Source organism: Xiphophorus hellerii, chromosome 13 (genome assembly GCF_003331165.1).
Source record: "Xiphophorus hellerii strain 12219 chromosome 13, Xiphophorus_hellerii-4.1, whole genome shotgun sequence".
NCBI lineage: Eukaryota > Metazoa > Chordata > Actinopteri > Cyprinodontiformes > Poeciliidae > Xiphophorus > Xiphophorus hellerii.
Genome location: NC_045684.1, coordinates 24,691,124 through 24,752,204, shown reverse-complemented (window position 1 = coordinate 24,752,204; position 61,081 = coordinate 24,691,124). Strand labels below are relative to the sequence as shown.

Genomic DNA, 61,081 nt, shown 5'->3' with positions numbered 1-61,081 from the left:
CCACAATTTGCCTCTAAGCGACCCAAAGTTTCTCATTTTTCCTAAAGTTAGAGTGCTTCTCTCGCTGATTAGAGTGAGAGATCAAGACAACTTTTTCAACCCAAATCATTTTTGAAATCGCCATCACGCCCACAAATATCGCACGATTAGTATCAAAATCGGTCCTGACATTGATACGCCTGTCTGCTCCAGTAAAATCTTTTCGAAATTTATCTAGATCGTACGGTTTTCTGTCACGGTGCTTCAGAGCAAAGTCATGCGACAGGATTTTCTGAGGCTGTCTGAGGCTCTCTCCCATGTATTTGAATAGAATTTCAGATCTGGGCACAACATTTCTTTCTCTCATCGCTGTAAATGCTCTGAGTGAGGTACAGATATGAATCTCGGGACTATCGCAGAAGACACATTGACCTCTCATACGCTCGAAACGCTTTTCGAATATGTATTACGGTTCCCGACCAGGAAGGATTTGTTTCCAATGCTTTTTGTCAGTAAAACGTGTTTGCTCAAACACACAATTGTGTGTTTGAGAGCTCAGAGCTCAGAGCTCACACCTGCTGAGACCATTATTTACCATAGCAACGGATCTCAAGAGGCTATTGGCTGCTGGTTTGGACTACAAATACGCATCGCTGTAGTTCTATCTATAGTGGACCGCTCAGTTGAAACAGATCAGGACTGAACTGGCCTTTAGAACTACTTGCTGCTATGGGCTGTATATAACTGATTTAACTCAGTAACTGTTACACATGGGATTAGTTTGGAACTTTAAAACGAAGCATACTGAAAATTTCACAATAAAAGCCCTGAATATTTTTACATGACGTAATTGCTCTTTTTGGCTTTATTTGACTTTTTTATCCAAAGCACTGTTACACATGGGATTAGTTCGGAACTTTAAAATGGAGCATAATAATAATTTCAAAATAATAGCCTTGAATATTTTTACATCATGTAATTGCTCTTTTTGGCTTTATTTGACTTTTTCATCCAAAGCACTGTTACACATGGGATTAGTTTGGCCCTTTGAAATGAAGCATACTGAAAATTTCAAAATAAAAGCCTTGAATATTTTTACATCAACTACTTGCGTTTTCAGCATTATATAACTGATTTAACCCAATGACTATTACACATGGGATTAAAATAGACTGTTTTGCATGAGCAGCAGATAGATCCTCTATTGCACATGTGTCAAACTCAAGGCCCGCGGGCCACATGTGGCCCGCTACGTCATTTTATGTGGCCCTCTCCCCCCTACCACCGTTTTACAGCCCCATTGATTGACTTAAAATAGTTTTTGAGCACGAATTGACTACAAACTACATATCCCATAATGCCTTCCGATTCTTACCAACCAACATTACGGCTTCTCGCCACTAGAGTGCAGCAGAGTCACCTCAAGCTGATTATTAATTTTCCCAGCGAATAAAACTGAAACATCGACAAGCTAAGAAGCTAAAGAGCGAAGTCCCGTGATGTTTCAATCGAGGACTTTTACCGTCTCCTGCCCCCTGATTTGATGCCACAGCTTCGACTCCACGCAGCTCGTGTTTTGTCCATGTTTGGAAGCACCTATCTGTGCAAACAGATGTTTTCAATAATGACTTTAAACAAGACCAAGCACAGATCGCGCATTACCACTAGAATAGCTCAAGTTAGTCCACTTTGACGTATACCTATTTCGGCTTCGATAGTCCAACTGGCCTGAAGGATTTTATCTAGCAGGTGCTTTTGTTCAGTAAATAGGGCCATTACCTTATCAGTACCCTGGTAATGGCCTCAACGCATCTCACAGTTGCACAATAGACTTAGACTTCGACTTCGACTTAGACTGACTTTGTTGTCATTTTCAATGCACAGGGTGTATAAAGAACGAAATTTCGTTGCATACGGCTCAGGACAATGTTTGAGGAGAAAAATGTTCGCTGGTTGACCTGACACTTCGCCCTTTTGCCTGGGCTGGGTGTGGAAGGTTGTTCCCGAAGCAGTTTCTCCTTGTGTGCCTTCTTCTCATTCACATGAGAGTTACCGAACTCTTTAGCAAGTTCAACAAGGAAGTCTACCCGTCTCTCCTTCACCCCAGTGCATGCCTGATAAAGCACATGTGCATTCAGTGCTGCCATGTCAATCAGGTTGTAGAACACCGCAACTGGCCATCTCCGTGTTCCTGCACGCACGCTGTACTCCCGCACCATTTGGTCCATCACATCCACACCACACTTTGTTTTGTTGTAATCTGTGACCGTGTTTGGCTTCCTTTTGGTGGTATCCTCAGTCTCAACCACGCTGTGCATGCTGCTCTTTCTAAACTGTCATTTTATACCCTCTTAGCTTTATTTCAAAGAGAAACATTACTAATTTCTTTTAGAAAAACCTTTGCACATTTCTTGAAACAGATTGTATGTTTTGCAAACTCTATGTACATTTGGCAAAATGACCTGGATAATGCAGCACAACATCATGGATCAGCTGCAAAAGGTCACATCTCTCCAAAAACACTTCATGTATGCTTCAAAACTAAACTGAAGAGCACTACCTACAGGAGAGTCTACTGTAGAGCTGCCTCCATCATAGATTGCACCCACCCCCAACATGGACTATTCACATTCCTACCTTCTGGCCTGACGGTCAACGACCACATTTACAATTGAAGAAGGGATGCTAATTTGAGCCATCAGAGTCGTCAGGGTGGACTCCGGCCTTTTGGCCCTGGTGAGCCGATATGGGAAGGACTCGAAAACTGAGCTATCCTAGTGTTACTGACGAAAACCTACACGCCGTTTTGCGGATTGCCACAGAATAGAACTAAAACCAGACATCGACGAACTGACCAGGGGAAAACGGTGCCAGACATCCGGCCAGAAAACATTGGTAAGCACAAACAAACTACATTTAAATAGAATGAATGTAAAACCAAAACTCAGTATACTGGAATATGCATATAGTTTATTGATGTTGCTTGTGTTTTGTTTATTTACAGAACACAACACAATGAGGATGTGTGTGAGTTGGTGACAGGGTGAAGAGGGATCAGCGTTGTGTTCAAGGACAGGCAACGTCACCTCATTGTTTTGTTCTTATGTGAAATACATGTTCGTTGTGTAATAAATAACGAAAAAGTTTTGTGAATGAAGTTGAGAGTTAATATCAAAACTTGTTTTTTATTATTTGTCTGCTTATCTTCAAAGCAGACAAAGAATAATTTTCCCAGCGAATAAAACTGAAACATCGACAAGCTAACGAGCTAAAGAGCGAAGTTTAGCTGAGCAGTTTAAAAATACTGAGCATATTTTTAAACTGCTCAGTTTAAAAATACTGTAATTTTTAAACTGAGCAGTAATTTTACATCCATGCAAACTCAAATGTAATATTTAAAACTTGAATACATAAAATCAGTTATTTAACAATATGAGGTGTTGTTTAAAAATAAAAAAGATAGCAATTTCTTTTTATTGCAGAGACATTAGATTCTTAAATTTATGGTATTCTTTAAATGTTGTAATTTTGGTTCATTGTAAACTTTACCTGTAAAAAGTTTGTAGAAATCTTTAACATAAGGTCAATATATATTTTTAAACTGTAATATGTTGTGTGTGTGCGTTATTGAAAATTTATATTTGTGACAATCATTAGGTAAATGCTAATGAACTGCCTTCCTGCAGTTTATGAGCATTGAACTGTTACTAAACAGTTCAATGCAAGGTTCATTAGCGTTAGCATTTTAGCTTCAATAAGCTATTAGCTATTTATTTTACTTTTTAGCAATGTTTAGTATACTGAATGGAGTAAATCAATTACAGAAAATATCCTAGTGATTTCCCACATACTGATGAAAGCAATGACGCTAACATTAGCGTTTCTGCTGATTTTAGCTGATATACTTACTTTATAATACTGAATGGTGCACGTCCGCCTTACTTAACGTTCTTGCGATTCTCCGCATGCCACTGATTACGTTGCGGCGTTCTTTAGCGTCGATGCCGATTTGTAGCGTGACGACGCCGGGCCCAGACCCACGGGCGCGCCTTGGCAGGCCCCGGCTAAATTTCTTCCGAAATTTTCTAGTTTTTATTGTAATTGCTAGGTTTTCTTAAAAGAAAACATAAAACCTTTGCTAAAGAGGATGCACACATTTTCTTCTATTGAATATTTGTGGGAAATGATGATAAAAACATAGTTTACAATATAATAAAAAAAATATCCAGTCCAGTGTCATTCGGTTGTGGAAATTCTGTGCAATTATGAACATTAGTCTTCTGAAATAGTCCTATTGAAAAGGAGGAACTGGGCCTAAAAGCCAGATCTGTGGAAGACCATCAGTTTTAATTAGCTCTACCTTTTTATGATGAGAAGAGAGGTTATGAAAGGGTGTTGCTACAGGACATTTATCCAGCTGCGAGTGAAAGTGTATGTATATATTTGTGCTTGTATGTGAAGACCTTGTGTGAATTAGAGAAAAATTATAATGCAGTAGCCTTCAGGGGGGATTTGGAGGGGTTAGCATCCACAAATGCCCTCAACTTGAGATCCCCTCTAAAAACGCCTAGAACTTCCTATTTTAATAGTTCAAAAGCCAAATATATCTTAATATAGCACAACAGGTCAATAGCACAACAGGTAGCATTGGGCCAAGGTGTTTCAGCTTCCAAACTACATTTTTTCCCCAGATATTTTAGCTGTGGTCTACAAAAAAAACCAAGCAAAAATAAAATAAAAAATCCACAAATAGGTGAATTCTGTGCGAAAAAATTTGGAAGTGCCTTTCAGAGAAAAAGCGTTCTTTTCTTCATTCATTGAAGTTGTATGTTGTAGAATCTTTCCAGCCTAGAAATAATGACTGAAATGTGTCTTTAAAAGTGATAAATTATGATATTCCTCCCAGTTATGAGGGTATGTAAACACGAAACACAAAAACGTGTCAGGAAAACAACATCCTACCTTCGTTCGAAATAATTGTGGATTTTTTAGCTAGTTTGCTTGCATGTAGGATAAAGCGTATAAATTTAAACTAAGGCGGATTTTAAAATGATTTAAACTGAAGTTAAAATCAGAGCGCTCCTGTTTGAGATCCCCATCTCTTTATCAGAGCATAGCTTCGCTTTTTTAAAGACCGAGAGCCTGCTTGTTTACACGCACGCTGCGTCTGTCTGCCATTCTGCACTTTCTGTATTACCGTCTGTCTGATCGCGTTTGGTTAACAACAGGGCACCACAGAGGATGTAAAGCGCACTCGAGCGTAATCTGGTCCTAATCCGTGCCAGAGGCAGCCAGCAGCTGGAAATTAAAGTGGGATTTCATTTTTTTTTGTTTTTTTTCTTTATTATTTTCCACTACCTACTGTCTCAGCAGCAGAAAACATGCAGCATTTAATCAAAATGCCACCCCTGTGCCTGTGAAGAAAACTCAAATAATCTGTGCATATATGAGCTCAGCCAAGTTTCGCCATGTTTGCATGCAGTGACTTTACTAAACTGCCAGTCAAACCAAATTTCATGTACAACTTCACATCCACCTGCTGCGAGGCACAGCTCGGCATCACGCGGCTCAAATGAAGGCCTCCCCATGATATCGGTTGTTGCATTCCTCTGTCTGTGTGTGTGGGTGTGTCTGTGTGTGTTCTCTGTTTTAGTGCATCTCTTTTGCCAATTTGCATGACAAGCAAGATAAAAACCAAAAAGAATACCGCCGCGGATAATTAATAAATCAGATCGAAATGATGGAACGCTGGGAAGGCGTCGTTTCATTAATCGACATGCCCGTCCCGTTCCGATATCTTCCATCTCTGCTTTGCTGTTTGAGGCTCCTAATTAAATTGTACTCTGTGTCGATCGCGCTCATTACTCAGGCAAAACCAATCAGCGGACGGCAGCTGGGCCTGGCGATGTAGATAAACACGGGAGTAAATGCTGGTTGAAGAGAACAACAGAGGGATCACCGGTTGCCTGGATTGGCGGAGACGTCGTCACCGCTTTTCCTCCAGCACACTGGAATCCGATGTATTTACTGGGGATGAAGCAGAGCTTTCAGACTCATCAGCTCCTGCTGGTTTAGCAGGGCCTTGTGTGGAGTATAGAAAAGCTAAGACAGAACAAGAAGTTAGACGAGTCTTGTTTTCACACTTTAGCCTTGACAGCATCGCCAGTTTAAGATGACTGAATGTAAATGTTGAGTCACTGAGTCATTTATCATGAATCATTGTAGTCGAACCTTGAGGACTTCTTTGTCTTCTGTCAGTATCTTTCTAAAAGAGCCTGTGTTCAGAAATGTTCACCTTTATGGCGTCAAAAAGTCCTCAAGTTGGACGCTTGTGAACTTTGAAGTCAAACACTTGATATAGAGCGTTAAAGTCGTCAAAAATGTGTACAGAGGCACGATGGGAAGAGCCTCTTTGTACAATCACAGATAAAATGGAGGGAGGAGGGAATCCTTTCCTTTGCCAGCATATGCTAGTTAGCCTTAGCATTTGCCCCTCGTCTGGAACATAAAAAGAACCGGAACATCAGTAGCATTTGCCTTCTGCCAGCACTCATGGGATATATCAGATTCATAACTTGTGAGCTTGTGCTGATCTCTCCTTTAAAAGATATCCAGGACATGGAAGGACTCTCACCCGGCTTTCTGTTGGCGTGCTTGGAGGCTTGAAAGGTATGAGGTCTCTGTAGCGCTGATAGAGATCCTATCTATTCAGTTAGGCCATGCGTGACCCTTCTCCATCCCGACCAGCCCTCTCTCACCTAGACACTGGCTGCCTCCTGCTCAGATAGCGAGTGCTCAGAGGGTGTGTGGGCAGGGATTTCAGTGAGCTGAAATAGGGCTCGCTTTGTTACTCATCGGGGTGTTTGTAGTTTAAAAATGAAGGTCACAGTGGGGGAGCGCATTGCCCGAATGCAATTCCGCAGATAGCACAAAATGCCAAACTGTCCAGGGAAACCAAAACGGATTGGTGCTGGGTTTTTCTAAGGTATTCTGTATTAAGAGTTGAAAGAGGGGAGTTTGATACGCAGTTTCTAAGGGAATCATAGCGGACTACATGACCTAAATGTCTTAACCCCAGTTCAGCTATCTTTATTATTAAAGGAAGATCACCTTTATTCAGTTGCAGTAATTCGTTAGAGATGCACTGAAAGCATTTCCGATACCGATACGGATATCTGAGGTTTAGTATTGGCCGATGGAATCCGATAAAGAAGAACAGTCGACTTAAAGACAGACATACATGTACAGAATTACACATGCATTTGCTAACTCTGCATTAGCACAGCACACTTAAATACACCAATAGCTTCATAGCTTGGTCAAACATGTAAAACATATAAAACAAATGTTATTTGTTCAGTCAGTGTAATTAGGAGTAAAGCAGCCAATGTAAAAATAAATAATAAACTGAAACTGAAACTTATAAAAACAACAAGTTTTACTACCCTGGTCAGATATGTCAATGTAAACTGCAACAAACCTTTCCAAATGTTTCAGAAAGTGCATTTAGGAATTGTAAATATAATGTAAAATGCAGCTCTGGAAAAAATATGAGACCACTGCACTGTTCCCCACTGAAAACCTCATGTTAATTTCACCAAATGTTGATTTCTGAACTCTTCCTGAGTTAAAACATTCGTGTTGTTGTTTCTAAATGAATATAAACGTGTTTTCTTTGCATTATTTGAGGTCTAAAAGCACTGCATCTTTTTTTTTTTGACCATTTCTCATTTTCTGCAAATAAAATACAAAATTTCTGCTTGAAATTTCGGAGACATGATGTCAGTAGTTGATAGAATAAAAGAATAATGTTCATTTTCAAACATATACCTACAAAGAGTAAAATCAGAGAAATTGATCATTTTAAGTGGTCTCGTAATTTTCCCCAGAGCTGTAAATAATAAAGCTTGATGTCATTCAGAGCACAAAGTATAGAATTAGACTGAATAGATCTGACCTTATGGCACATTGTCACGATACTCGACCTAGAATTCTTTTCGATATCAGGACAGATATTATCAGATCGGAGCTTCTCTAAAATTCTTTGTTTTCCTCCTGTGAATTTTTCCAGCCTTGACTTCGGTCCCAGGCGGCTTTAGAAAAAAAAACTTTCTTATCCAGTGGGTTTGCTTTGAGCCTCCCCACTGGAGCAGTTGGGGGTTAAATGTCTTGTGAAGGGAACACATGGACGATAGGTGTTTGGGGTATTATTCAGTTAGTCTACACACCCACACCCACACACCCCTACACACCCCCACACATATACGCCCGCACCCCCCCCCCCCCCCCCCCCCCCCCCACACACACACACACACACCATAAAAGATTCTCCCCAACAAACACATTGTTTACATCCACCTCCCTTTTGGAGAAAAAGGTGTGCTCAGTGCCACTTTCACTGAGGAAAGATGGAAAGACAAGTGATGCAATGTTTTGCCCGTGGCAATCCCAGTCGATGCCGTGTTGGGGTGTGTGTGTGTGTGGGGGCGAGGGGGGGTGTGTGCGTGTGTGGGTGGTAGCAGAGCAGGCAGGGTGGGTTAGGTGGGTGGGCTTGAAAGTGACAGGGGGAGATGGTGAGAGAGATAAATAGTCACAGTGAGGGAAGCGATAATGGACTTTTCTTGTCTGCACAGTGTCGGCTTCTGCAGATGGCGAAGCCGGAGCAATGACAGACATGCTGATGTGTTTAACCGCTCCGGCTCAGAGCGAGAGAGCCGGAGAGACAGGCGAGACATTCAGAGAGAGGGGAAGGAGGGAAAGAAAGAAAGAAAGAAAACGGGAGGGAGGGGGTTGCTCGTGCTCTTTAACTCCTTTCCACATTGCCATTGGCAACAAGACCTCCGTCGGCGCTTTGACAGATGCATGGTAATGAATCCCCACTTTAGGTGGAACCCTCCACCACCTTTCCTTTGCACGTTCACAATCTGTCCTTCTCTCTTTTTATCTTGCTTTCTTCATCCCTCCTCTCTCTTTGTCACACACCTTTCCACCTCTCCGTCCCCGCCGCCGAACGCCACAGGAATTAAAGAGCCCAGACCGTTGTCAGAGAAATTAGTCACTTCAACCAGATTCAGGATGGCAAAAAAATGAACAATAATAAAATGTATGAAGTCCTAATTGTATTGTTCGAATGGAAACTAAGCAACAAAAAAAAAAAACCCACAAAGTTGCTGTAAACAGCTTATTTGTGTCAAATTTAGGTAAATGTTTTGGTTATTCCTCCAGCTCCTTATTACCGTGACAACAAATGCTTACTCAAAATTGTTCTTCACAACAAATTGCACCACATTTTCTGAACGATAAAATCACTAGGGCTGGAGAATACGGCTGATGCAATGTAAGCGTATCGTGTCGGTCAATGTTGATAATCTTTGATTTTCTTTTTTGTTTTAAATATCTGAAGTACTGACAAACTGGTGACATGACCTTGAATGTTTCATCCACAGCTCTTGCTGTTTTTTTCTAAGAATGTTTAAGCATTTACGAGGCGCGGGTGACGAAACATGAAACTGCTGCTGCTGCAACTTTTTGGTTGTTGCTAGGTAACCAAAAAGTGAATGTTAGTTGATGCCACCATCCTAGCTTAGCTGGCTCTGAGGGATTGAGCAGCTAAAGCATTTCCTCTGCCTACATCTCCCAGAGTGCTTTGCAGTCTTGGATCAGAATTCTGCGACATTTATGAAAATTCTGCCAGATGTGTTACCTACTGATGCTAATCAACTGTCTATTATGATGTACAGTATATTGTTAGTATATAAGTCGCACTTTTTTCTTAGTTTGGCTCGTCATGTGACTTATGTTTGTTGGTTTTTTTTCTCTTCATGACGCATTTTTTGACTGAAGTGACCTTTTAATCTGGAAAATACGGTAGATTTAATAAAAAAATATGGGGCGTGCTGTGGTGGCGCAGGGGGTTAGCACGCCCCATGTTTGGAGGCCTTAGTCCTCGACGCGGACATCGCGGGTTCGACTCCCGGTCCCGGCGACCTTTGCCGCATGTCTTCCTCGCCCTCTTTCCTGTCTGCCTACTGTCACAAAAAATACGAGCCACTAGCGCCGCAAAAACTCTTCGGAGAAAACAAAGGAAAAAAAAAAAAGGATTTAATCAATAAATATGTTTCAGATATATTATAGATCCAAGCACAAAATTCCATGTGTTTTATTGGGATTTCATGTGATAAACTGTTTTGTTTTTTTGGGGTTATTTATTCATTTATCTTACTAAAAGGAACATGAAGAGTGTGCTATGTCACCTCTAAATATAATAAACTACATGACCCTTCATCTACTTCAACTCCTCTATTCCAGGTTACCATCTATAGACCACAAGTTTGGTCGTGACCTTTCACCCTACACAGGTGGTCTCTTGGAATGTTTTGCCTCTGTTTTCTAGTTTTGCCATTTAGAAAGCCTCGGAATAACCCACAACTAATCTTAACTTTAAATACTTGAATAATGTGCATCAGGTCGGGGTAAGGCTACAAGTAGGTTTTAAAGAAGAGCTAGGGTTATAAAAGAAGTCCTAAGTTTTCAGATCATAGAGGAGAGTTTAATCCAACATGCAAAAATTTAAAAAGTATATTTCAACTACAAACCTACCAAGATATGGTCGTCCTCCATAACCGACAGGCCGAGCAGGGAGAGCATTAAACGAAGAGTCAGCTGAGAGGCCCAGGGTGATTCTGGAGCAGCTGCAGAGATCCTCAACCCAGATCCTCAATATGTCGGCAAGGCAATTAATACTTATGACTCTCTCCTTAAATCCGACCTTTTAGGATGAGTGGAAGGCCAGAACAAGTCCCGCTGCTTAGCACTGACGTGAAGATGGTCAGAAGAAGATTTTCCATTCACGGTTTTGTTTATGCTGGTTAAAAGCAGTTGATAGAAACGTTAAAAAATTCAAAACAACTTTGTCAGATTTGCAAAAGAAAACGTTTTAACGCTCGTTTCAGGTGGGTTTTGGCTTTCACAAAAAATAGCTAAAGCAGTAAAGGTGAGATGGAAACACATTCGCCAAATAAGTTCTGAAGTGGCGAACACTCGCATCCACAAAACTCAGAAAAAAAATCAGTTTTGGAACTTAGACTCCCCTTTTTTCTACTGTTTTGGATCCTCTAAATCGTGTTTATTACAACCATGTGTTGCGTCGACATCTGATTCTCTCCAAATCAGTAAATGGAAACACGCCTAAATTCACGTTTTCTTTTCCTTTTTTGCGACATTTTAAAAGTTCTCTCAAAATTTGGATGACAACTTACTAGAAACCTAGCTACTAGAGTGCAGAGCAATTCTAGAAGAAAGGCTGCAAAAGGCTTGAAGCTGTGTTTGAGGTCACCATCCAGCAAGACAACAACCCTAAAAACCAAACCAAAGCCTCAATGGAACGGTTTAGATAAAAACATATTGAGGTGTTACAGTGGCCCAGTCAAAGCCCGTATCTAATTTCTGGTTTTAATTCTTAAAAAGTCAAACTTTGTGTTGCCTATCTCAAGCAATACAGTTAGCAAAACCCACACATTTCAAAGGGAAATCAACAATATTACATCCGTCAAACAGAGTCTTGTGAGCAAAAGAAGAAAAATCAGAAGAACAAGTTTTGGGGGGGGAATAAAGTCTGGTCTGCCTGATGCACTGATCACTTCATCTCCTGGCTGGTTCTCCCTCACTGCTCCCATCGTTAGTCACTGCCAACACGTTCTCGCGTCTCGCTGTCCGGCCGAGTTGCGTACACGAGTGTGTTCGGACGTGAGCCGCTGCAGGTGAAACCGAGACAGATGGGCCGACTCCCACATGTGTTTGCTCCCTGTCAGAAGGCTCTGCCAGGAGCTCTGAACCGGCACGCCTCTGAGGGGAACCATCTCCCTCTCAAAGTGGCCACCAGGTTGCTAGTTCAGAACCCCGACCTGCTGTCTGCTGCGAACCGCCAGGAAGAAGTTAGGATGTAACAGAGTAGGAGCTGGAAACACCCAGGAGACAAACACAAACAAGTGAAAGACCCGTTGTTCCTCTTTTAGTTCTTTTTAGGGCTCCAGCTAGCGATTATTCTATTGATTACTCAGATGATTAATCAATTAATTGGTTGGAAACCGTCATCACATTCTTCTGATTTTCCATTTAAGCATCTTTAAAAGATGCTAAGAACAATTCATTTCCTTTTTTAAATGAGAAAATATACATTCGATTGCCTAAAATGCAATAACATGGCACTTCATTATTGATTAATACACTTGATTATTTGTTGCAAAGAATGAATCTACAGCTAAAACATCTGCTAAACTTAACATCAGTTCAGAGTAGGGATGATCTGTTGATTATTGTTTGGATAAAGCTATTAATAACTGGATTGTAAAATGTGCTTAATGAGTTTTTGTTTTTATTTTTACAAAATTTGAGCAAGGTGAAGCTAAAGCTATGCCACTTTAGGAACTCTGGGTTACCGACAAAGGTTTTGTTTATCTTAAAGGTAAAATGTTTATGTATTTTTTTGTACAGTTTTGGCTTAATTGCTTAGCATATTGTTCTTTCAGCAATCGGCCTTTTTTGAGTCTGTATGCTCTACTTAACGATTAATCGATTGCTAAATTTGGTTATTTCAAGAATCAGTTAACCGCTATTTACCCAATTAATCGTTTCAGCCCTAGTCCTTTTAATTTGCTCATGTAGCAAACCTGTCTGACCTTTTTACAGGCCGTGCTGCTCGATTTACCCATCATTCCCCGTCCATCAAACCTCATACGGCGACCTAAATCCTCTGACAACTCAATCAGTCAAAACGCAGTGACATCAGTGCCACAAGGTAGGAAAATGAAAACAGCTTTCCGAAACGCTTGCCTGGGCTTTAATTTAAGTGGAACTTTTTGTCTTGGTTTGTGGGATAACATTTGCCTCATTATATACAGTATATATTCCCTTCAGGCATCATCAGCAGATGATGAACACACACAAAAACGAGCGAACGCTGGGTGAAGAGCTGAAGTGGCCTGCAGAGCCACTGTCCACAAGGCGGGGGGGAGTCGGTTTTGTTTGATGGGAGTTGTGTTCAAAGCCCTGTGGCTGGCGCCGAGTTCAACATCTGCTCCTGACACACTCGGGGACGGGTGGCAGAGCGCCGTGGCGTGCTGGGCTGCAGCACACAGCACACACACAGCCATGGTGAGAGATAAAAAACAACTTCTACCGTACATATTTCATATGTTTGTGTCTGGGGTTGGTTTAGGTTGGGCTTCATTTGATGTGTGTCTTTGTCCATCTTAAAAGGTTGATTGGAATGGCAAAATTTGAAATAACTTCCTCAGTTTCGCTAAAACGTTTTTACGCTAGCTTGAGGGGGTTATTGGCTTGTCCGAAAAACACGGAAGCGCATTTACCGAATGAGTTCTGACGTAGTGAACATCCAGCTGTTTTCAGCTGTTTCCGCTTTTGGTGTGCATTAGCTTTCCTGTCTCTGGACAGTATGCAACATTGCCAATACTAGTTGACGTGACAGAATTACATCGCATTCTTGAAAGCCTCTCTGTTTTTTCTGACACGTGTGCTCCATGCTAGTTTGCAGCCTTTACTTCCTGTTTATTATGATCAACATCTGACTAAGTTACACTTTGTGCAGCCTGATTGATTTGCTCCAAACGAAGCTAGCTTAAATTTCTGAAGAAGTGTCTGTTGCTTCTCCTAGCAACATGTCCGGACACATTGTCCATTGCAATTTATCTGTCAGGGCTTCAACCAATCCATTGGGTTCATATGGTCTGTCCGCTGCTGAAAGCACCAACGATGGGCAAGAGTATCAGAACTGAACTTTGGTGAATGATGTTTTGAGATGTTATGCTTGGAAACATTGGATTCTTCTGTCCTTATGGATGCTAGTTTGATACATATAATGTATGAGCATTTGCACAATAATGACCAGTTAAGAGTTTCAGTCAAGTCTGAGTTCATCATAGCGCTGAAAGTCACTAGGGATATTCCCATGGCCTCAGGTCTGCATTTGCGCTGGTCAAGGAACAAAGAGTCTTTATGGATGAAAGGACCAGCACTAGGCTGGTTTAGGTCTGTTTTGTTTGTCAGATTCCAGTTTATTCTTGTTAATGACAGCTCTTTACACTCCAGCGTTACCTTTGGAGTACCACAGGGTTCGGTGCTCGGTACAGTTCTCTTCTCTTTACCCCGACACCTTGTCGGTGGTTAGGCAGCTTCAGTTCCTCCAGGTAATTGGCATTTTACAGATCACAACTGCCGATTAGTCAGTTGCTAACAAACCCTGTGGATTGATTGCATCATATGAATTGGTGCCATATAGCTAAACTGAATTGAATCTGATCGCTATGCACAATAATCTAACAACGATGTGAAAAGCCAGTGCTAAACCTGAAGATACAAAGTTTGAAAAAGACCGTAAAGTAGAATAAAAGCTAAATCTGAAAGCCATTATCTGAGAACAGCAGAACCAATGAAGCTATCTCAAAGCGTGGTTGAAAAAAAGCCATTGCATCACACAAATGTATAATAAAAGCAAACTTCACGTTGCCCTGGGTTGGAACAACGTCCAGCAGGCGCAGACAGATTGAAATTAAAAAAGCTTTTGCCTCTCTTCTTTTCTGCATGAGGAGCACATCGCCTTTTAATGCTGAGCTCTAAAAGCTTGTTTCTTCAAGCTGATGTTTGAAGACTTTGTTTTTACCGAGCTGACAACAATGGAGCGATTCCAATTCGGTTATCTTGCGCACGTTTGCATCAGCTCAGATGAATGTGGTGTTTGTGGCGACGGACTCGAAAAAGGACGGAGGCAGCGTTTGAGAAGGAATTCAAAGAAAGGCGAGCGTTCAGACAGACCCACGGCCAGCTCAATCAGTGTAGGAGCAGCGGAGCAATGAAAGAAAACAAAATCTATTATGTATGATGAATATGATCACACTTTTTTCTTTTCTTTTTTTTTTTTTTTTTAAATCTCAGCCAGGTGTAGCTGTCCTTGGCTTTTCCAGCTAGTATCTTGACACCTCTGTTTCAGCCTGGTGAACCCACAATGTTTAAACAACTGCTGTGTGAAGAGGATGATTGAGACAAAATGTCTTCCGCCTTCTGTCTTATAGTCATGCTTTGAACCCAACCTTCATTGTATAACTGAAGGTAGTGTATAATGGGGAAATTATTTGGGAAAATGAAATATGGATTCTCATAAATGAGCACAGATATCCTTAAATTTAAATAATTGGTGTCCAAACTTTTTGCCGCATGGGCCAATATTTCAAATCAAGTTTTAAAAAAAAACTATTTTTACCTGCCTAACATTAAATTAATCATGCAATATTTTAATGAAACAAAGAGCTCACTCTCAGTAAAGTCATCTGACTCAAAAAAAAAAATAGTTTTGTTCAATTTCAATGCTGTGTATGTTCTTTGGAGCTCCAAATACATTTAATACTGAAAAAATATATATTTTTAGAAATCCTCAAAGGGTTTTAAAATGTATGTCTTTTCTCCAGAAATGTAATTAAATAGCATTTGTATTTAATTTGGAGTTCTGATGCAGACTGTGTCTCAAGTGGAAAGCCCATTCACTGGTTCGTCAGTATTCATGGCAACCGTTACACTCACTGCACTCTGGTGACCTTCATTCCACTCGTGAGAATATAAGCACCAACTAGCTGGACCTCCGTTGAATTAGGTCAGTCACTTTACAGAAGGTGAATATTTAAGCAGTTTGCTTTTATTAATTGTCATTTTTCTTTGGTTGGTTTTCACTTTGACATTAAATGTTTTTTGGGGGGTGGGGAGTTTTGCAAATTTTTTGTTGGTACTTAGTTTCCGTTGACCACATAATTTCGCAATTTGACATTTCGAAAATAAATTCGCTCAATGGAAACAAGCTGATTTTGAAAATGCTCTGAAGTATTTTTGGCCGTATCAAAATTAGTTTACTTTGAAAAGCACAATTCACAATTTACGTGATCAACAACCGGATGTTACCACTGGCACAAACCACAAAGAAACCAGGAAGTAGTTGGAGGATGATGGCATGGCGTTCTTTTTAATGACTTATCAAGCTTATTCACATGTAATTTTGATTTCATTTCTTATTTAGACAGTTGCAAAATTGTGTTTTTTGACATTAGCTGAACATTTTTGTATATTTGTAATGGAAATGCAGCTATTGATTTGTAACAGCAACGAAAGGGCAAAACATACTATTTATGGGCATTGTACGTTTACATTTGTAGTTGGAACGAGGTGCAATATGAAAAACTGACATGAACACTCTTGTTAGCTTGTATTCTGAAAAGCATGATGCACCACACAGGAAAAACAAACATATGGCAGTGTGGAAGAATGTCTCAGTAAATAGGAAACGGGGTAAGCAGAGCCGGTGTGTAAAAAAACAAAACAAAACAAAAAAATCCCAGGTGGGCTGGGAATTTAGTCAATTGCAGAAGCGTCTTTGTCAGAGTTTCTGCATCTGTGAATTAGGTAAGATCCTGCAAGGATAACAAACAAAAAGGAGGGAGGGGATCTGGGTAAAGGTGGTTTCCGTGGCAACTGCTACTCTCTAACACTTTTCCCAGTCGTACGACATTTCACCTGTGCCTGTGCCTTGGCAGGATGCTTTGCAACGCATGGACAAAACAGATTTCCACAGAGTGCTTGCAGAGATGCCTGATGATTGGCAGTGAAGGTGTGAGTGTGCACCAAACTCCGTCCGATGACGCAGGGCGCTTCCGTCAGCGGCTGCTGGTGGTTGGATTCACGAACTCTCTCCACATGTTAGCCAGTATCCATTTATTAAAGGAAACGTCTGTACAGTTATTTAATCCACTCTGCTGAAAGGGCAAAAAAAAAAAATAAAAAATCAATGCAAACCTGCTGAAGGTTTCAACAGCAGTATAAACTGTAAACGCTCCCCGTGGGTCACCCACTACTTGAAGAAAAATCTTTCGTGCGCCACTTGTCTGACTCATAAGACATTATTTCCTCATTTGCCAGACCTTTGTGTCATTTGCCGGCCGGCTTGTGTACGGGGGGCGCGCACGTGCGGGCAGATGGTGCTCCAGCCAATTAGAAAAGCCAAGAGGGAAGGGAGCCATTAGCGAGCAATTACCCTCTGATTGCTTCAACATTGTTTTGCTCGGGCCGCGGCGTTCTGTGAAATCACCAAATGGCGCTTCCTCGGCCTTTCGTTTGGGCTCCTGTACCGTCACCGCCGGCCACCTCTCCTCTTGACCCGGCCACAAACAGCCCCCGGTGTATATCTGCTTTTTTTACTCTGCCTTTTCTTGTTCCGTGTCTCCTGAGCTCTTCCTCTCCCTCCTCACGTTCGGCTAGCCCGAGCCCGTTTTGCCACCTCTCTCTATTTTTCACTCCTCATGTGTCTACTTTTTCACTTAATGCTAACCTCAGCAAGTCTATTTTTCCTCCTGTCTGCTTCACTTACTAATTGCACTTGCCTTAATTAATTTCTGCGTTTTGTCACAGCTAAATAAAAACTGCCTGCATTCACTTCTATGCAGGTCTCTGTTTAAGGAAAGCAGTTGCTGTACCCTGTTAAAGCATTAAAACCCCAAAGCAGACTAACTTTATTCATGTAGGCGACAGAGTATTAGGGCCGTACTAATAAAGAATAAATAAAAAAAATACATTATGAAAATAAAGTCATCAAATTACCAGAATAAAGCCGTAACACTATGATTTATTACGAGAACTTATTCTCGTTCTAATTCAACTTTATTCTTGCATATTTTCATTATAGCTGGAGACAAAGTCTTAAGTTTGCTATGGTTCATACCAGGAAATGATAGAGAACTTTCAGCCTTTTGTCCTATTTCCATTGTAGTTTTACCTTTCAAAGGTAGTTGAGAGAAATGTAACACAAATGATTGACCTTGTTAAAAACAATGGCTTTAGACTAAGTTATGCCATTCACTGTATTATTTTAAATGCACTCTATAACAACACATATCAACCCCATATTTGAGCAGGTGGAGGCAGGATTGGGGTTTCCCTCCATCACTGTTGTGTGTTTGCCATTTGGGGTGGTGAGGTGGGTCGTCTGGTTGGTGTATAGTAGGGTGACCATATTTTACTTTGGGAAAACGAGGACAACCTGCGGGGGGGGGGAGTTATCTTTACTTTTCCTACACACACTCGCACACATAATGCAACGTCATTGGATTTGGGGAGAAGGGCGTGACTAATTTGCCATACAAAGAAACCTGGAATGGAGTAGTGGAACGGAGTGGCAATGTAATCACAATGTAAGCTATGTAATGTGTTTTGAGGCAGTTGACCAAAATCCCGGACGATTTTTAAATTCCCCCCGGACATCTTTTTAGGTCTGAAAAGTAGGACATGTCCGGGAAAAAGAGGACGTCTGGTCACCCTAGTGTATAGGCTGAGACTGGGTATTGGCTTTAATGGTTTGATTGGGTTCTTTGGTTCTCATGCGGCCGTATAGATTGTCTGGTTTCAGTTGCCTGATCTGCCTGTGAGTGTTGATGAGCTCGATCTGAGAATGCGATCAACCGCAGCATTCTCCTATCTAAGTAGCTGTTATTAATTACTCAAAACAACCAATTGATTAGCTTGAATCATACCTTCAAAGTGTCTTTTGAAGTGGAGGAATAAAATGGATATAGCTTTTGGAAACCACATTGGGAACATCACAGGGTTTGATACTTGGTCCACTGTTAGTCTTTCTAAAAAAAAAACTTCTGCCCACTTTCTGGGTAACAATGCAGACGTCCTGACATGTCTGGATGATCCATCATGACTGAAACCATTTAATAATGACTTAATGGTGACTTCCAAAGGCAGCTGTTTGTGTCTCTTTCTCTATAAGGATATTAGAGTAAAGCGGGTTGAATACAAAAGCATGCCCAACGTTTCAGACTTCTGTGTTGGTCGCAAAATCCCAATGTGGTCAAAAAGTGAGAAGATGTGAAAATGTTAAAGGAGTGTTCATATTTTTTTTGCAAGACACTATATTTTAGAAGGGCGGCTTAATCTCAGGGAGCATTCTTCATCTCATCATGTTGCCAGTGTCTGAAAATAAAATCTACCATGTTTACCTCCAGAGCTGTCACTTATCAGTCCAATCAGAAATCCCACTATACCTTGATTTTTTTTTTTCTTTTCCTCCTTGTTCTTCACCTTCTTCACAGTTAGATCGGTAATTAGCTTTACAATTCCCATTTCTGCTGCTGCCTCAATCGGTTTGAGTCGAACGTGAGTCAAAGTGAATTTACATCGGAACTAAACAGTATACCGGCGAGGTCTCTGTACTTGAGCCACAGATAAAGGCTATGTGTGCAAAGCCATTTATATTCTCATTTGTAAAATCTGGTCATTGGGTAAAAGATTGCATTTATCTTTGCAATAGCTCGGATCAATAGTACGCTTGTGAGGCGAGGGGTTAGGCAGCAAGGCCACGCTATGATAAATTGCAGAAATATGTGAAAGTACAGAAGGTCTTATTGGGGAAAACGAAAGATTAATATCTGCAGCAGTGTGATTTGACTGATTCTTTCATATGCAGAACAAGCACATTATTCTTAAGTATTAGCAAAGGCCTGGGAAAATCTCTTCCCTTAGGTTCCATGCTTCTATTTAAATATGAGTGGTTGGTGGTTGTGGATCGGTTGAGGTTGTACCGCCCGCGTTCGTCAGACCTCGGCTGGAGCACAGATCTTTTTACGCAGGCACAGCAGAAGACGACGGGGCATCTCAGATCTGGGGTAAAAATGGGATGCTCGACAACAAGCTGCCTTCTTGTTACTCTTGTCCCCATTTCTGTCTCCGAACACCATATCCCTTCCTCAGCCCCTGGCTTTTTTCTTTCTCCTTTTCTCACACGCATTCCATCTCTCCAGGGTGGGAGTAAAGTGTTGATTGGTAGCCTGCTGGAAAACGGCTGGAGATTGGAGGCATCCTGTCAATTGGAGCTCGTGTTGAGGCCGCGCCGACTTTCGGTTGGATGTGGAAGGAGCAAAAGAGATGAAGAGATAACAACGGGTTGGACGACCAAAAATTGATAAATTGAGTAAAATGCCATCCAGCAGAGGAGCCATTTCTAGATTACCCTTAATAATGGTTTGTAGGTATGCTTTCAGATTTTGGAACACAGATTACTTTTCCAGCTGATGTTATATATAGTTGCACAATTTGACATTTGGAAAATAAAATAAATTTGCTTAATGGACATGGGCCAATTTAAAAAAAAAAAGTCGGGTTTGTTGATGAAAAGTTTTGGCACCAGAATGAGGTGTTTTTTTTTTTAGTCATATCAAAATTGGTTTAATTCACAAAATTGCAATGGAAAAACAATTTCTTCACATCACACGAGTCACATGACCAACACCTGGTCAACACGATCAACATGATCAACAGTGCTAGCAACTATCTCCCACTAAAGCTTCTGTTTTAAAACACAAAATGAAGAAACACGAGAGTCGCATGTCTGTTAAACAGGCAACGACAAGATGGTTACATGTGCAGATGGCCCAGCATTTAACAGCTGTTAATGATATCAGTTGACTGTGCTTCTTTTTTTTTGTACTCGACGAAGAGTAGAACGACATGTGTTTCAAAACACTCTGCATACTTGAAAAGTATTTCTAGAATTAGCAGATATTCATTCCATCATCATCTATGGAAAAAACCCCCAGCTTTACTGTCACTGTCAGAATGATGGCTAAATGTAATGAGCCTTTTCTATTTAGTTCCCTATCTGTTCTGAAAATGATTCATTAATTAATTTCACAATCCAAACTACGCTGCGACCCTTCAAAACCCGCCAGGCAGTCCAGTTCGCATGTTTAGTGGCCCGTGCAGCCAAATCAGAGCTGAAGCCAGTGATGTAAGTGATTCGATCCAGCTAGGTGTGAAACAGCCTTAAATGGTGCCTCGTTTGTAAATGTGCCAAACGCCGCCGGGGGAGCGAGAGCGCCAGCGACCCTCCTTTTCACCGAGAACACGGGGGCCGGAGGCAGAAACAAGAGCATCTGCTAAATGTCAAACGACTGAAACGGCAGCGTGACTTTGTGCTTGTTGTTCTGAAGAAAGTAACAACGCCGTTCTAGTGTTCGGGTGGAAAAAGGACTGCGAGGGTTTCTGAAAGAGACACCAGAGGACGGGCAGGAAGGTAGAGCGGTAAGCTCGTCATAAAAAGCTGTGCCAGTTTCCTTCGCCTTCCCCTCTCTTGCGGAGGACAGATTAGTCAGAGCACAATAAAGGTCACAAAAGAAAAACCCTTATTTTCTGTGGCCTTGTCAGCTGTGGGATTGGGGCTGGCCAGCCTTCAAAGGGAGGGATTACCATTTAGCTGGAAGCTAAAAGCTACTCCAAAGCTGAAAGCCCAGCTTGCTGCTGGTTGTAAAATTGACGCTGGTCCAATTTGGTGAGCAGAACTGGAAATAGCCTTTTTTTTTTTTTGTAAGTCTTCTTAGGACGGACTCCTAAACCAACAAGTGCTTCTATTCTCTCCTACCCAGAAGCCTCCTCCAGCTCAGGACAAAGACATCAAGTCGTCCTTGACATGCGAGTAGGCGGGCCTTCCTAAAGGCGAACTGCAGCAGGTGAGCCGAGGACGGACACAGCAGGAAATCGACCGACTCAGAGGTGTCTTCTGCGGCCGGAAGATAACCCAAATCCACTCGTCTTGTTTCTCCTCGTTGCCCTCCTGTCATGTGCTCAACTTAACCTCGGCTGTCATATTTACCCCGGGCTCAAGCTGACATAAGCTTTGAAGATAAGTGTACGGAATACCACCATTAGGAACAGAAGGAGAGTCGAGGAAAATAGATTTCTGCTAAGTAGGAGCAAAACGGCGTGAATCCACAAGGGTTAGCTGAGGTAGCGGTTGCTAATTGTCTGCTGCAAATTTGCAGTAATTGTATTTATTTGACGGCTATCCCGCTGTGGCTCATTGACTGTTGATGTTAACGGTTGAGCACCTGCGACCGAGTTCATTCCCCGGTCAGAGCTCGCTATCGCTTCCCGGTCCATGGGGTCCTTCTGTCAATGCCTGTTTAGGGGACGCCTGACTAAGCAGCTCTTCTTCCCTCCGGACCCACCGAACGGGACCAAACACTTCTACCAGGAGTGCATGTTTGAAAGAAAAACAGATATTAAATGACACCTTTTTTTTCCTTTCAGGAAAGGAAAGATTTTGTAGCTCAATTTTAGGGCGAAAAAAAAAAAGGATTATCCAAGAAAAAGACCCTGAATCAGAAAACGGAACATCTCCTTTTATAAGCAAAAATCGGAAATTAGTTGTATGCTTAAGTATTCAACATCTTTTAGTGTTTGCTTTACTTTACTGAACTACCATTATGATTATGACCACTTTAGAGAGGTTCTGACAAGATGTAAAGTTGGTTAATAAGAAAATATGATATAACAGCAAATCCACTAAGTAGACCAAGAGATCTGTATCTGAACTGTAGATACAGATCTACAGCTGTATCTAAAATTTTCTTGATAAGAAAACTGAGTTGTACACTGAATTTGTACACTGGTACACTTTTGTTTTTTTTTTTTAGCAAGGCACTGTATGTGTAGGCGGAGGATATTCTGAGCATCCCTGATGGGGAAACATAAACTGTAATCAGCAATAAAACTCAAATTAGCTCATTACTGTTAATTCATGTGTGATGGCCAAAATACATTAGTCTACATATTAATTTATGTGAAGAGTATTCTGCTTTAATTTCCCTCAATCCCTGCTTGTTGTCTTTTTTTCCCCCTGTAAAAGCTTGTCAGCAGATAGTTGGTCAGCAGGTCACTCAAGCAAAGCTTTGCAATGAAAACACAACAATGCTAGTTCCTGCTAGTTGGGCTGTTCTTTCGTCATTTTGAGATGTCCCGTGTCGGCCATGTTTGGTTCACGTTTGGCATCGAGAGATTTTCAGTGTTGGTGGATGAAATCAGTTGGTGTGTGATTTGGGCGATATGGATTTAAACTTTCATCTCGATATTTTGTGGCGCTATTGTGATATCGATAAAAGTCAAAAAGTGTGATCTGTATCATTAAACTGCACGATAACTTTAATCATACTCTCAAATTTCTCGATATTTATTGATGTCCTCATTGAACAAACAAAATTAACAAACCCGAGAATATGGACAGTTTTGGTGGATTTTAAACGTTGGACTTTATCGTCGCAGTGGTAGATCAGAATTCTTATAAGAAATTTATCACGATAAATGATAAATGATAAACGATAAATAATAAACGATACGCTAAATTCCCTACCGTGGTTGCTCCTGCCCTGCACCAAACCTGTAATACCTGTTATTCTTTATCATTGCGTGTGATCTCACAGGTTTTGACAATCGGCTGAAATTTTTAAAATCTTGCCATGTTGACCAGGCATGAGTCTAAAATATCATATCCTTTTTGCATTAATTTTGAGTCTGTTTAGACTCCCCCATTCTGATAAAGCCAAAAGAAATTAGGAAAATAGTAGTTAGTTTCACAACACATTCTTACCTTGACGCAGCAAAGACAAGCCCTGCTCAAAGTCTCCTATGGTTGTTAGTGAATCACAAGTCAAGTTGAGGATGTCGCCAGACCTGTGAGCTTTCAGAAAACTAAGTCAGCATTGTGGAACCAAATGAGCCAGGAGCTGCGTTTCCATTACAAATGTGCTCAAAACGTGGTCAATAGTTTGGTCAGTGTTTCCATTAAATAAGAGGCCCAATTAAAATCACGGGTAAATAAGTTTGTTGACATGATGTCATTCCGCACCATCGTCCTCCAGCTACTTCCTTCTTCTTCGTGGTTTGCGCCAGTGGCAACATCCGGTTGCTGACCATGTGACTCGAGTGATGCAAAAAAGTGCGTTCCCTGTTGGAGTTTTGTGAAATAAATCAATTTCAATACGGCCAAAAAACCCCCCACCTTATCGTAACGCCAAAACTTTGTATCAAAAAATTTATTTTTTTAAATTGACCTGATTCTATTAAATATTCATGTAAATGCATCTGTGGAGTTCTGGGCTCTTTATTGAGTCTCGGAAAACTTACTTTAAATCTAAATCTGCCAACGGTATCAATAATTTGGGGCTTTACTATTCCAATGTAGAAGTCAGCTGTCATGTGGGTTGTGACTGCCTTGGTGGCATCAAGCGTGGGAGTTGACTACAGCCAACAGTGTTGACTCCATCCTTTTAGAAAACACTCCGAGATGGGAAGACGTTTTTGTGGAGAAGGCTGTTCAAAGCAACATTTACTACTAGTGCAATACAGAGGACAGAAAATCAGCTACAATCACCATTTGTTGAATACAAATCTCCTCAAGGAAGGTAAAAATTGACATATAGCTCCTTTACCTGAGAATGTACAAAAAGATGAAAGCTGCAACAACATGAAATGGAAAGGGGCAAAGTGATCAATATAGTTCCTTTTTTTTTTACTACTAGTTTATATCCTTTCCAAATGATAATCATAAAATTGACACAGTGGAAAATAATGAAAAGAGAGCGAGTTTATTTGTGACATCGAACATCTGGAAACTTTCTTCGGTATGTTCAGCAGCTGTTGCTGTGTCTGTTGTTCTCTGTCTGTCATGTGTAAAAGAATTACAGACTAGAGCAGCCAGCAGTTATCAGCGGGTTCCAAGCCACCCGCAGCTACGCATACATTTCTGGGAGAAATGGAGGTAGATCTGAAAGATTTGCTGAAATATGTGGGTAAATGTTTAAAAGGTCAAGTTTAAGCCAGGGTACTTTTAAGATTATGAGGACTGACCAAGTCAGAGCGCTCTGAACCGATGTGACATGGGTCTGAAACTGGCAGTACATGCAGTGGACACTCCTAAATTTTTTAGTATTGTAAAATTTGCAGCAGGGACTGTGAAGACTAAAATATTTCCTTTGGATATTTCCGGAGCAGCAAGTTTTTTCATTTGGCGCAAGGAAATAAAAACAGTAACTGTAAAAACCAAAGAACCAATGTTAAGAAACGCTTCCACTGGCAAAGATATTGTCGTATTTCCATTGAAGATATAATTTCACAATTTGACATTTTGAAAGTAAATGTCAAAATTGGCGTTGGTGAAACGCCAATTTAAAACTTTTTGGTATGTTTTGGAGCTAGGATCAGGTTTTTTTTTTTTTTTGGCTGTCTCAACATTGGTTTAATTTGCAAAACTGCAACAGGGAAACCTTTGTTGCATCACAAGAGTCTCACGATCAACAACCGTAAGTTGCCACTGGCGCAAACCACAAAGAAGAACACAATAGGTTGTACAGTAGGAGAACCATGGTGCAGCATGTTTTTTAGTGACTTGTGTGAACAAACTTATTCACGTTAATTGCACTTCTCACTTAATGGAAACACCGCAATTGCAAAAGTATGTTTTTTGGACATTAGCAGAATATAGACAAAAGTTTTGCACACATTTGTAACGGCTGCTAAATGCTGTTTAACAGCAAGGTCATGTCTGAGGGGAAACGTGGCATTTAAACGGTCATTTAAATCATCTTCCACAAAGAGATCCGTCAGACGCTCATTGCTTCATTAAATGTTAAAATATATTTTGTCTACATACGGAAAGCAAAACCCCTCAGTGTTTTTATTTACACTTCTTGCTAAAAGTTTAACAGACAAATTTAAGAAAGACAAATCAGCTCTGGCCTACCAATAATGAGAACACCAGCTCCACAATAACAGCGGAGCACTTTATTTAGTCCTGCTTTATTACCTGATACTGAGAGTGTGTCTTGAGGAGTCCCTGTGTCAAGATCTTCATTAATTCAGTCTGCTTAGCCAGCTCGTTAATTAGTCTGGTGTTGATGCGGGTGTCTATGCAGTGAGCTTTTCACTCCGTGGAGACGCCGAGCTCAGCAAGGCAGGGAACAGGGAGTGATGATTAAGACAGGGTTGGCTTTAATGAACTAGTTACATGGCACTCATTTGTGAGAGTGAGAAATTATGGGTTTTGCGGTGTGAAAAATGACAAGACATTGCTCTTTGTTTTGCTATCAACAGACTGCAAAGCCTTACTGCGGAGTCAGTTGGAAGCAAAATAAAAAGAGAGAAGAGCTGATTGATTCTGTCATTCGAATATTTATCCCCCTGAATAACAGCATGGTCCATGTATACAGACTGACATGAGACTTGCGATGCTAGCATGGGCGATGGCGTCCTTCTGTCCACTTGACACTGTTGGGTGAAACTTATATCCTGACCCTCTGGTGGACAGCTGAGTTAAAACCTGCAGCGGTGATGGAAGCAGTGTAGACTACCACCACCCATAGGTCAGAAAAGCAGTTGGCTGCCATGGAGACTGAACACTGACCTTGATAGCTACCAAACGTAGCTATCAAATGTAGCTATCAAGGAATCAGTGACTTTCTTGCCAAGTTCTTCGGGTTGCTGTTGAATGTGTGATAGGTGTTGACATTTGGTCTCTGAATTATCTGTAGTAAGACAATGCCACATCCATTCCAGACAAAATCAATGCAGTTTAGACTTAATGATTGTTGTAACATGGAAAACTAATGAAATGCTCTTTACCTTCTGCCAAGAGACAATATTTTGACAGACCAGCAGTTACGGTGCAACCCATAACCGCCTCTCAATAAGTTGTAGGAGAACTCCAATGATCGTTGGAGATAGGCACCCGCTTTTCCGTGACACATAAAGGAAAGGCAGATATAGACGATGGATGGGTGGATGAGTCTCTAAGGAGTGGTGGATAAATACAACAAAACAAAATGACACAACCAGCAATAACGAATGTAAATCCGATCTGAACTCATAACTTCACTATCGGCGTCTTCGTAACACGAGTAACCCCTACTCTCTTCCCACTAACCGCCTCTGGTTAAATGTCGTGACGTTTAGCAGAACTTTAAAGTTAGATTCACCACTAAAGTCAACATAAAGTTCATGAGAAATACAACTCCCTATAACAACGGTGGTTCGGTGGGAGTCCTGTGTCTTGTAACGAGACGGTCCCCGGGGCTAATGGGAGACATTGACACCCAAAGTGTGTTGCTCATGTCCAGTCTGCTCTGGGATTTTGTCGTGGTTGCTGTCACCGCAGACAACCCCGCTTCACACAGACGCCATGTCAGAAACGTTTTCAGTGCTGCTGTGGCATTCTCAGAGTATTCTGTCATGTCTTCTCCAGAACACCCTCAGTAATTGCTTCTGTCCTTCTTGTTCACACATTTTTATTTATTTATTTTTTTCAAAATACTCAAAAGGCTTGTATCTCAGGGCTGGGTGATTGGTCTCTGAGTGACCAAACAGTTTTGAAAGCTTCGTTGCATCATTAGCAAGCCGGTCGCAACATATTTTTCAGAGCAGGCTTGGTGTATTGAAATCACCTGTTGCTATAAATCCATATTTTCTGTAGGGCACCTCATATTGTCTGTTAAATGCATTTTTATTTTTCTTGGAAGTCGTGGGCTCTCCTTCCATCTTTTCCCATTTCCCAATAGACATTTGAGAGACACTTGCATTTTATTCACATTGCTGCCTTCTGAGGATTTTTTAAGCAGTAAAATATCAAAGGGTAAAGCGACAGAGACGAGCATCTTGACATAAGTCAGGATTTAGTCTTAGATGGACGTAGCAGAAAGAATCTGGTCATTTTTCAACATAAACATTGTTTGGACTCAGATAAACAATAAAATAGAAATAATATATGTTGTTTTATTCTTTCTGTGCTGCCCTGGATCAAATGACCCATGAACTGCTACCGGTCCGCTCCAGTTCGAGACCCCAAACACAGCCTTTGCAAATATCTTCTTTCTTGTGCCAATTTATAACTTATAAGGAAAGAGTTCACACTGCAACCCAACCAGACTGCATCATGACAATAGGTTTAGTTCACTTGACTCATTTTATTCATTTATGGATGTATGGTAATGTATGTCTAAAATGCTTCTCAGCCATTTTGTTTGTGACTTGAATAGAGAGCTGTAACAGAAGTATCATAGACACAATGTTGATGAGAAGTCATCTGCCACACCTTTAGGCCTCCATCACTGGAAGAGACGATGCATTATTATCTAGTCCTACCTTGTGTGTAATTCTGCTGTTATTTTTGTTATGGTAGCATTCCAACTAATACTTTTTTTGAGAGCCAGATTTTATACTTTCCATCAAAGGTCATATATAATATTATTTTATGCAAAAAGATAAGAGGGAAGATGCTTGCAAATTGCTTTGCTTCATAGAACAAAAGGTTCCTCAGGTTTGGCCTGTAGGTTTAACAATGGCAGCGGAGGAAGTGAACAGTTGTTCAGGCCGTGTTGGCCACGCCTCCAAAGATTGAGTTAAGATCAACAGCCATCTTGTTCAGATCAGCTCTTCTCTCTTCACATTGGAGGATGATTGTTTACAGCGCAGAAAATTTCTGCTAAGCTTCATAGCGCTTGCAATTGGACATTTGTTCAATTTCTAAAGGACCAACATTAGTTATTGGGTAAAGTTTAAAACTTCAACGCCTCCAGGAAGCAATTGTTTCTCAATAGCTGAAGTTCCAGACCCTGTGTACGAAGTGAAGCGTAGAACAAGGGGCTGGTTTTTAGCAGGCTAATTTAGAACCTAAAGTACTGTACATTTTAATGATTTGATTACACTCCAGCTGGATTGGTGAATAGTTTCTGCAGAGCTCTACTTTTCTGTTGTTTTCCGAGTTTTCTGAGCTTGACTTCTTTTTCTTTTAAAGAAGAGTCATGTTTTCCGAGTTTTCCTTGCTTCTCTTTTTAGTTTGCATGTGGTGCTCATAAAGAAGCGGCTGAGTAGGGGTGGTGGTTTTGTTTCTGCTGTGGCGCACAGGTGGGCTGCTGCAGGCCACAGGTTATTGTCTCCCCAGATATCGTCGGTTGCTCTCCGCAATGACTCGCTCGAGAACAGAAATGCCGACAGGCATCACTGACTCATCCATCCTCCCTCTGTCGTGATTTTCTCAGTTTCACTTGTCCGTGGAGAAGGGGTGGCGGATGGGGTGGTGAGGAAGAAGGGCCCCTCTTCTCCTCTTTTGTCTGCAGCTCCCTCAGGTCACTGGCTCCATTTTTACACTCAGCTATAAAGTGTCAGACAGCCACACAGCGAGCCACACCTTTTCCTACACGGGCGACCCCACAGCCATGTTTCTGATCTCTTCTGTTTGTGGATGCAGTGCGGTGAAGGAAAAAGGATCTGGCTTCATACAGCTTTATCGTGTCAAACATGAATCTTTCAGATTGTTGCAGAACTCCGTCAAGTACAAAAAGTAGTTTTCAGATTATATCTGATAAATTGCATTCTTGACGGCATGAACTACCATAAGGTGTTTCAGACAATTGGCCATGAGTGTTTGCCCCACTCTTTGCTAAATTGTTTTACCTTAATGACCAGCCTGTTTAAGGCCATGCCCACATCACACCAATGAGATTTGTCAAGTCTTTGATTAGGCCAGTCCAAAATATGCATTTTTCACTTTTTAAGCCACAATCAGAGTCTGTGGCTCCTCACAGATTTATTCCAATGATTTTGGAGCCTTTTTAAAAAACACTTTATTGTCAAGTTTTCCAATAATACAGAAATGACAACAGAAAGATATGGTTAACACTAACAATACACCCCGATGAACGTTGAACAAAGAAATATTACAAATGTGTACACAAAAAGTTGTCAATATTCTGCTTATGTAAAAAAGGACACAATTTTGCGATTAATGCATTTCCAAAAATCACACGTGCAAAAGTTTGTCCACCCGATAAGTCACTAGCAAACAAGCCGCGCCATCATCTTCCAACTACTTCCTGTTGTTGTCGTCTTTGTGGTTTGTGATTATTTTCCATTATTGTAAAGTTGGCTTCGATACATTTTTTCCCCCTTAAGAATATAAATTAAATAATTGGAATAAATCTGGAAGGAGAGGCTTTATATTCAAACCTTTGTGGACAAAAGTCTCTGCCCGGTCAAGAGCGATCGAGACGCCTCCGGACCAACGCGCTGCCTCCGTCCTCCGCCCCTCGGTGGGATTCCTTCAGCCTCCGCACGTCCCCTTTGACGTTGACATTTGCTCTCAAACCTCTGAGAGACACACGATTTTATTCATGCGTTTCGAGTCGCAGCAGATTAATTATAAATAAACAGAATCGAAGCAGAGTACCAACCATCTCCTGCTGCCGCTTCACACAAAGAGACTTCCCCCCGAGGAGTGGAGTCATTATGGTGCGGTCATTTAACAAATGCTTTTATCTAAAGTGAGCAGTAATGCATGTTGTATTTTTAGCCAAGACCTTAAGGGGGCTCTCTGCAGATTGTTGGGATTTAAGGAGGACGTGGAGTTCACGCTGCACCCAACTGTCTTACTGCGCACTTGGTGTATTGTCTTTGCTACAGCCTCATATGTAGGGCACGTAAACATAGCTGCTGGAAAAGATGTTCTATTCCATGTTGCAATCTGTTGGAAAAGTAAATATCGGCCCACGTGTAAGACCTGTACGACTCGTGCGCCTGCAGAAGTCGCTTTCCTGAGAGGGAATAGCGAGCTCCTCTTGTCACCAGTTCTCTCAACGACTCCCCCCACCCCGGATGTGAGTTCCTCTCTGGAGCTTCCTCAGCCTCCTTTTATAAACCCGAATCCGTTTTATTTTATTTATTTTTCGTTGTTGTCAGAGCCCTCCCTCGCTCCATCACTTTTTAATAACCCTCCTTTCTTTAATGAGTTCTGTTATGTACTCAGGGGGCAGCGGCTAGGGGCCAATTTGTGATTTCACATCAGATCAGAAAGGAAAAAGAAAGCAGGAAAATAAAGGGAGCGCGGCGCCACACACACAACTTCCTCATTTTCGGTGATGCCGTCTCGAGAGAACCTTGCATCTCTGGGGTGGTGGGGGGGACTGCGACTCCTGAGCCACCATTTTGGAGGCATCCTGCGGAACAGCGAATCACCAGAGAGTGTTCCTTGGAGAGCGTAAGGCGGGAGTGGGGGGAAATTGCTCATACGCACATACCTGCATGAGGTTAGTTCACTTTCTACTTCTGCTCCGGCCTAATGAAGCTCTTTCTCTCTGGGTTCCATACTGCAGCTGTAGTCGAGTTTGGTAATGGGGACGAAAGTTGTAACAGACTTTGCCTTTCACTCTTGAACCTAATTTATGTCCTTCAAGCAAAAGCGCGGTAGCTGACATGACTAGCTGCAACGCATATAGTCAGAGCTCTGACTCCTGCAGGGTTCTTAAAGCACGGAGTTTGGTTGAATTGATTCCCAGGTCTGGAGTGTGGAAAGAGGGAAAAATGAGTTTGGTTTCATCATGTGTTTCCATGAAACCAAGATGACATTTAAATAAATACTTAATGAAATTATTTGTGCTTTTGTTGCACAAAAAATACAGCACATCCCAGACTGCATAATCACAAACTCTTAAGTAGTTCTAGTCTAGTTTCTAGTGCGAATATCTTAGTTTTGTCTTATTTAAAATGTACTAACTTACAGGTAACCTTTCAGCAATATATATTGAGCTTGTTTTAAATCAATATTTCTTCAATACTGATGAAAAAGTACTACGGTAGTTCTTTTAGTAGTAGTAGGAATTTGTCAGTAGTTCCACTGCCAGATTTTCACTTATGAGAAGACATTTTGGTCATGTTATTAGTGAAATAATCTGCCAGTGGAACTAGTACCTTTTTAAATCAATATTAAGGAATTATTGACTTAAAACGTGCTTCTATTTCTTGCAGAAAAGTTACTTGCCAGATAGTTTTTTTCTCATTTCAAGTATACTAAGATATTTACACTAGAAACTACAGCAAACTGTTTGGTAAGAGTTTCTGGCTTTGCATTGAATAGGTGGAAGGCAGTCTTTTAAAAAGGGGGAGAAGGTTGTGCAAGTACTTGTAGTGAGGTGTTTTAAAAGGCCAAAACAGCAGCCAGTTGTATTGTGAGGGAGAGCTCTCTGACTCAGACCCGATCGCCCCCAGGGCCAAACGCTGTGGGAGCTCGGCAGCTTTTCTGATAAACACACAGCAGAAGCTTTAGCAACCCATCTGGGTCAGACGGGAAGCACAGCGTCTTTGTTACTGAGCATTTCTAGCCGAGACATATTTATGTATTTTCTCTTGCCGTGTCCTGTCCGGCAGTGTAGCACTCTGAATTGTTGTCGGAGTGCCAAGGTGAAAGTCAACAGATTGACTTTCACAAGAGGAGCATTGCAGCTTTGTGCTCTACTGGATTTTTTTTTTTTTTGATATGAAACTTTGTTAGAAATTGCTTTGGGTTACTGTCAACTGTAACGGACACAGAGGCGAGAAAGAAGGGGAGAAAGGTGGTGAGAAATGCTTAGAGGGAAAGAACAAGAGAGGAGCAGAGGAAAGGAAGAAGCATAGAGAGGAAACAAGTCGACACCCTTGAAGTCTGCCTCTAAACCTGCAGAAAGAAAGAAAAAGAAAAACAGAAAAACCACAACAAACAACACATGTATATATAATAAAAGCAGGTATAAGATCATTGGAAAGCACATGGTACATGGAAATATACATGATGCATTTAGTAACAACCACAGCCCAACTGAATGCATCTGACAAAACACTTGAGTCCAGTTAAATTTTAAAAGTGTTTAGAGTTGAATATTAATGCCTTATTACGGCAACAAACTACGAGAATAACTAAACAATAAAAACACCAGTCAGAGACAGAAAACGTATGCATTGTCTGATTGTTGCTTCCCCTTCGGGACACTGCAGGTGCCTTAGTGTCACTGTGAGCTGAACTGTGGTGAGACAACGTGTTACTAATCCCCGAGTCCTCATTAAATTCACAATGGAGACGAGTAGTTTTATGATCTGACCTGAAATAAATAAACACTCAACAGTATTAATTACACAAAGAAACCACAGGACTGCAGCATAGGAACTCAAGAAAAGTGATAGAAGATGAGCTTGTGAGATGAGATACCCCGAATATGTCATGCCCACTATTAAACAAGGTAGTGGCAGCATCATGCTGCGGGGATTTTGGGGATTCAGTGGGGAAAAACCTGTTAGAGGCATAAAAGACTTATAAATGGGGTGGAGTGAGAATGTTTCTTCTAGAAGAACAACAACCCTAAACGTGAAGCCACAACTCCAATGTAATGGTACGGATCAAAGGAAATTCATGTGACAGAATGGCCCAGTCAAAGTCTCATTGAAACCAATTATATTCTTTCAAGCCGTATCCTTAAAAGTTGATGTTCGCAAATGCTCTACATCAAGGCAGCCTGAGGTTCAACTATTCTCCAAAAGAACAGGCATAAATGTTCCTATTGAGATACAAAGCTGGTAGAGCCATAACTCTAAAACGTCCGCACCCGTAACAATGGCTAACGGTGAACTACAAAGTATTCACAGAGGTTTAGATACTCTGCTTTATGCAGAAAAGTGGACAAAAAAAATTAGCTCAGACTTCTGAGGATAACTTCCTCCCTAAAGCCAGCGACTGATGTGACAAATGACGAGCCGACATCCGTAACTATCGGCGAGAAATAAGAGTTGGACTGCCATTGCGTCTTTCATCTTCCTTGGCACACATGCTGGTCAAAGCAAACATCCCACACACCGCTTGACCTCAGACCTCTGAAGTCTGCCCTCATTATTTTCTTACCTGCATTAGATCCTCTGGATTGATGAAGCCAGCTTTGCAAAGGAAGAGTTCTTTGTCAGCTGTATGTGAGCAGCATCCGATCACACATCAGCTGTATCCTCCACAGATTCCAGAGTACACCGGACAAGGCCTTGTGTTTTGGGGGGAGATGTTAGAGTAAAAGTGAACAGGAGACCTTTATGTCTACCAAGCACTTAACAATAAATTACACAAATGGTGAAACAATGAATTTGACTCCCAGAAGGAATGGTCCAACTTGGACCTTTATATTGAAACGCATAAATATAAGTGATGGTAAAGCAGCAATTCAAAATTTAATCAGCTGGCATGGCTAGAAAGTTATAAAAAGGCATGAGTAGAGCCATTAGAAGTAGATTACCAATAGAAAGCCCCGAGGGAGACGCCAACTTAAGCACTGATGTCCAGAGCCTGGGTTGAGTTATAACTAGATTTCACTGACTGTATTTCTATATATAAAACAGATGTTTGTTCTTGTAAGGTTGCAATGAAGAATTCCCCAAGATGTCCAGTTCCAATGGTTAAACTTGCCCAAAAACAAAACCGCGGACAACGGGTCAAAATAAAAATAAGACGTGCAACTAGAATCCCTACTACAACCCTTCACAGAAGTGCTGGGTGAGAAGCAATCCTACTTAATGTTGAACTCTAAACCCACCAAGAACTTTCTCAAGCTCTCTTTCCAACCTAAGTTTCTGAGGACGCCTGAATACAAAGACACCATCAACATCCCAAGACACACATTAAGACAACGGACATCACTGTTCAACCTGTTTTCAATAAAAAATTTTTTATTTTTTATGTCTGTCTCAAGTCTTATCGCCTGGTGATTCTTGGACGGCGTATTACTTGCCTGAGAGCCTGTCTGGTGATGTTGGTTGGCGCTTTGTGTGGAGTGTATCCTACCCGGTCCTGTCTTTTCTTCCTAATTTCTGCCTCCACTGAGAGTCGGCAGATCTTTTCCCGTAGGTTGAGGTTACTGATGGCGTCCTCTTAGCAAATGTGGAGAATCCTTCTGAGACAGCTGTTCAGGAATTTCTTACTTTTTCTGTTTGAAGTTTTGTTTGTCTTCCTGGACTTAACGGGAGTGTCAGAAAGAGTAGGAGCTTCTTAAAGAGACAGAGGGCAATTTCAAGGTGTCAAATTGCGAAGTCAATTGTCTTTTCAGTCATGTCTGATATATATAGCATTTTCATAACAACTGGTTATGTAACTAGTTGATTATGCTATAAGATCGCACTGTGTAACTGGATAATACATAAATACCTCCCCTTTAACAGCGCAAATGATGCACTATGAAAAAGAAGGTACAACGAAAGTAGAGAATTTGAAATTTTGTCAGGTGAAAAATAACCACGTTTAAACTTACCTTTGTTTAATTTAATTTTGAATAAGTACGAACTTTGCCTCAACTGTTGAAGAATAATTTAATGTAACTGTTTTCATTTTTAAAGATCATGTTTTTTCAGATTTTATCTCGTACCTCATCAGTGATGGCAAAGGATTCAATGAATTTGACTTTAAGTATGTAAAATTGTGAACGAGAATTAAGAATCCATTCATACTTTGCTGTTTGAAGATTATCGACCTAAACACATACTTAATAATAACGCACACAAGAAGAGAAACTCAAGGAATTGTCACACGTGTCCCAGATTAAGCAAGACTTTTTAAGAATTTGGGGAGAAGCTAGACTAATCGGAATCTGTCTTAAGGAGTCTGTAGAGGGCTTTTGTTACGAACTGAATTTTTTTGTAAACACAATTAACAAACCTAGAGAAACCAAAAACTTTCTTGTTTCAAAATAAAAGCATAAAATACATGTATGGGACATTAATTTTAAAGCACTGACCATCATGTCCAGGACTCATTAAAAACTTTAATTTTTAAGTACCAGACAAAATTTTGTACTAACACACAGTGGAAGCGAGATTTGATTTGATATTGGGAGATGTCAGGGCGTAAGATTTCGTCACACCGCTAAAACTAAGCCATAAAAACATTTATTTAGATGTAACCACATACTTCTAGAACCTTCAGCAGAGTGCATTAAGAAGCACACACACACACACACACACACACAAAAAACTCCAGTAAGTTTCATGAGACGTTTGTTGCTGGAACAGAGAGAACTGGCACATTCCAAAACACAGAGCATACGATCCAAAGCACAACTCCAAATTGGATGATTAATTTTCTTTTACCGCAGCAGTTATAACCACAAAAGCAAATCTGCAGCTTTGCAGACACAAGCTAAATAAGATTAAATTAATCCAGCAACGAAAACCGGTGCCAGACATAAAAAAAAAGAAAAGAAAAAGAAAAGCACAAAGCTGCTGGAACTCTTTTGGACAATCGATGGAGTGAACAAGAGCAAAAAAAAAAAAAAATTGATTTAAGAGCCAAGATTTTTAATGAGATGCGTTGTCACCGGTTTTCTCTGCGGTCACCATTTTCTGTGATTGTGTTTGCCATGGACAGTTCTTACTTGATGCTAATTGACATTAAGCTGCCCCGCAGCTCACACACGTTCGGTATTCTGCCGGTGGGGGGGTGAGGGAAGTGTGTGTTGTTGCAATGGACTTGAACTCCCGTTGTTTGACTAAAGGACGAGCTACACGCCGCTCCACTTGGCCGCCGTTTCAATAGCGAGAGGGTTGAGCTTCGTTTTAGAAGGGCAGCACTTGTTTTTTTGTACGGCACGGAGAAATCCTGTGTACTAAGAAAAACAAAAAAAACCCAGCAAAGCATAACATACCAATATACCTTAAGATATTACGTTTTTTTGGCAGTAGAGTAAAGGAAAAAGTAAGAGAACGTTTGTGCTGTGTGCTTATTTATTCTGAAGCAAAGCAGATTAAAACATGTCCGCAAGGAGAGTTGTGCTTTTTTTTTCTAAGAGAAAAATATCTTGAACCAGATTATAATTTTGTCCTACTCTATTATTATTTCCAAGGGTTTTAAATTCTTAATAGGTTCGTGTCATGCCTCAGGCTGTGCTGTTTTTGCATTTGGCTAAAGGTAAATAGGGAAATGTTTAAAACTTCCCCCGATGTCAGACTTCAGCCACATTTTTTTTTCTTTTTTTGGATGAAATGATAATGAGGATGTAATTCTTTGTTGATCCCTGGGGAAATTTCAGTTTCCCTCCCACCTCTTGGAGATTAGAGGTCAGAGTCTGCTTTATAGGAGGGTCCCTGGAGCCCACAAAATCTCCTTGAATGGCTCAAGGACACCTGAGGAGTGCAGACCTGTGAGATGTTAGCGAAACTCTTCAGCTCGAAGGGATCTCCCGGTCTCGTTAATCAGGACGCCTTACTGTCCTTTTAGATGGAAAAGGGATAACATTTCCCCTCAGTTTGCTGTCACTGCAGTTATTGCTTGACATGAAAAACAGCCACATGGGACGCCGAGCGAATGCACAATCACATTGTAGCGCTGCCCCTGTTCGTCTTTTAAACGTGAAGGCGTGGTGTTTACGAGGCTACAAACACAAACAGGCAAATGCGTAGGGAATATTTAGGAATCTGAAAGATGAAGCAATATTAGCTTTCATATTTCCTCTCTGTTGATGCAGTAGATTAGCAGAACTGGTGAGAGATGGCGTACACTTCAGAAAGGACTATTGATGCATCGATTCACTTTTTTCACTGCCAATACGGATACCGATATATCGGATGCCGATACTGATCCGATACAGAAAAACAGCTGAATTGACTTAAAGGGTTTCTTTTATTAAACAAAAACACAAATGTACTGAATTCCAAACATATTTAGTAACTGCACCGGTACAGCACACTTAAATACGGCAATAGCTTCACAAGCTTGGTCAACATGTAAAAACAAAACAACTTGAATTTGTTCATTCAATGCAGTTAGAGAGTATAACAGCTAATGTAATGTGATGTAAATTTATATTACATTCATATTTATTTATTTTATATTTATTATTTATAATAAAGAAACTGAAAGAAAAAAATAAAATGTAATAAAACTTCTTTCAAATGGTTTGGAATTGTTAGGAATTCTAACTATAATGTAAAATTATTAATAAAGGTATGATGTCGCTCAGAGCACAAGATTTAGAATTAGACTGAATAGATCTGCCCTTATTGATCACGCACATTGTCACCGATATCCGATCTAGGATGTTTTTCAATATCGGGGCCGATACAGATATTAATCAGATCGGTGCACCTCTAGAGCCATGACAAAAACAATAGGCCTCTTTAAATCTTCAGTTCATGTTTCAGGGCTTTGGATTGTTGGCTATCTGGTCAGAATCTGTGATAAATATAGGTTGATGAATGAATGCCTGGTAGGGCAAAGGGCATAAATTATATTTGAACGTATTATATTCGTTCACCTCAGAGTTGCCAGAGCAGCACTCTGGTAATGTCAGCTTCTTCCCCATCTCGCTTAATTCACTGCAAAAATGGAAAAGTCTTCCACCGCTGTGGCGTTTCAATAATTAAATGTAAACGGTTCCGTTTTTCTTACATGATGGTATATTTACCATGGTGACAGATTGTTCATTTACCCAGCTCACTCCTCAATCGAGCTGCTAAATGAGGCACCGAGGGGCCCCGGCACGTCTGTGTAACAGCCTGGTCTGATACCGACTGAACCAAGACGAGTGGAGAAGTGATGGAAAGACAATCTGTTCTGACCTAATGGTGTCATCTGTTGTGAAAAGGAAAAAAAAAGAAATGGCTGAGCTGTTGTCCACGGCTGCCCTGGTCACATTTTTCTGCTTCGGACTCCACAGGAGATCCAGACAGTCTAATACAAGCCAGTGATGGCCCTTACTGCTGCAGCTGTTTACAATCATTAGCTGGCAGCTTGGCTGCAGCAACAATGTCTTGAGTGTTCAAATACAGGATTTGTTGCTGAGGGTTAGACTCGAAGTGTAACAGATAAATGAATATTTCAGCAAAATCTTTTCATACGCGGATACCAGAACATAACTTGGCACAGATGTTGTCGGGAGATTGCTTTTAAAAAAAATAAATAAATAAATTGTTAGCCACTGAAAAGGAATCAAGATGGCATAGTCATTAAAGAAAATTATTCTTTTTTTTTGTTTTACTAAATTTTAATACCTTTAATATCAGTTCATACATAAATGTTACCATAGAAATCATATTTACTGAGAGGTTTTTGATTTTGTTTTGTTTAAGATGTCCACCACGTCGGTCATGGAAAATAATTTTTGTTTTGGTGTCAAATCAATCTAACACTAAATCACTAAATATAAAACATCTGCAGAAGCTAACACTAAACCACTAAACACATAGAAAATTAGCAGAAATGACTCCTAAACCGTTAAACATAAAATGTGCAAAAGCTGACTCTAAACACACAAAAAATTAACGCAAGCTAACTCTAAACCATTAATCACAAAGCATTTGTGAAAGCTAATGCTAACCATTTAGATAACTGTCTCTGTTTGCTTCATTTCCTTCTAGTTGACAACAGATGTGAGGCTCATGAACAGCAAAGTCCTGTTTCTGATTTTGCTACATATTATTAATTTGATGTTTGTTGTCTGACCAGAATGACCAAAGATGAAAACATTTGACGTGACATGAAGTTCATCCATGTCATGAAAGTCAGCAATAACCGGTTTAAAACGCTCAAAAAACGGCAGCCATCTTGGACAATGTGTCATCCCAAAATTCTAACGGTGGCTAACAACCTGAAGGGTGAGAATGCTAAGTTTTAAGCTTATATCCACACCTGAAATATTTTTACAGCGATATGCTGCACTATTGAGAATTTTTACATCGGTAATGAAGTAATGATGGCTTGGATTAATCCCACTCTGACTGGTAGCATAAGTAAAAGACAAGCTTGTGTAAGCTTGTTCTACGGAACAAAGTTGGATATGATTACCGCGGCACAGATGAGTTTTTAGGAAAATGGATTAAATTCTGAATCAGAGAAGATGATTGAGTGCTCTGGGCTGAGCTCCACTGGCTCCTGGAAGAGTTAAGAAGTGAGATGACATATGGTCATCATCATGCCAGTGGCATAATGATGAAGGGACAATAATGATGGCTCTCAGCACCCCGTTCTCCATTTCAGGGCCGTGAGGCTACAGAGGAACATATGCCTGGCAGTGTTTTCCGTCGAGACAGTTGTTGGTTTGTGTGGCTGATGCGAGACAATCAATCAAACCGGTGGCCTTTGTTGCTGAGCTTAAAGCCGCTCTAATCAATTTGACATCTTTGATCAACTCTCTGATCTTTTCTGTTGTGGAAGACTTTGTAGAATTAACATGAATTTGTTGAATTAACACCTGAGTTAGGAAGTACACTAGCTTTTGGCTTTCAACCCAACTATTCTGCCAAGAAGTATTCTAAAAGCTACTTTGGTCAAAGGGTTGATGGAGAAGTTAATAAGATGGACTTGAACAAATAGCAATTTAGCAAATCACATTTTGGCAGCTCAGTATTTCTTGGCATCTAGACAAGGTGAAGATAATTTAATCTTGCTGAATTTAAAATGTATTCATTTAAAATAAGTTCATACTTCTACCTACTCCTTTGAACGTGTAACTGTACTTTATTACTGTTGTCCTTTTGTTTTAAATGTATTCTTCTGTTTATTCTTTTAGTACATGTTCAATAAAGTCAAACTACTACTATTAATTTGAAATCAAGCATTGCAATGGGAAAGACTGGCAATTCAAGGGTCCTTACGGAAGATGTCAAAATTCCTCATTGGGATTTTTACTGCGAACACCTCTCTGATTCACAGACAGTTGTCAGAAAAATATCATTCTCCACCGTGGAACAGACTCCGTAGTTGTTACTTACCTCTGGTAGTTGATGAGAGCGTTTGCGCTCCTTCCACCGCAAACATACAAAATCAACCCCAATTAATCGTGATTCGTTGCATATGTAACGCTCCTCACCGAGACGCAAGAAGACGGCAAATGTGCCTAAAAATCGACATAAATAGTAACACTGAGGTGGATGAGTAACTTTAATTAACAATACTGGTTCAGAAATGGTAGCATGTTAAATTACGTATTTTCAAAAACGTGGTCGTCTGTGCTGTTAGGTCATTGTGTATTTTGGTTTCATTTTAACTTTCTGTGTTGTCATCTTCTTAAGGCCATTACACCCTGAGAATCTCACACACTCATACTCATACTAAAGTCTAACTGACCTAAATTAATATTTACCAAATAAATATTACACTTTGTGGAGTTTGATATATTATTATGTTAATTTTATAAAATTATGAGTATTTATTAGCTGCATCTTAAATACCATCAACTCAAAGTCACTGAGTAGAATTTGATTATATTCTGTCAGAAAGGAACTCCTTGATTGTACTGGTAACACAAACATAATTAAATCACAATTTTTTACCTAAAGTTGAAGTTCTTAAAACCTATCCAATTGTCAGTTTGTTGCCTATTGTCATTTTGTTGCCATCATTTTTGTAAGTAGACAACTGTCACACATTTCTGCTTGTGCTGACCCATGGTTACATCAGTGATCCGAATCATTTCCATCCTCCATTATGCGTCTCTTTGCCTGCGACACCTCCAAACTCTAAACCCAGAGAGAAAAAACCCCAGACTGCCTGGGCTGCAGCCCAACACAGACATCGGGGGCCAGTTGAGTTGTCTGCTCTGCCAGACCCTCGTGCTGGATCCGTCCACCGTAGCTTTCACTCTTCAGTATTTTTTCCTACTTTTAGTATTGGGGTCACGTTTCTCTGCTCTGACAGAAAAGACTTCTTTAGAGAAGGGATTAAAAGGCATCCAAACCGCTCCTGATAGGAGGTGTCTGGCAGCTGACGTTACTGGGTTATGGTTCGCAGTTGCTCCGGAGCTGAGGCAGACACGGGGGGGCCGCTGACGGTCAGTGAGGGGGTTCACCACAACGGGAAGCTTCTGATTGGCTTTGACTTTACATGCAGGTGTATGCGCTTTCATGTGCGTTTTGAGATGAAAGGATAGCTGTTGTTGGTCTCCTTTTCAGGTGCCTGATGAAAGTGATGCAACCTACCGAAAGAAAGTCGTCACAACAACATATCAGACCTCTGTTAATGAATCGCGATGTCGGAATACACGGACCGACAAAACACTTCCTTTCGCGTCAGCTTGACTTTGTACAAGACGTCTCCAACTTCCTGCCAAACGGGCGTTTGCTTGGCGGCTCGTTTCAACATGCCGCGTTGCTTGCTCTTTGACGCCGAGCAAGTAATGACCATGCGTGTGCGATCGGCTATGCTAGGGCGGCGCGCTAAAGGTAGATGAGTGACCCACTCGGAAAAGGTCACCCACGCTACAGGGCTGATGCGGCGAGGCATCCTCCACTCAGCGGCTAATTAAATGTCAGCGAGTCAGTCTGAACAAAAAAAAAATAGGAGAAGCAGAGGGGAGGAGAGAGTCTGAGGTAAAGAGACGGAAAAAAAAAACAAAAAAAAGTGTGAGCGAGACAGACAAGTAGATGGGGAATGGACCTTGCTGTAAATGTCATGTGTTACATAAGGTCTGACTTGTTGGCAGCTTAGAAAGCAGGAACTGAAAGGAAAGAAACTTTTAGAGACATATGATTTGTTCAGGTTCTGTTAGCTTCCTTTTGCCTATTGCTTTTTCTGTTGCATTTGTGTGAAGCATGTCGTTAGCTACCGTTTAGACGAAAAAATATACAAATTAATTGTTGCCATTGCATTTATACGTCTTCTTCTTTTTGCCCATTCCTCTTTGATCAAGCTGTGCTACATTGAACGGAGCATTGATTTTGAGGTCTTGGCACTACCTGTGTTTCTTTTTACCGTATACTTGCACAACTTGACATTTTGAAAATAAACCTGCCTAATGGAAACACACCCATTTTTGAAAAAAATCAACTTTTGATAAGAAGTTTTGGTGCTAGGGTCAGGTCGTTTTTTTTGGCCGTAACGAAATTGGTCTACTTCACAAAATCGTGATGGAAACATTTTTCCGCATCACAAGGTCAACAACCGGATGTTGCCACTTGCACAAACCACAAAAAAGAATACAGGCAGTCGTTTTTAATGACTTATCACATGATCAAACTTATTCATGTAGGATTTTAATTGAGTTTCTCAAATGATGGAAACACCGCAATCGCAAAATTGTTTTGTTTTCTTTTGTTTTTTTTACATGATCCTTTCAAATGGTTCAGAAAGTAAATGTAGGAATTCTAAATATAATGTAAAATAAACAAAGCATGACCTTACTCAGAGCACAAAGCCTAGAATTAAACTGTAGAGATCTACCCTTATCTATCAGGCGCATCGTCACCGATACCAGATCAGGAATTTTTTTTCAATATCGGATCGGTGCATCTCTAGTGCCAACACTCTTGCCTCTCAGACTAAATTACAGTTGAGGAAATTATTACTTTTAGACAGATGCACTGTTACATTAGTTATCCAGTGGATAAAACGTAGAAATGATTCTCCGTTAACTAACCTGAAATCGCTCCCCGCGGGTTAGAGCCAGCTGTGCTCTGTCTGTCTTTCGATCCAGGAATGTTCATCCTGGTGCTGCTGGTTTTGCTGGAACTGATTTGATCACATAGTTGTTCAGCTCAAATTTGTGTTTGAGGGTTCTGTGAGAGCAGGGTGCGCTTTTTTTTTTTTTTTTCCAAAGGGAAGATACTGGAAGCATCTCCTTTCCCCTGAAAAAAGCTACTGAATAATTCACTATGCCCCAGTTTCTGCCCATTAGGTTGACACACTGCTGGAACTCTCTTGCCTGGAGAAGTTGACAGCTTCCTTACACACACACAGACACACACGCCCTCACGCACTTTTAACAATTTTAGTGCTTTGAAAGAGAATTTTCTCTCCAGTTGCAGCAGGTAATTCTGTGATATAATTATCCACCTTGGCCTCTTTTCTTTTCCCGTTCTTTTACCCGTTCCCACTCCTTATGGCTTCGAAATGCTCTACATGTGTATCGTACATAAAGCTGTCATACTTATATTAATACGTTAGCTGTGTGTTAATTGTCCAATTCCACCAGCATAAATTTCTTTTAAGTATTTTGTGTATTTTTGAACAAAGAAACTCATTTTGAGTCTAGCTAATGCTCTAGTTTTCACAGAACATGAAATGGTAGGTCAACAGAAGTAGCTGAAGATTTTACCCCAGGTTGCCACCAGGGGGCAGAATATTGGGAGAGAGCAATTTATTTCGACAGCTTAATGGTTTTCTGTTAAAGTAAGCAATGAGGCAAACTACAGAATATTGTGCAGATTAAAAAAAAGCAAAAAAAAAAAAAACAGAAAAAGATTAGATACAAGCTTTTACAGTTTAAATCACCAGCGACACTCTATGATCTGCACTGCCAGTTTTTAGTAATCCCAGGTTTTATAGAAAGTTAACATAACTTTATTGATCACTACTTGTAAGGTCAATATTTTTAGCTAAAGTTGTAGCAGGATTGCACGTCTTATTGATTAGTCCTGTACTTTCTGCTGACGTACTGCTGATACATCTTGATACATTTGGTGCCGAAAGATATAATCAAAGCTTTAGAGGAGTCCCTGGGCAGAGACGTTTATGCGTTATCCTTATTCTGGTACGAAACTGTTACCTCTATGAACTAATGTCAGGTAAAATGGAAGACAAGTGTTACACGGATGTGAGTTTAATCCGTTATTATGAAAACAAAACTGGGAAGTAATCACCGATGAAGAAACAGCGAAGACTGAATGAACGAGAATAAAGTTAAAATGAAAATTTTTAATTATTTTGTAAATTGAACTTTAGGAAGAAGATAGAACTTTTTAATTTTGAGAGAAAAAGAAATGGTAGCCAACCTAGCTAAATGCTATTAAAAAGACCAAATCCAGAGATTTTGATTACAAAATTAAAAATAAACTGCAACAGTTGCATCACACTCTGCGTTCGCAATAAAACAATCGCTCAAAAGTTGCAGTGTTTCCATTAATCGCACTTAAAATCACACGTGAATAAGTTTGTTCACGAGATAAGACATGCTGCGCCATCATCCTCCAACTACTTCCTGTTGTCTTCTTTTTTGTGGTTTCCCACCACTTCTGGTAAATTTGAACTCTGAGTACTGGTGTGGAAGAAAAGCTATTAAAGCTCCCAAGAAACCGTAGAAAACTAATAGATTCATTTGAAGACACCGCAGAGAAACAACAGAGACGATGACTTTAGCCGTATCACGCATCCCAAAATGCTCTTCTTTGTGTCAGCCTTGGTTTTTTCTTGTCTTCTCATCATTTCCAGTCTTTTTCGCCCGTTTTATTCTTCCTGTACCATCTTTATACCTCGGAGACCAACCGATGCTCCAATGTGCTCGATGTTCTCTGAGACAAAGTGAAACACAATCGACAGAAGTCAATACAACTTCTCTCCGGCTTCCTGGAACTCACCGTTCAAATATTGAGCACTACTTTAATTCTTCAACTCCATTTTCTGCTTCTTTTCTGGCGATGCGGCCTGTGATATGCCCAAGCCCAATAATTCATGTGCGGATATGAATGTTTCATTATGGTAGAGGAAATTAAACTGAATTAATGATCATCAGACTCAGAGCACTGCTGCTATTTAAGGGCCAGCAAGGGGGGGAAAAAAAGTAAAATCTTAAGGGAGAGTGATGTGGTGGACCAAAATGAACCTTCTAGTTCATCCGGTAACGGCATACAGATGAAGAATATGTTGGGTTTAATGAATTTACGGACATAGATTTATGACTTTTTTGCTCTGTGGTTCTATTTTCTCTCTGGTTTAATGATTTAATGTGTTGTCCTCCTGTGTCTGGTTCTGTTAAGCTCACATTGATTTAGTTTTATTGCTTTTGATTCCCATCCTCTCTTCTTTTGTGCTTCGTTCTGTTCCCTGGTTTGTTTCAGTCAGTGTTGCTTTCTGATCTCGCCTAGTTTCGGATTACATCACCAGCACCATGTCAGTCTCCATAAATACTCCTCGGTTTCTTTTATTCTCTGTCAGTCCCTCGTTGTTTTTCCTCATCTGTTGTGCTTTGATTTTGTTTGGCAAAGACAGTATTATGTTTGAATAAAGGTCTTTTCATCTACGCTCCCCTTCGTGCCCACTGAACACTCCACCATTATTCTTGCCTGTGATTTCAAACCTCCGCTGTAATCTGGACATTTAAGCTTAATGAGCAAACTTTTATATATATATATAAATGGGGGTTCTTGTGTTATTTCTGACTCAAGAACATACAAAAATATTGTCTCAAAGACTTTATTTATTATGTTTCAAATTTACAAAACATAACCAGATGTGACTACTAGTGGAAAACATGAAAAATGACAGGAAATGGTAGGAGGAAAATGGTGCGGCATGTTTTTAAATGACGTAAACTTATTCACGTGAGTTTTGATTACATTTCTTATTTAATGGAAACACTGAAATTGCGTTTTTTTTGTTTGTTTTTTTTTACATTGGTGGAACATGGACAAAATTTTGCTCACATTTGTAATATAAGCGTTAATACACTTGCCTTGTAACGCCATGCTCTAAAATGCTTGAAAATACAGAGATCATCATCAAGCCTGTTACGTTTTATTCGTGGTTCATAAGCAGAAATCTGATTAAGCCTATTTCCTTGGGTATAACCAAGTCCAAACATGGATGGTATCAACATGCTTCCCTGCTGATTCATAATGCCACTCTTTTGTAGTTCTCCAGACAAAGATTTTCTCATATGCACCAAATAACTGGATGGCACATTCTAAGGAAGAACCTATGCAACCCAACCTCCTACTTCCTGTAGGATTTCAGTCTGTACTTGATGTTGAAGTGATAGTCTTCAACATCAAATCCATTGACTGTTTTTGACGTCCCGAAGTGTTGGAGGTGACCATAGCAAACGAAAGAACACAAAGATTTTAAGTGCATATGCCTCTCCTTTATAGCAGTCAGTGAGCTCACTAAACTGTCAGAGTCAATGCGGTAGGAGTCTGTTCCCTTTGGTAGGGTACATTTCCCATTTTAAGTCGACCATTTTTCAATGCGTCAAGATTCTAAATCCAACAACAAACACTAAAAATCTCCCAAAGTGAGATTACCAGACAGTTTATGGTGAATGCTTCGTAGAGGAACAAATGGCTTGAAGAGCAACAAAAACAGCTGGTTGTTTCTGCCTCATCTGTTCTGCGGATGGTCAGCCAAAGGACCATCGAGCAAGTGAGGTTGCCGTTCCCCTCTAACTATAAAAAAGGCAAAGAAATTTATACTGCCAAGACTTGGCAGCAAGGGTTTGGTGCTATGGAGTTCACAGGAAAAGCAACACAAGACCAAACAAAGTGTTTGGATCATCAAAATCATGTAATTTTGTCTTTCTAGATGTGTGGCATCTAATGTGTTGGATACTTTGACAAGCAGCAGTGAATAAGAGTCACATTGGGCAAAAGCACCACTGGTCAGCCATTATTATTATTATTATTATGTCACTTCAGTGGGTTTATATTCACATCATAGCCTACTGAATCGTAGTTGAATTGTGAAGTGCCTAAAAATGTCCACTTCTACCTGTTAAGCAGTACTCTTTACGGAGATGGTAAGCTCCTTCAACTCTGTTTCTAATAACCATGTTCTGTAGAAATTACTTTTATGTTAATCTACAATTATCTGATTTATCTAGTCGATTTCACTTTCCTTGAGCTCTCCCCTCTTTGAATCGCCCTCCTCTCCCTCCTTAAATCCATAAATCCATCTCCGTTCGCCTCGACCTTTTCCTGTCCGTTTCTACTCCACCGCCCCTCAATGTGTCTGTTCCTGTTCTCCAAACTCTAACGATGGCGCTGTCCGTGTGGCTGCCTCTAATCGGTGTGTGCGTGTGTGTGTGTGCTCGCATAGCATGCCGAGCTTGACAACGAGCTGTCCACCTACGATGGAGCCAGACTAGGTGTTGTTATAAAAACCCAGAACTTCACACATATTACAGTGTGGAAATATGTAAAGAGCCAGTGCTAGTATTTCACAGCAAGGGGGATTAACTGCAGAATGCACAATTAGCCACATGAGATATCTGAGCAAAGCCTCTGATGGACTTTAGGATTTGGACAGCAGATCAGAAAACTTTTAAGAGTCCTCGTTGGAGAGGAATTACACAAAATCAACTTTTTCAGCTTTATGTCATGTTGCAATGTCATAACTTAATTAAACATAGAGCTGCTGTGTTGCTTTGACTCAATCATGTTTGAGAAATCCACAGTTGAGGCGCCACCATCCAGGGGTGCCATAATGCCCCCTGGATGGTGGCGCCTATTTACCTGAAGCTCCACCTTGGAGCTTCAGTCCCCAGCTGAGCTCCGGCCAAACGGAGCTCCCCTCCCCCCCACTGGTTTTATTTCTTTTATTTCATTTTTATTCTGGGAGAAGATAATTTTATATAGACATCCATATGTGAACATTTATTAGGAGAGGAATATTTACTGGGGTGTTTGAAAGTAATCACCTTGCCAACAAGATGTTGAGTCTTTACCGTGTATGATTAATTGTTATGACTAGTACATTTTGTATTAATCATTAAAGTTGTTGCAAATCTTCACTTTATCAGTGGAAATAACGAGACACAAACCATAAGACAATATAATAATTATCCTGCAGTCATTAGTAGTCTTCTTGCTCAATATATGCCGCTAGAAACAAGTCGCTTTCAGACAAAGAGCCTCAAGGTTCCGAAAATATTAAAAACTTTGGATTAAAAGTTAAAATGTTTATGTCTAAAAAGCTTTAGAGGTGTTAATTCGGATGATGGGGAGGCTGCGGGGGGAACCAAGCATTTTTCCACCGTGGATGGCATTAAGTTTGGACAGGAAGAGCACCAGAACAAGAACTGCTTAAAGAGGCGAACCCCTGAAGCACGGCCATTCGTTAAAGTTTTCACAGACAGCAATCCGTCAAACCCTCGACCCGATGCAGTTCAGAAAAAGACGGCCGGCCATTGTGTTTTTTCATGAGTTGAATGTAAGACGTTCTATTCATATTCCAGTGTGGACAGTATGGAGCACGGCGTGATTATTAATTCATGCCAACACCTCCTTCTCCTACGGCTCACCGACGTCTCCTCCCTTTCAAAGTCTAATTACATCCATATACCTCCAGACGCAGAGCGTTACTCGGTCTGCCATGTAGCTTCTCTCTGAGGCGTTTGTCATAAGGGAGCTGGCTTTGTCTGTGCGAGTCACGAAAAGCTGTGAAAACCCCTGCGGCATCTAATGAGATAATGGAATTAAGACATATTGTCCACACAATGCAAGGAAGAACCACATAGCACCAACCAGTCATTTCCAGCATTATACATACTAACCCCTATTAGTTAAGTTGCCCTGATAATGCTGTTTATGTTGCCATGGTTGGCGTCATGTTTTAAGAGATTTGTTATCTAAAGGTCACTTGGGTCTACTTTCTGCAGGATCACATGTGAAATGAGCCATATTTTCACATTCTGCTTTCTCACACTTTTATATGTGATAAATTGCTGTCGTCTTATTTATATTTATAGATATACATATATATTTATAGCCTTTTTACCATTTGCAGTTGAGGCCGGAATTATTCATGCCTCTGATAGATTTAGGTGGAGCAACAACTCCACCCTCAAACCATTTTGATTGGACAATACTTCTCCACTCCAAATGTCCTGCTTTACTCACATGATGGTTTTACTCCTGCTGTGCAGTTAATTTTATACTGGATATTTAACGTTCCCTCTGTAATTCACTAGAGTCAAAACAGATTTTTTTCATGCCAAAAAATCTGTTTTGTTTTCCTTATTAATTTTGAATGCAATTTTTTTGGCATATTGCCTGGTCAAGCCACTTCAATCTACATTTATTGCTAATTCTTGCAATCATCCTTACTCTAGAGGTGTTGACAGGAAGTCCTGATGAGGATTTGTAACACTGACTCAGACACACACAGAAGAAAAAAAATGGGAGTTTCTTTATGAAAACAGAAGCTTGGTGTTCAGGCACGTGACCTGTGGCCTGGTCGATCCCTCGGGGCCAGTCCTCCAGGACAGCAGCACATCTGTCGCCACCGCAGCTCACAGCACAAGACAAAACAAGCAGAAACGCGCTCAGATATTCAAGTGGTGACATTTGCACATTTATTATTAAGCCCGTGTTCAGACTTGAATACTTGCCGTATTCAAGTGTGACACGCACACTCGTTTTTTAAAAAGCCATTCACAGTGCGCTGCAGAGGTTGTCTTTGGAACGAATAAGAACAGCTGCTCAACTGACCTTAGAGTCTGTAAAAGGAGAGGGAAGGTGGAGCGAGGTCATTAAGACGTTTAACAGCAAAAGGATTTCAGCTCCGGATCAGGAGGGACGTGTTCTCGGTGTTTTGGACAAACTGAAGGTGACAGCAGGAATCCTTTCTCATCCTATATTACAGCGGGTCACAATGTTCAAGGTGCGTGGCAGGAAAGGGTTGAATAATCTGTTCAAACTCCAACATACACAAAGTTGTCTAGATTTGAGCAACCTGAAAAAGCTTGTCCAAATCTAAGTTCACCATCTAATTTTTACCCCTTGACTGGTGACAACGGATCTGAAATTTAAAGTCAAACTAAGTTTGATATTAAGACTCACCAAGACTACCTGAGTGGAAATATATGATTTCAATCTTTTTGTTACTGAAGCTCAAAATATTCATCATATTCATTCATTCTTCGAGCTTTGTGTGTTTGTGGGGGAGGGGGAGGTTTCAAAGAGATGTAGACTGGATAGTCATTGACATAATTAAATGAAGTTAAACTTAAGCTCTAAAGCAGCAAATAAAGATAAAAAGGAAGAGTCCTAGAATACGTCCCTGAGGCATCCCGCAACCTAAAGAAACTAGACGACACAAACTCACGCTGACTCAAAACGTCCCGTCCTGGGGCGTGCTGTGGTGGCGCAGCGGGTTAGCACGCCCCACGTTAGGAGGCCTTAGTCCTCGACGAGGACGTCGCGGGTTCGACTCCCGGTCCCGATGACCTTTGCCGCATGTCTTCCCCCCTCTCCTCACCCTCCTTCCTGTCTGCCTACTGTCTAAAAAATACGAGCCACTAGCGCCGCAAAAACTCTCCGGAGAGAAAAAAAAAAAAAATGTAATGTTAAAAAAAAAAAATAAAATAACCGTCCCGTCCTGTAAGACCTGAACCACTCTGAAGCTGCATCTTAGATTACAACATAGACACCAGCATCATTAGATGAAAATACATATTGTTAAAATAACTTCAGATATCATATTCTGAGCTGTAAAGTTTTAAAGAAAAAGAATTGAAATGTGTAAACATAACTTTCTGCGGTATTTTTTTCAAACTTTTTACAGGGCATAATAAGTATGGAGTACCTAAAATGTTCCATATGTGCGACCTACATGCATAATTTAGTCGACCTTTACATGCCTGTAGGCGTGAGGTCGACGTTTTCTACACTCTATAAACTGTATAATACGCTGCCTGGCCAAAAAAAGGTCGCCACCTGGATTTAACTAAGCAAATAGGTACAAGCCTCCTATTGGATAAGTACTGAATAGGCGATTATCTTTCAGCTGGCAACAAGTTATTTAACCCCAGCTGATGCAATGAGTAACTCCTCATTTCTTAAACAACCATGGCAAAAGACACATCCTGTGGTCGTGGAAAAGACGTTAGTCTGTTTAAGAAGGGTCAAATCATTGGCATGCATCAAGCAGAGAAAACATCTAAGGAGATTGCAGAAACTACTAGAATTGGGTTAAGAACTGTCCAACGCATCATTAAAAACTGGAAGGATGGTGGGGAACCATCGTCTTCCAGGAAGAAATGTGGTTGGAAAAAAATCCTGAATGATCGTGATCGGCGATTACTTAAACATTTGGTCAAATCAAATAGAAGAAAAACAACAGCAGAACTCAGGAGTATGTTTAATTGTGAACGCAAAAGCATTTCCACACGCACAATGCGAAGGGAACTCAAGGGGTTGGGATTGAACAGCTCTGTAGCCGTAAGAAAACCTCTAATCAGTAAGGCTAACCAGAAAAAAAGGCTTCAGTTTGCTAGGGAGCATAAAGATTGGACTCTGGAGGAATGGAAGAGGGTCATGTGGTCTGATGAGTCCAGATTTACCCTGTTCCAGAGTGATGGGCGCATCAGGGTAAGAAGAGAGGCAGGTGAAGTGATGCACCCATCATGCCTAGTGCCTACTGTACAAGCCTGTGGGGGCAGTGCTATGATCTGGGGTTGCTGCAGTTGGTCAGGTCTAGGTTCAGCAACATTGTGTGCCCAAAGAATGAGGTCAGCTGACTACCTGAATATACTGAATGACCAGGTTATTCCATCAATGGATTTTGTCTTCCCAAATGGAACGGGCATATTCCAAGATGACAATGCCAGGATTCATCGGGCTCACATTGTGAAAGAGTGGTTCAGGGAGCATGAGACATCTTTTTCACACATGGATTGGCCACCACAGAGTCCAGACCTTAACCCCATTGAGAATCTTTGGGATGTGCTGGAGAAGGCTTTGCGCAGTGGTCAGACTCTCCCATCATCAATACAAGATATTGGTGAAAGATTAATGCAACACTGGATGGAAATAAATCTTGTGACACTGCAGAAGCTTATTGAAACAATGCCACAGCGAATGCGGGCTGTAATCAAAGCTAAAGGCGGTCCAACAAAATATTAGAGAGTGTGACCATTTTTTGGTGGCGACTTTTTTTTTGGCCAGGCAGTGTATATCAGCTTCCATCCACTTAGCTGCCAGTGGGGATCTTAACAGAAGTCACTTTTGTTTATTTTTTTTTATTTCAATTTTCAGTGTTTGTGCGCAGGCGTGCATGTGTGTGTGTGTGTCTTCAGTTTGGCATGCTGTGTGCTTACTTGTATTCATATTATCAGCATAGTCTTGTACACAGTCAATGGCTGCATTGGTTTTCAGTAGGAGTGAGTGCAGATTGTGGCAGAGCCAGCCTGGTGAATGCTGAAGCAATTCAAGAAGTATGATTTGTTAAATGTTTAATATTTGACTGAATAAAATCATAACCGTTCCGTTGATTTCAAAGGAGATTTGTCATTTTGAAAGCATTTTCTGGCGAGATAAAACAAAAACAGGAAACTTTGCGGCTAAAAGCGAGAAGTGAATAAATGGATGGTGATGTCGTCTGGATCCGCAGTGTTTGCTGGGCTTGTTTTCCTGTAGTTACAGACGGTTTCTTGTTGGCGGTCTCCTGCCAGTGGTGAGACATCAGGTTTCTTCTTAATGCAAAACAACTGTGCTGTTTAAACAGGTTATGGGAATAAACATCACATCCATTCCTGCAAATAGACTCAGGGTGTTTTTTTCTGTTACCCGATTCTGAGCCTCACTCCGTAACACGGTGTTTTTATTTTGTAATTCTTGTAGCTATTCTTTCTCATTATCACATACGTAAGTATTGCCAAACAATGCAGATTATGTCATTTTTCTCAACTAAATTAGGATTTTATTCATATCTATGAACTGGGATTTAGAGATTTATTTGAATTGTCTGCTTTTCTGTCACAATGTAGGACCTTCTTTTGGTTTCTAGGAAAAGCTGAATATTTATTAGTCTTCTGGACTTGATGTTTCACTCTACAGCAACGTTCAGATACAATCTGGGCTCCGTTTTTCTGCTAATTTTAAAATTTCAAACTATTTTTTATGTTGGATGGAAATTAATGTACCTTTCATGAGCTACAAGCCCGACTACAACTGAAGATTAGGATAAATCCCTTTTAAAGCTGCAGAAGATAACGTTTATAAAAATGTATTTTTTTGTTTTCTTTTACGTTTTTCTTAAAACTATCTTGATGTTGTGACAATTCAACAGATAATCTGTGAAAAATCAACCTCTCCTGCCTTCTGGTTTTAGTGCCATCTGCAAAAATACAACCAATCAGAGCCAGGAGGAGGGTCTTAGCGCAGTCAATCACTCTTGAATGATGGTGGAAAAACAACTTACCGTTACACAAAGACAATTTATCCGCGATCATTGGTGATGGCTAACTAGCGTTAGCATTCATTGCAGGCTCCGCTGTGGGAATGAAGCTGTAGCATATCAGAGAGCAAGCAAGGGTGGGGGTGTGAGCAGCGCATACACAAACATGACTGACAGCGTTAAGACCCTCCTCCAGGCTCTGATTGGTTGTTTCTGACCTGGAGCAGTTCATTTCTGCAGATAGCAGTAGGACCACAGAGAGGAGCTTAATTTTTTCTCAAATTAAGCATATTACACTGTCACTAACAGTTTTAGCAAATCTGTTAAAAAAAAAATATTATTCTAAAAGTTACCAAGTGCAACTTTAAGTACAAATTATGAAATAAACAGTTAAAAAAAAGCCTAAAGTAACCATCAGGTTTAGGCAGCGCGTTGTGCTTTCTACAAACATTTACCACAGATTTGTTGACTTTTCTGGTTTTCAGATGGTATCTCAAAGATTTCCTCGTGGAACAACGGTGGGAGTGTGAACCTGCATTTGTTACGCCATGTTAAGCAGAATCCATTTTTCAGGTAGAAAAAAAAGATGGATTCTCATGAATAACCTTGCAACAGTGCAGCAGAGAGAAACATTGCATAATTTTCTCTGAGGAGAGAAGAAGGGAAAGTATGTTTCTGTATAGTAAATAACTGATGGTACTTTGGTTGCAGTATCTTGTCATGAACATTCAAAATTGTCTGTCACCGCAAAAAGACAAAACTTCCAGTGAAGTCACTTTCTGAGGGTAAATGAGAAACGTCATGTGACTAGAATGGATGTCCTTAAGATTTATAGACCTTTTTCAGAGAAATGAGGCCCTGAGCAGACAGTGAGTAAATAACTCAGCACAGCCTTGTACACACACTGCTAAAACACAATAAAGAGACTAAGTAGGTGTTTATTTTAAATGAGCGGAGCCGGTGGATGCAACATTTATGCATAGAAACTATTTATTTTTGTCATTTTCAAATTTTGACCAGCACACATGCAGCACCTTTTGTATGTATCGGCAAAGGTGTGAAAAACCAGTTTATTTTGTCACCATTAAGTAGTGTAGTAAAAGAGATAAAAAAAAAAAAAAATTCAATCCTCAGTTATCAAGGTCAACAAGTCTCCATTTTAGACACTTGCTTCAAAACGGCGCGATCCAAACTTTTTTGCGCCTGGGGCCAAAACTGGCAATTCTAAATTACTGGAGGGCCACAAAATTCATTAGATGTAAAAAAAAAAAAAAAAAATTATTTCATCTGTTAAACAAAATTTATATTAAATCTTTAAAAATTCTGTGACCCAAAACAAAAAATAGACAATTTCCAAACTTTGGAGGTTATCAGTTGTTTTCTATTTTGCTGGCCAGATTTCTACCGTTCAGGACTTGAGGTCCCATCAAAATCATTTCAAGGGCCACAAATGGCCCCACAAGCCACACTTTGGACACTCCTGTTTTAAAGGTTTTATATATCTACACCCAGGCAAGGTTTCAACTAATTCTGGAGGGAGATTATATTCCTTCCTTGTATCAAACTATTCATTTTTCTTAACTGAAACAGATGAAACACATATAGAGAAACATCCAGCTAAATCTAAATGCTAATGCCGGAAGAGGATGGGGAAGACGGGTGGGAAGTTTGCAGCGTAGCACCCACCAGAGGAATGACCCCAGGTTATATTTAGCATGACCTGATTGGTCATTGATATGAACACATTTTGACCCTTTGCAACTACGCCTTTTAATCCCGCGAGGCGCCATGATGGACGTCGGAAGCGGATAGGAGTATTAAACGGAGCGACTGCAATTGTTTTCCCAATCTAGCAGGTTTTCCAAAGCTATATTAGCCATGTTAGTATAGCGTAGCTAATATTGAATATTGTTCTAATTGAACAATATTAGCCATGCTAATATGGCTTGTTCAAGTCGAGCTCATTTGTCTGTGGAAGTAGTAAACCTAGTTGGGGCTCAAAGATGGCGGGATCTTCAAAAGGTGGAAATAGCTAGCTTAGAAACCGACGTATACCTTTTCCCCCTGTTGCAAATGACCGACTTTAGCTGAATACACACCACGTGATTTATACCACAATGTCATAAACAATGTTACACCAGACCAGACATAAAAGCGTACCAAAGTCTAGATGCTAACTTGTTTGTTTTTTTTTGTTTTCTGGACATGCTAGGCTACAGGATGGTGGGGCATTTTCTCCATGGCTACGACTGATTAGACGTATACCGTCTCCACAATTCAATATTTCACTGCATCTTACTAATCATATGTACTTAGAAAGTATATATGAACATTAATCTTCTTACCTTATAAAAATTAGCTGCAAATCTGTGACTGCACCAAGCGCCGCCAGGTCTTATGATTGACAGACGCTATCAATTGCCACAGTATCTGCTTTACAGTAAAATGACACGTTTGGTTTGCGTCCTGGGAGCGAAGAACCCTATGACCATTTTTAAAGTGAAATCAGCTAAATTAAAGTTGTATTAGACTAACAATGTCTGTTTTTTGACAAGCCGTACAGAAGTTGGCATAAGTTGTTTTGTTGTCCGTCATGGCGGAGTGAGCCGTCACCTTACGTGTAAAGGGTCAATAACTGGATGGATAGAGTGTGAGCTTACCAGTGTGTGGTTCTGCCAGGATTAGAAGTAGGCTTTCTTTGTGACAGACGATCTTTATTTATTTTTATTTTTCTTGTGTTTCGGAGCTGCCAGCATTGAACAAGCTAAGCATATTTTCTATCCCTACAAAAGGTTCCAGTTCTTTACATCTGAATAAAAGTCCCGAGGGACGCTTGCTTCACTCAAAGAATGACAGGCATGGTGTGTTTTTTTCCCTTTAGGATTGTTTGGTTGCCTTTGTTCCCCAGGATATCTGTTCAGATAAGGTGGAAATATTTTACTAAAGAGAAACAAGATGGTACACAGGTATGTTGTCCTCCTCTTGAATGTGTGAACGTTTGACGTACCACATCCATGAGAGCAGATATTGTGTCACTGTCTTTCTCACTTAAGTGAGAAAGACTCAAATTTCCCTTGTTTAGGTCACTTTGGATCACCAAAATGATTTCTATTTGCTAAATGCCACAGTAACAACGGAGCGATTTGGTTTTTTTTTTAATGCTCTTTTCACATTTGAACATTTCCATACAATAAGGCTCTGTACATACAGAGACGAGTACGGTATGTTTTTGGTGAACAATTAAGAAAAGTGTGCATCCGCGTGATGGGATGCAGCGCCGCAGAAAACGGCGCTGTTAAAAATTTATTAATAATTGATTCTTTCTCATCTCCCAAGACGACGAATTCGAGTGGACGAAAGGCCCGCGTGGCATCATTGCGAAAGAACACTGCAAATACTGAGGCAAAAAACTCAAGACAGAAGCCAGGGCCAAGATGGGCCTTGACCCTTAGCATACCTCCTAAAATTAGAACAAAACTAGCTTAAAGGAAGGAATGTCTTTGCTTTGAAAAAGTGCTGATCTTCGTGTGACCAGAGCTGAAACGGATGTAAAGGAGGCAGAAATCAACCAGAAATGCAGTCAAACCTTAGAATTGGAAAGGTTAGAAAAATTTCTCTAACAAATTCTCTCTCTCTCATTATTTGGCAAACAGAAATAATCTTGGTATCCACAAAATGACCGAAAACAATAAATTACATTTTCTTTTCAATGCAGCGTAAATATTCGGTTTCCGCTGTATTTCCGTCATACGGTACACTGCGGGTACTGTGTTATATGATCTGATATTGGACAAAAATTCTCAGTCTTACCCAAAGCATTTTACACTTTTACCTTCCTGTGAAGCACATATTGGTTTTAATAATTCTAGCGCTGCCTTAAGCCATAGATCTACACACACACACACACACACACACACACCATTCTCTGCTTTACTTGACGTCGGAGCTCCCAGTGCTGCTCGGACGCCACGGCGCCTCATTAAGACTGACTTTTATAAGCTAAGTTATCAGAATGAAGATATGAACCAAGAAAAACTTTGGTGGCCGTGGCGTGGAAACATTTGGGAACTGTGTTAGGACATGAAGAGTTGTATGTTTTGATTTTCATCTAATTGCCAAAAAAGAATTAACTGATACATAGTGCAGCTAAATATTTACTGCTTGTAAGCAAATGTGGCGCAAATTTCACCAGGTGACTTTGAACAAATTAGACAATAAATTGCGAAGCATAAAAGCAAACCGTGTGTTCAGCCTATTGTTCCATTATTAGTTTATTACTCATAATAAGTAGTTTTTTCTTTTTCATTAGAACAAATCCCGTTACTTGTGTTCACTTACACATAATGGTCAGAGGGATAAAGTTCAGAGAAAACACTTTTTTGTGGGTGAGTGTACTGTAATGTAAGATGGGCAGTGCTCCAGTCAGGTGTGCCTTACAAAGGATTAGGAAACAATATGGTTTGATTGAAAGTAATTAGACTAATGTTGACAAAAAAATTACAATTGAAAGATCCAATTACCTTTGTATACCTAATCAAGAATGTTTTACAGAAAATCTTAATGAAAATGTAAGTGTTCAACACGTGTTTTTTTTTTTTCCACAGCACTTGAACTTCATGTCCAGGGTTCTTTAAATTAATAGATTTCAAAATGTCATTCACTGCATTCACTAACCAGGAAATTGAAAGAAAGGACTAATTAATGCGAACGTACAATTATGGAACCATTTTCCGCGTAAACAGTTGATGAGAAGAATGTTGGAACAAAAATGGAAGAAAAATGATGGATGGTTTTCAAAATGTTGCACAAACAGCGAAAAGTTTTGCATCGCTTTTGATTGTCAGAAAACCTGTTAATTGGAGCGGTGTTAGTCAGGCATGCTAAATTTGCCCTTTTCAGAAGATCGATGAGAAGAAACCAGCTGAAAGAAAAGCACAGTGAGAGCAGTTTAAGTGTGTTTTCACACCTTATCGTCCAGTAGACTTGGTTTGATTGGGAACGTTCGTTACATTTCCAGCTGCTGCGGTTCGTTTTCTCAATCTGAGTCAAAACTGAACAAACCCTTTGGGAAACCTGTTCCCCTCCTCACCTGTGGTGGTGCTGCACCAAGAACCACTGGACAAAATCTACGATAGATTCACTAAATGACACCCTGCAGCTGTACCTGCATCAAAATGTGTGATGCACATTTGAAGGTGTGTGCATAAGACTGACATGAAACTGTCATAAATATGACATAACACCTGTTATGAACATAAATGAATGTTCATGAATGTTTATAACTGTTGTCATTAAGAATCATTCACTAAATAATGACACTTTAATGCAAAGTTGCACTAAAACTTGCATTAAAAGTCCATTAAAATGGCCAACTTTGCACTAAAAGTGTCATTATTTACCAATTGATACTTCATGGCAACAGTCATAACCATTCATAAAGACTCTTTCATGTTCATAACAGGCGTTATGTCATGTTTATGACAGTGTCATGTCAGTCTTACGCACACCCCTTCAAATAAAATGTGTTTTGACAAAATTCAACTATGCGACTCTTCATAGTCTGAAATATAAAGTTGTTGTTTTTTACAGAAACGGTCGTAATTTTGACAAAATTGCATTCGATATGGGAAAAATAAGTCAGTTTGTTGAGATGTCCTTATCACATGGGTGTAACAAGCTGTCAACTTTCATCTATCACCAAAAAATACAATCCATCAGAAACCCTGTCTGTTTTTAATCCCATTCAGTTTCAGTACGTGACGTGATTTGTAATAAAAAAGAATTTTCTTTTTGACGTTTTTTTTTTTTTCCTTCACAGGGAGCAGAGTAGAGATAAACATCCTAAATAATGTAACCGAACGTCTGATCAGCGCAGTGATCTGGCTAGAAGTTGAAGTGAGCATCAAGGCAAAAAAAAAAAAAAAAGAGATTAGAAAATGGGGGAGAAAAAACACATGTCTGCCTTCTTCAAACCCACGTAGCACAGAACAAACATTCGTCTAGTTTTGACCAAAATCAGGAGATTCAAAAATAAATGAATGTTTCTGGAAGTTGAGCGACTTGCTGCTCAGTTGGTTTTGCGTTAACTCTGTGATGTGCTTAGATCAAAGTTGGCCCCCCTCTTTTTTTTTTTTTTTTTCTTTATTCAAGTGTTCCTATTATTATGTCCGTTGCTTGGAACACACAGTGGTTCTAAGGCAGTCTGGCTTTGACCAGAACTAATTTGATGCTTCAAATCTTCTCGAATTTTTTTTGCCCGTTAATGATGTTAGCTGGTATACTTTCAGAACTTGACTTTGGGGAAACAAATGCGAGTACAGTACAGTAGCATGGATGAGTTAAAGGAAACATTTATTTATTTATTTTTAATAGTACACATGTCACAGCTGAAGATTCAGTTTGAATTAACGTTTCAGGGTCAGATTTCATCATGTGGCTTACGGAGCATTCCGCCGCTGGTTGCTGCCGACGCGCCTGGTGACAATTTTCAATCTGGCGTAAGATTTCTTTTTTAAAAAAAAAGAAATTAGAAATGCGTTTGCCGCATTTTGAAATGCGGCAAACGCGAAATAGATGAATATTTCATTTTTCAGAGGGATTATTTCAGATTCATTTTGCAAGCCAGATGCTTCTTGCTGGTCCTTGTTAAACGAGATCTTGCCTGGTAAATGCGCCGGCTTGTTTTTTCTTCTTCTATTTTTTTTTCTCTGGGAATGCTGACCTAAAAAAAGGAGACTGAACTGAATTCTTTTAGGCTTTTAAAGTTTTATATGACAAGATAAAAGTTGTATGCGGCGAATGCAATCTCACATCGGCTGCAGCAGCTGAACTCTCCAAACTAAATACTTATTCATTTGACAAAAACTTGTCTGGACTTTACAGTACTGTAAAAAAAAAAAAAAAATTCATGCTTCTGCTACCAGTTGAACCAGCATTAGCATTCGTACCTTGATGGAATCATTCATTTGACTTAATCTGCTGTGTGTAGCTCTCTTATTCAATGTTGCCTCAGTTAATTGAAGTATGATGCACTTAATTATATCCAGTTTTATTTGGGTCCCATTATCTTAGTAGGAATTTTATCTTAATTCAGATAAAATCTTGGCATCGTTTGGCCGTTAAACTCATTGATTCTTTTCTGCTTGCAGTCATTCTGTGGTGGGGCTGGTTGGCCTTTTGACCTCAACTTTAATTAATATCATCAAAGCCAAAGCAGCACTAACAAAAAAATTTTGCGTCACAAACACAGTCGAGTTGACTGACACCAATTCTGTCTGATTTGAGGAAGCTAGAGGGGGCGGTTGACCTTTCATGACCTCTGGAAACATTTATTAATATCTTTAAAATGATAGCGGCCAAAGCAGCACGAAAGGAAATGTTTGTGCCACAAATGTAGCACAAATGTTTGACACCATTTTGGTCTGACTAGAAGAAGGTGGGGGGGCCAACGTAGTCAGGTAATAGTTGTCCAGTTACCTGAGCTGTTGATCTCTGCAGCTCCTCCAGAGTGACCCTGTGCCTTTGATTAAAGGTCTTCTCTCCTTTATACTGATGTGAAATGACACTCTAGCTAAT

General features: G+C 40.3%; 1 long non-coding RNA gene across 2 annotated transcripts; it reads left to right on the top strand.

Moving 5' to 3' along the window:
- Positions 1 to 2,433: 2,433 nt before the first annotated feature.
- Positions 2,434 to 22,694, top strand: LOC116731745 (uncharacterized). Of its 2 annotated transcripts, none has more exons than XR_004341618.1 (3): positions 2,434 to 2,758; positions 12,425 to 12,429; positions 22,660 to 22,694. It is a non-coding gene; the product is annotated as an uncharacterized LOC116731745 (long non-coding RNA). The 2 variants fall into 2 exon arrangements; XR_004341619.1 differs by lacking the exons at positions 12,425 to 12,429; positions 22,660 to 22,694 and adding exons at positions 3,000 to 3,004; positions 20,531 to 20,541.
- Positions 22,695 to 61,081: the final 38,387 nt, after the last annotated feature.